The sequence below is a fragment of the Triticum aestivum genome, chromosome 6A (genome assembly GCF_018294505.1).
Source record: "Triticum aestivum cultivar Chinese Spring chromosome 6A, IWGSC CS RefSeq v2.1, whole genome shotgun sequence".
NCBI lineage: Eukaryota > Viridiplantae > Streptophyta > Magnoliopsida > Poales > Poaceae > Triticum > Triticum aestivum.
In genome coordinates, this window is record NC_057809.1 from 66,405,080 (window position 1) to 66,477,168 (window position 72,089).

At 45.6% G+C, this 72,089-nt stretch overlaps 2 protein-coding genes, 1 long non-coding RNA gene and 2 other non-coding genes across 5 annotated transcripts; 3 read left to right on the plus strand and 2 right to left on the minus strand.

Annotated features, from left to right (window-relative positions):
• The first annotated feature begins 12,041 nt into the window (after positions 1-12,041).
• On the plus strand, positions 12,042-26,940 carry LOC123132069 (uncharacterized). Its single transcript, XM_044551825.1, has 8 exons — positions 12,042-12,205; positions 13,089-13,417; positions 13,534-13,619; positions 13,788-13,934; positions 14,037-14,139; positions 14,982-15,094; positions 15,520-15,634; positions 26,048-26,940. Exons 2-7 carry the CDS (start codon positions 13,141-13,143, stop codon positions 15,610-15,612), a joined length of 819 nt encoding a protein of 272 aa, XP_044407760.1. The 5' UTR covers positions 12,042-12,205; positions 13,089-13,140; the 3' UTR covers positions 15,613-15,634; positions 26,048-26,940.
• Positions 16,975-17,052, plus strand: LOC123132865 (small nucleolar RNA snoR117). The gene has a single exon (XR_006465092.1). It is a non-coding gene; the product is annotated as a small nucleolar RNA snoR117 (small nucleolar RNA).
• Positions 18,296-18,373, plus strand: LOC123132864 (small nucleolar RNA snoR117). The gene has a single exon (XR_006465091.1). It is a non-coding gene; the product is annotated as a small nucleolar RNA snoR117 (small nucleolar RNA).
• A 2,491-nt stretch (positions 26,941-29,431) lies between the features above and the next one.
• LOC123130298 (uncharacterized) lies at positions 29,432-31,376 on the minus strand. Its single transcript, XR_006463797.1, has 4 exons — positions 30,860-31,376; positions 30,725-30,787; positions 30,327-30,405; positions 29,432-29,682 (listed from the first exon to the last, which is right to left on the minus strand). It is a non-coding gene; the product is annotated as an uncharacterized lncRNA (long non-coding RNA).
• Positions 31,377-36,951: 5,575 nt separating this feature from the next.
• LOC123132070 (bZIP transcription factor 11) lies at positions 36,952-38,412 on the minus strand. Its single transcript, XM_044551826.1, has one exon. It carries the CDS (start codon positions 37,829-37,831, stop codon positions 37,307-37,309), a length of 525 nt encoding a protein of 174 aa, XP_044407761.1. The 5' UTR covers positions 37,832-38,412; the 3' UTR covers positions 36,952-37,306.
• Positions 38,413-72,089: the final 33,677 nt, after the last annotated feature.

A 72,089-nucleotide genomic window follows, 5' to 3' on the forward strand; every position in this document is an offset into this window, starting at 1 on the left:
TTGGTGAAACCGTAGAATTTTTTTGTTTTCTGCAACGTTCCCCAACAGTGGCATCATGAGCTAGGTCTATGCGTAGTTCTCTTTGCACGAGTAGAACACAATTTGTTGTGGGCGTAGATGTTGTCAACTTTCTTGCCGCTACTAGTCTTATTTTGCTTCAGCGGTATTGTGGGATGAAGCGGCCCGGACCGACCTTACACGTACGCTTACGTGAGACTGGTTCCACCGACTGACATGCACTAGTTGCATAAGGTGGCTAGCGGGTGTCTGTCTCTCCCACTTTAGTTGGAGCGGATTCGATGAAAAGGGTCCTTATGAAGGGTAAATAGAAGTTGACAAATCACGTTGTGGCTTTCACGTAGGTAAGAAAACGTTCTTGCTAGAACCCTTTTGCAGCCACGTAAAACTTGCAACAACAATTAGAGGACGTCTAACTTGTTTTTGCAGCAAGTGCTTTGTGATGTGATATGGCCAAAGTTGTGATGAATGATGAATGATATATATGTGATGTATGAGATCATGTTCTTGTAATAGGAATCACGACTTGCATGTCGATGAGTATGACAACCGGCAGGAGCCATAGGAGTTGTCTTTATTTTTTGTATGACCTGCGTGTCATTGAGAAACGCCATGTAAATTACTTTACTTTATTGCTAAACGTGTTAGCCATAGTAGTAGAAGTAATAGTTGGCGAGCAACTTCATGGAGACACGATGATGGAGATCATGATGATGGAGATCATGGTGTCATGCCGGTGACAAGATGATCATGGAGCCCCAAGATGGAGATCAAAGGAGCTATGTGATATTGGCCATATCATGTCACTATTATTATTTGATTGCATGTGATGTTTATCATGTTTTTGCATCTTGTTTACTTAGAACGACGGTAGTAAATAAGATGATCCCTCATAATAATTTCAAGAAAGTGTTTCCCCTAACTGTGCACCGTTGCGACAGTTCGTTGTTTCGAAGCACCACGTGATGATCGGGTGTGATAGATTCCAACGTTCACATACAACGGGTGTAAGACAGATTTACACATGCAAACACTTAGGTTGACTTGACGAGCCTAGCATGTACAGACATGGCCTCGGAACACAGAAGACCGAAAGGTCGAGCATGAGTCGTATAGAAGATACGATCAACATGAAGATGTTCACCGATGTTGACTAGTCCGTCTCACGTGATGATCGGACACGGCCTAGTTAACTCGGATCATGTTATACTTAGATGACGGGAGGGATGTCTATCTGAGTGGGAGTTCATTATATAATTTGATTAGATGAACTTAATTATCATGAACTTAGTCTAAAATCTTTACAATATGTCTTGTAGATCAAATGGCCCACGTTGTCCTCAACTTCAACGCGTTCCTAGAGAAAACCAAGCTGAAAGACGATGGCAGCAATTATACGGACTGGGTCCGGAACCTGAGGATCATCCTCATAGCTGCCAAGAAAGATTATGTCCTAGAAGCACCGCTAGGTGACGCACCCATCCCACAGAACCAAGACGTTATGAACGCTTGGCAGACACGTGCTGATGACTACTCCCTCGTTCAGTGCGGCATGCTTTACAGCTTAGAACCGGGGCTCCAAAAGCGTTTTGAGAGACACGGAGCATATGAGATGTTCGAAGAGCTGAAAATGGTTTTTCAAGCTCATGCCCGGGTCGAGAGATATGAAGTCTCCGACAAGTTCTTCAGCTGTAAGATGGAGGAAAATAGTTCTGTCAGTGAGCACATACTCACTATGTCTGGATTACATAACCGCTTAACTCAGCTGGGAGTTAATCTCCCGGATGACGCGGTCATTGACAGAATCCTTCAGTCGCTTCCACCGAGCTACAAGAGCTTTGTGATGAACTTCAATATGCAGGGGATGGAAAAGACCATTCCTGAGGTATTTTCAATGCTGAAATCAGCAGAGGTAGAAGTCAAAAAGGAACATCAAGTGTTGATGGTCAATAAAACCACCAAGTTCAAGAAAGGCAAGGGTAAAAAGAACTTCAAGAAGGACGGCAAGGGAGTTGCCGCGCCCGGTAAGCAAGCTGCCGGGAAGAAGCCAAAGAATGGACCCAAGCCCGAGACTGAGTGCTTTTATTGCAAGGGAAGTGGTCACTGGAAGCGGAACTGCCCCAAATACTTAGCGGACAAGAAGGCCGGCAACACAAAAGGTATATGTGATATACATGTAATTGATGTGTACCTTACCAGTATTCGTAGTAGCTCCTGGGTATTTGATACCGGTGCGGTTGCTCACATTTGTAACTCAAAGCAGGAGCTGCGGAATAAACGGAGACTGGCGAAGAACGAGGTGACGATGCGCGTCGGGAATGGTTCCAAGGTCGATGTGATCGCCGTCGGCACGCTACCTCTACATTTACCCACGGGATTAGTTTTAAACCTCAATAATTGTTATTTAGTACCAGCTTTGAGCATGAACATTGTATCAGGATCTCGTTTAATTCGAGATGGCTACTCATTTAAATCCGAGAATAATGGTTGTTCTATTTATATGAGAGATATGTTTTATGGTCACGCTCCTATGGTGAATGGTTTATTCTTAATGAATCTCGAGCGTAATGCTACACATATTCATAGTGTGAATACCAAAAGATGTAAGGTTGATAATGATAGTCCCACATACTTGTGGCACTGCCGCCTTGGTCACATAGGTGTCAAACGCATGAAGAAGCTCCATGCAGATGGACTTTTAGAGTCTCTTGATTACGAATCATTTGACACGTGCGAACCATGCCTCATGGGTAAGATGACCAAGACTCCGTTCTCAGGAACAATGGAGCGAGCAACCAACCTATTGGAAATCATACATACTGATGTGTGCGGTCCAATGAGTGTTGAGGCTCGTGGTGGCTATCGTTATGTTCTCACCCTCACTGATGACTTGAGTAGATATGGGTATGTCTACTTAATGAAACACAAGTCTGAAACCTTTGAAAAGTTCAAGGAATTTCAGAGTGAGGTTGAAAATCAACGTGACAGAAAAATCAAGTTTTTGCGATCAGATCGTGGAGGAGAATACTTGAGTCACGAATTTGGCACACACTTAAGAAAATGTGGAATAGTTTCACAACTCACGCCGCCTGGAACACCTCAGCGTAATGGTGTGTCCGAACGTCGTAATCGCACTCTATTGGATATGGTGCGATCTATGATGTCTCTTACCGATTTACCGCTGTCATTTTGGGGCTATGCTTTAGAGACTGCCGCATTCACTTTAAATAGGGCTCCGTCGAAATCCGTTGAGACGACACCGTATGAATTATGGTTTGGGAAGAAGCCTAAGCTGTCGTTTCTAAAAGTTTGGGGATGCGATGCTTATGTCAAGAAACTTCAACCTGAAAAGCTCGAACCCAAGTCGGAAAAATGCGTCTTCATAGGATACCCTAAAGAAACTATTGGGTATACCTTCTACCTCAGATCCGAAGGCAAGATCTTTGTTGCCAAGAATGGATCCTTTCTAGAGAAAGAGTTTCTCTCGAAAGAAGTAAGTGGGAGGAAAGTAGAGCTTGATGAAGTACTGCCTCTTGAAGCAGAGAGTAGCGCAGCTCAGGAAAATGTTCCTGTGGTGCCTGCACCAATTAGAGAGGAAGTTAATGATGATGATCAAGATATTTCTGATCAAGCTCCTACTGAACTTCGAAGGTCCACAAGGACACGTTCCGCACCAGAGTGGTACGGCAACCCTGTCTTGGAAATCATGTTGTTAGACAACGGTGAACCTTCGAACTATGAAGAAGCGATGGCGGGCCCGGATTCCGACAAATGGCTGGAAGCCATGAAATCCGAGATAGGATCCATGTATGAAAACGAAGTATGGACTTTGACTGACTTGCCCGATGATCGGCGAGCCATAGAAAATAAATGGATCTTTAAGAAGAAGACAGACGCGGATGGTAATGTGACCATCTATAAAGCTAGGCTTGTCGCTAAGGGTTATCGACAAGTTCAAGGGGTTGACTACGATGAGACATTCTCTCCCGTGGCAAAGCTGAAGTCCGTCCGAATCATGTTAGCAATTGCCGCATACTATGATTATGAGATATGGCAAATGGACGTCAAAACGGCATTCCTTAACGGTTATCTTAAGGAAGAACTGTATATGATGCAGCCGGAAGGTTTTGTCGATCCTAAGAATGCTGACAAGGTGTGCAAGCTCCAACGCTCGATTTATGGGCTGGTGCAAGCATCTCGGAGTTGGAACATTCGCTTTGATGAGATGATCAAAGCGTTTGGGTTTATGCAGACTTATGGAGAAGCCTGCGTTTACAAGAAAGTGAGTGGGAGCTCTGTAGCATTTCTCATATTATATGTAGATGACATACTTTTGATGGGAAATGATATAGAACTTTTGGACAGCATTAAGGCCTACTTGAATAAGAGTTTTTCAATGAAGGACCTTGGAGAAGCTGCTTATATATTAGGCATCAAGATCTATAGAGATAGATCAAGACGCCTCATAGGTCTTTCACAAAGCACATACCTTGATAAGATATTGAAGAAGTTCAATATGGATCAGTCTAAGAAGGGGTTCTTGCCTGTGTTGCAAGGTGTGAAATTGAGCTCAGCTCAATGTCCGACCACGGCAGAAGATATAGAAGAGATGAGTGTCATCCCCTATGCCTCAGCCATAGGTTCTATTATGTATGCCATGCTGTGTACCAGACCTGATGTAAACCTTGCCGTAAGTTTGGTAGGTAGGTACCAAAGTAATCCCGGCAAGGAACACTGGACAGCGGTCAAGAATATCCTGAAGTACCTGAAAAGGACTAAGGAAATGTTTCTCGTTTATGGAGGTGACGAAGAGCTCGTCGTAAAGGGTTACGTCGACGCTAGCTTCGACACAGATCTGGATGACTCTAAGTCACAAACCGGATACGTGTATATTTTGAATGGTGGGGCAGTAAGCTGGTGCAGTTGCAAGCAAAGCGTTGTGGCGGGATCTACATGTGAAGCGGAGTACATGGCAGCCTCGGAGGCAGCACACGAAGCAGTCTGGGTGAAGGAGTTCATTACCGACCTAGGAGTCATACCCAATGCGTCGGGCCCGATGACTCTCTTCTGTGACAACACTGGAGCTATTGCCCTTGCCAAGGAGCCCAGGTTTCACAGGAAGACCAGGCATATCAAGCGTCGCTTCAACTCCATTCGTGAAAGTGTTCAAAATGGAGACATAGAGATTTGTAAAGTACATACGGACCTGAATGTAGCAGATCCGTTGACTAAACCTCTCCCTAGAGCAAAACATGATCAACACCAGAATTCCATGGGTGTTCGATTCATCACAATGTAACTAGATTATTGACTCTAGTGCAAGTGGGAGACTGTTGGAAATATGCCCTAGAGGCAATAATAAAAGGATTATTATTATATTTCCTTGTTCATGATAATTGTCTATTATTCATGCTATAATTTTATTATCCGGAAATCGTAATACATGTGTGAATACATAGACCACAATGTGTCCCTAGTGAGCCTCTAGTTGACTAGCTCGTTGATCAACAGATAGTCATGGTTTCCTGGCTATGGACATGGGGATGTCATTGATAACGGGATCACATCATTAGGAGAATGATGTGATGGACAAGACCCAATCCTAAACATAGCACAAGATCGTATAGTTCGTTTGCTAGAGTTTTTCCAATGTCAAGTATCTTTTCCTTAGACCATGAGATCGTGTAACTCCCGGATACCGTAGGAGTGCTTTGGGTGTACCAAACGTCACAACGTAACTGGGTGACTATAAAGGTATACTGCGGGTATCTCCGAAAGTGTCTGTTGGGTTGACACGGATCAAGACTGGGATTTGTCACTCCGTATGACGGAGAGGTATCTCTGGGCCCACTCGGTAATGCATCATCACAATGAGCTCAAAGTGACCAAGTGTCTGGTCACGGGATCATGCATTACGGTACGAGTAAAGTGACTTGCCGGTAACGAGATTGAACGAGGTATTGGGATACCGACGATCGAATCTCGGGCAAGTAACGTACCGATTGACAAAGGGAATTGTATACGGGGTTGCTTGAATCCTCGACATCGTGGTTCATCCGATGAGATCATCGAGGAGCATGTGGGAGCCAACATGGGTATCCAGATCCCGCTGTTGGTTATTGACCGGAGAGCCATCTCGGTCATGTCTACATGTCTCCCGAACCCGTAGGGTCTACACACTTAAGGTTCGGTGACGCTAGGGTTGTAGAGATATGAATATGCAGTAACCCGAAAGTTGTTCGGAGTCCCGGATGAGATCCTGGACGTCACGAGGAGTTCCGGAATGGTCCGGAGGTGAAGAATTATATATAGGAAGTGCAGTTTCGGCCATCGGGAGAGTTTCGGGGGTCACCGGTATTGTACCGGGACCACCGGAAGGGTCCCGGGGGTCCACCGGGTGGGGCCACCCATCCCGGAGGGCCCCATGGGCCAAAGTGGGGAGGGGAACCAGCCCATAGTGGGCTGGTGCGCCCCCCTTGGCCCACCCCATGCGCCTAGGGTTGGGAACCCTAGGGTGGGGGGGCGCCCCACCTGGCTTGGGGGGCACTCCACCCCTTGGCCGCCGCCCCCCTAGGAGATCCCATCTCCTAGGGCCGGCGCACCCCCTAGGGGGCCTATATAAAGGGGGGAGGGAGGGGGCAGCCGCACCCTTGAGTCTTGGCGCCTCCCTCTCCCCTGCAACACCTCTCCCTCTCGTAGTAGAACGGCGAAGCCCTGCTGCGGTGACCCCTGCATCCACCACCACACCGTCATGCTGCTGGATCTTCATCAACCTCTCCTTCCCCCTTGCTGGATCAAGAAGGAGACGTCACGCTGACCGTACATGTGTTGAACGCAAAGGTGCCGTCCGTTCGGCGCTAGGATCTCCGGTGATTTGGATCACGTCGAGTACGACTTCCTCATCCCCGTTCTTTGAACGCTTCCGCGCGTGATCTACAAAGATATGTAGATGCAATCCGATCACTCGTTGCTAGATGAACTCATAGATGGATCTTGGTGAAACCCTAGAATTTTTTTTGTTTTCTGCAACGTTCCCCAATAGGAGGCATGATATAGCTAGTGGTAGGTATCGCGGCATAGCAATTGACAAAGCACCACATTCGTTTATTTAGTTCACTCCCGATTATGTACTCAACAATATTAAATGTTGTTAACATGGCAAGAGGTGAGTCATGAGTAAAACATCTATCTAAACAAGTTTAAATGAGGCCGGAACAAGCAACGATTTCGATAAATCCCCATATGCATTTAGCAATTTAAGCAAACAACACTTGTAACCATTTTAAATATTTTTATCATGATGTGGATGACATGTGCCAGTTTATGCAAGTTTTATGAAAATGTTGATAAGAGCATTATATGAAGCATTAGTCAGCGTGGCGGAAATGAAAGGGGTGCCACGACAACGAATCCGAAAATGGTGCCACGGCAACATATCGGTTCCGGTAGCTCACAGGAATACCGGTGCAAAAGGAAGTGGGTGTGAGTGTGTCATGCAAGATGATGGGGTGCTCCCGGATACATGTTCCCACATGACGGTGGCAAGGAAACGAGTGACGATGTGCGACGAACAAAACGGGCACGGTGCAAACACGGGCATCTCGTACAACACACATGCAATCGTTCCACAGCGTCGTTTCGGGGTTATACCTTCGAGGCGTGACTTTTCGGAACGGATCAAGTTCGTAGTGGAAGTAGACGTTCTCGCGACGGTAGTCGTTCACGTTCTTAGTCGCACAAGTTTTCGTAGATGTTCAGGGTTATGGCGAGAAACTTGACTTCCACGGAGTCTTCGAGGGTCGACGGTAGTGGTACTTGGCAAAATGCACGTCGAGGGTAGTTGTTCTCGTATCGACGTGGTACTTGGCGATTTCGGAGACGACGGATGACGAACTTGGCGGTCCTCGCAGAACTAGTACTTGGCGTTAGTGATACACGTTTCAAAAGTTGTTCACGACGATGATAGTCGAAACTTGGTGATCCGAAGGGGTACTTGGCGAATAACGGCCGTTGTGGTACTTGGTGAAATCTTGGGAGATGAACTTGATGCATCAAACGTCTTCGGTGCGACGGTACTTGTGAGGTTAGACGTACTTTCGAAGAGGAAACTTGTCACGTCCCAGAATGAGCAAGGCAAAAGCCTCGTTCCGCGGTGCTCAAACTTGACGAAAACCACGAACGGGTCTTGGCGTATCCTGGTCTTGGAGAGGTCTCCGGAAAAGAACTTGGCGTCCAAGGGGACATGGAGCCGCGGTCTTGGCGTCGAGCAGGGGTCGAAGCCCAACGAGGGGCGAGGTGGACGCTGTTGTTCCTGCCAGGAGGCGAAGCAAGGCGATGACGATCTTGAGGCGGCGCTGTGAGGACGGCGACGAGGCGGACTAGTCCGGCGAAGCAGGAGGATTGCGGAGGTGCACGGGACAGCGACGGTGAGGTAGGGGATGGACTGCTGCTGCAGAGAACTTGGCGTAGGGACGAGGGCCTGCCGGACTCGACGAGGAGGTCGGGGTCGACGCTGACACGGCGAGAGGCGTCGGGCTTCGCAGGAGAAGGAGGTACCGGGCAGCGCGCGGCCACGGAGGAGAGGGAGGACGCGGCGGCCAGAGGAGTTGATGGCGACGGGCGGTGCAGGATGGCAGCAGGAGGACGGCGGCGGCATCCATGGCCTTGACGAGGGACCGAGCACGAGGCTCCTGCGGCGGAGGCGACGAACGGGCGGCGGCCGTTGCCAGAGGCGGGGAGGCCAGCGCGCTGGTGGAACGCGAGATGGAAGGCGCCAGGAGGAAGGAGGGGATCTGCCAGGCGCTGGTGTGAGGGCTCCTGCGGGAGGAGGACGAGGGGCCGAGCGGGACTCCTTCCTGGTGCGGTTGGGTGGCGCTGCAGAGGGAAAGAGAGGAGGAGATGGGATCGGGACGAAGGAGGGAGATGGCGGCGGCGTGGGAGGACGAGAGGAAGAGGGTGAGGGGATCGGGTCAGGGGAGATGGTTAGGTTAGGATTAGGTGGGCCTAAAGGGCCGGCCTAGCATAGGTTGTAGCTGGGCTGGGCTCTCTCTCACTCTAAAGAACAAAAAAAACAGAGATATGGAAGAAAAAGAAAGAGAGGTTAGGGGAAAAAGTTGGACATGTGGATAATTTCCCTGGACTCATAAAAATATGAGGAATTTAAATAAAATGGCGAAAGGAATTTTAGAGAGAATAAATTTCACACAAAGGAACATGTTTGAATTTTTGAAGCCCATTTGAAAAGACTCTAAACGGGCTGAGATTTGAGAAGATGATCCCACACATTAGATGTGATTTATGGGCAAATTTGGGACATTTATGGATGAAGTAAAATTGCAACTCAATCTACTAAAAGGCCCCAAAGGAAGAAATGAAGTTGAGTTGGATGAAAGAAATTTTAAGAACGGTGCAAATGTGTTATGGGTGATTCCAAGACAATGAAATGGTTTTATATAGCTCCCTAAATATTGGGAGGATATGTTATAAAGAGAAACACCATGTGAATTCCCTCAATTTAAATAGATCGAAAGATCTATGCAATTTTATTTAGTTGAGTTGAAGTGCGAAGATTAATGACATGATGGCATGATGACATGATGCAATGCACATTATGACATGGCAAGATGCGACGCGCAAGCAAAAACAAAACACACAACGAATCTCGGAAACCCCGAAGGCATCTGAAGCTCTGGTCTTGAGGCGTCACACGATATTACCCCTTGGTCAAAAAAGGAGTGATATTACCCGCAATAAAGATGCTACACGACGAATTGGCAGTTCCTTAATAACGCTTAGAAAATACTCATATGAACAGAAATGGCCGGTTTTCAGTTCGCTTAGCTTATCATAAACTATGGGAGGATACTTATATCAAGGAGGAGGAGAGGAATACATATCAGAGTGGATCTAACCCGCATCCAGTTTGGAAAAGAATTTGGCAACTGAAACTACCAGCTAAAATTAAGATTTTCAGTTGGAGATGCTTACACAATACAATCCTGTGTTACAGTGTGCTCGCAAATCGTCATATCGGCAGTAGGTCGCATTGTCCACACTGCACTGAAGGAGCAGAAGATGCTCGTCATGCGTTGTTCACTTGTAACAGAGCTCGGGAAATCTGGACAGCGATGGGACTTGATAACCTGGTCTCAGGAGCTAGTACCAATCGAACGGGTGCAGGTACACTTGAGTTTCTACTTTGTGATGATGAACATCAGGGTACATATACGGAGGGAATTCCTGTTCCCGAAATTGTAGCGGCGTCTTGCTGGTATATATGGTGGCAGCGCAGACAATTTGTTCGCGGAGAAACAATCCAGAATCCTCAGCGGACGACAATGGCGATCCAAGCTGTAACTTTAAATTTTGTTCGTGCTGCTGGGAAAATAGGGAGCTCTAGTAGAATGAACCGGTGGTTCTCGCCAACCAGCAGGTTTTGAATGTGGATGCGTCATTTTATGTGGGCGAAAATTCAGGAGGATGTGGGGCCATAGTCCGAGATAATCGCGGGAATTTCATTGGAGCAACCACGGCAAAACTGACTCATGTAGCTGATGTGGTGTGCGCAGACGCTGCTGCACTCAGAGAAGGCCTCAAATTCCTCCAAAGTATGGGATGTAATAATGTGATAGTAAGGAGTGACAATATCATTGTTATACTCCCTCCGTTCCAAAATAGATGACCCAACTTTATACTAAGGTCAGTACAAAGTTGGGTCATCTATTTTGGAACGGAGGGAGTAGATGCCATGAAGGAGAATGATGGCCAAGGCATGGTGGCGGCACCTGTACTAGAGGAATGTAGGACACTTTTGCAAGATTTTGGGAGAGTTTTCATAGAGCATTGTAACCGTGAGTCAAATATTGTTGCTCATGAGCTAGCTAGGTGGGGGAGCGCAAACAACCCGTCTGTGTGGGTTGATGCACCACCGAGTTTTATTGTAAACTTTCTTCTGGACGATGTAGCGGTCATTAATAAATAAAACTAGCCATGAAGGCCTTCCCGTCAAAAATAATAATAATAGAAAATACTCATACGAGGAGATAATTAAGAGGAAGATGCTGATGTTTGATATTGTTGCAATACCTGTGCATCCTATTGTCACTCGAGTACATCGTGGCCACCATCGTCGTGTGACAAGATCTGTTTCTCTTTTGATGTTCCTTTTCGTCGTCCGACAGAACAACGACAACATGTATGATCTTGAAAAGGCATGACGGGAATGTTTTCTTCGTCACTTTCAGGTTCTTATTCCATTGCAACGATGCACCTGGGGCGGAGATTCATAATTTAATCCAGCATGTTTGCAATCCAGCATACAGATCTTTTGGTTATTATTCGATCAGACACGTCGTGAGCTCTTTTGGTCCTCACTTCAGATTCTCTCGACCGTTCTGCTTACAGTCATTTGGCTTTGGAGATTAAAGCCCTGTTGGTTGGTAGGGGTTTGATAAGATATAATCTCTACTCGCGAAAAAAGAAAAGAAAGACAAGATATATGCTCCCACCGTTCCTAAATATAAGTCTTTTTTTTGATAACCCTAAATATAAGTCTTTTTAGACATTCCAACGAACTACATATGGAGCAAAACGAGTAAATCTATACTCTAAAATATATCTACATACATCCGTATGTTGTATTCCATTTAAAATGTCTAAAAAAACTTATATTTAGGAATGGAAGGAGTAATTCTCATGTACCGAGGAAATCTTTGCCTCTTGATTGTAACTCTAAAATTATGGAATAAAATCCCTTTCTCCTCGCAAAAAAAGGAAAAAGAAAGTCAATGCACAAAGTTTTATTTTACAGTTTGACTAATTCACATCTAGATGTTTTTTAAGGATGTCACATCTAAGTTCCTACAAATATATAATGCAGCAACAAAAAAAAAATTAAGACAAAAAAAAATCACGAACAGAATATACATAAGCTTAGATATGACATAATTATGTCACATCTAGATGTGTCCTAGACTTTATTTTAGATAAAAAATAGCACGAATAGAAGAGACCAACGAGGCACCGAATGAACCAAACCAACCACCTCTTTTCCCACGGCGGCCCCACCCCTCTCCCCCTCCGGTCAGTCTCCGTCCTTCCAGAAGGCCGCCGGAGTAGACGCGCTCCGGCCACTCCCCCTCAGATCCCGCCGCCGCGCCCCAGCCCCCATTGCCGCGGGGTTGCACCGGTAAGCCGTGGCCCGCCCTGCATATTTACACCCCCGTGCTACGTACATGGGAGGATCGCGGATTCGTTTCCACGGGAGCCCGTCGAGGCGACGACCGAGGTCGGTCAGCGGCACCGAATGCGCGCCGCGCCGTCGCCCAGCGCAGCCCCTCGTGGTCGCCGTCGCCGTCGTTTACCGTGTACCACTTGGTGGTGATTAGGGAAGGCCCGAGAATCGCTGTGGAGCCGCGGGGAATCCGCCGCGGCGACGCGCTGCTGGGATTGGATTCGTTTCCTGCCTTTTGGCTTCGTTCCTTGCTTTTTACTGGGTCACTCGGAGGGGGGTTGCGTCAGCCCTTGTAGTCGTTGATTCACAGTTGCCGGCTGTTGCTTGTTTTGAATTCTCAATTGATGCTCCCAGGTTTCGTGCGCTGGATTTGTTGGGACTGGTACCTAAAGCCAATAATGTACAGTCCCCCCAACTTGGGACCATAACTGATTTTGCACTCTATATGGTCATTAAGGATGCTAATGGAACAGTCCCAAGCAGAGAAACCCAGCAGAGGACATCAATCATTCCATGTTTCAGTGTACAGGATTCCATTATGAACCAATTTCTAGTTCGTGTAAAAATGTAAACTGTTAAAAACATTTGCTAAGAAAATATTTAAAAATAGCATGTGGTCTGATAACATGCCCAATAGCATGTTCTTCATTGTCAACCAAAGAGGAGGTTACCACTTACCAGTATCCATACTTCAAAATTTCATGGAATTTACCCTAAATGGCCTTTTGTTTTTACGTCGTGTTACTATGTTATTATATCTAGCTATTAATTTGTTCCACCCTTTCTTTCAAAATCATGCTTATTATTTATAGTTGACTGGTACTTCATTATCCTGCAGGACTTGCTTTTATCATATGACCGGCAACATGTTTCCTCAGTGATATCCAGGCATGATTTGGGTATTGTTCATAATGCAGTTGGCTTCACATGGCACCCGAGATGACGAAGGGACACAGCTGGTGCCCCTTTGTGACCAGGAAGCAACGTCAGATTCGCAGGAGATATTTTCGCAATCTGACACCGCAGGAAGCTCCACCGAGTATCTGGGCTCATGTGAAATCAAGCCATTGATTGTTGAGGATGAAAACCACAATATCGATGCGGATGAAGATACCCATCTTGTCATTCAAGACTTTCCACAATGCCGGATTTGCCTTGATAATGAAGGTCCACAGTCCACACTACACTATGACCTGAAATACCCTTTTCTTATATCTTTTATATACCTTGTTATATTTTATATTAAATCACTGTTTACCATGTCGCATTTCTGCTGCAAGCAGGTGATGACTTAATTGCGCCATGCAATTGCAAGGGCACACAAAAGTATGTCCATAGGTCCTGTCTTGATAACTGGAGATCAACAAAGGTATTGATTCACGAGCATTTTATCATTTACATTGCACTTGTAGAGTGTAGAGTTGACGCTCAAGTGCTCAATCATCCTGAAATCCACCCAAACCACCTGACATGCTAACACTCATTATCGTTACATTATTCTCATTCTGACCTAGTTTCTTTGTTACACATCACCCAGGAAGGTTTTGCATTTTCACATTGCACTGAGTGTCGGGCAGCATTCTTACTTCGTGCAAATGTTCCTCCAGATCGATGGTGGTTAAGGCTCAAGTTTCAACTTCTGGTTGCTAGAGATCACACATTGATCTTTTTCATTGTACAACTGGTAAGATGTTCACACCTTGCATAGTCTAGTGCCATGAACTAATTTTCTTACACAGTTGATTGTTTTGTTACCAAGTTGATTTATTTTCTTTTTGCCTGATAGGTTGTTGTTTTATTGGGTATGCTGGTATACAGATTTTATGGAGATGAGCTGCAAGAAATGTTTGGCTATGAACAGCATCCTTATGCTTTTTATGCATTGGCAAGTAAGTTCAATTTTCATAGTGATGTCTACTATCCTTGCACATGTTACAAAATATCTTTGTCTATGATTCAAGAAATTTCTTGAATTGCCATTTACCTAACATGTCGAATGAGAACTAGATAACTTATGCCATTTATTAGTACTGGATTTCTTCCTATTCAGTGCTCTCAATATGGTTTGGCTACTTCTTTAAAATAAGCCACTCATTATTTGCATCTTCCATTTTTAATTTTGTGGCCAGTATTAAGATATATGGTGTTCAAATGGTCTTATGCTTGCCTGATATGTATTTCTGTATCTATGAGGATATAGATCATCATTGTGTAATTTATGGTCCCAGCAACACCTTTGGTCCTTTGAGTTCAAACAAAACATACATAGTACTCCCTCTGTAAACTTTTATAAGACATTTTAGGTCAGTAAACTAGTGACCTAAAACGTCTTATACAAATTTACAGAGGGAGTACATTTCATATAGGATGAGGCATGGTTATCTAAGCGTGGTTTGTACTTTGGGCAAGCATGGAAATACCTGTCATATGGATTTCTTTTCATAGTTCAGATGATCGTCTAAACTACTCAAATTGTAGACAATCATGTCTGATAGAGATAAGTCTACACGCTCAATGGGAGCTACAATAACTCATGCTTGTAAATTGGTGGGCATATGTAAATTGTAAAGACAATACAGGCTAGATGAGAATGTAATGACATTTGTCTATCTGCTGTCGGCATTTAGCATAGCATTTGTGATTGTACAAGTATTAGCATCATCTGTGCCGTGTCTGAAGCACTTGCTCAGATTTTTTTCCTAAATGTTTATAATATTTTCTCAAACTGCAGTACTGGCTGTTATTTTGGTTGGTTTGCTATATGGATTCTTCATAGCTATAATATGTGGACAGAGGATCACCGAACGGCACTACCATGTTCTTGCAAAGCAAGAGTTAACCAAGGTTTGTTACAGAAAGAAAAACAGAAACATCAAGTTTGTTGATTGATCTCCATCCCAAGAAGTGCATTTTCTGATTAATAAACTGTTTCTGTAACTGATTAATGAATTATTAGTTGTGCCACCAAGTACTCTAGTGACCAACAGTCTGATATGTTGGGAAAATCTGAATGCCAGTTTCAACATAGAGTGTCCCAATTGGTTCTGTATCTTGCATGATCCCAGTGGGCTATACTAGAGCATGAAGTCCCTGTGAGATGATTTTTTTGGGTGTTTCTTGTTAGTTACACGTGCCTTTGTTTTTTTTCCTTATCCTGGCAAACAATAGCTTCTCAGTATTACAACTTTTAAATTTGTAGCACCTTCTCTTTCTCACGATAAACTTATGCTAAAAGATTTGCTCATACTGTGATGTTCTTCTTATGGCAGGAGTATATCGTAGAGGATCTTGAAGGAGCTGATCCAGTGGCAGACCTTGATCCTAGCCATGTCACGGAGCTGAGGACGCTGGGACTCTATTGAGCATAGCCGCATATAGCATCAGGTTGGCAGTTTAAGTTGCTGTTGATTTACAGCATTCTCTTAGTTGTTATGGGTGCACTCTCTACTTGTCTAGAAATCACTCTCTACAGCTTGTAGAAGTATATGTAACGGCTCGTACAAAAAACTGCAAGAAACATCCCCTTCCACGGTTCAAATTTCATAATGGCCATTCCATTATCACGCCAAAAATGCCCCCTTTTCTCTATCATTTCGTAAGCAGCTAGTACCGGGTTTCCATATCCCTTCCAGACCGCAAGGCTTCCGGAAATCCTGTGCTCTGGTCGCTCTGTGCTGCGTCGTCGTGTAATTTCATTTGGGCTGAGCTGGGTGATTCCTCCAATCAAATGGCAACGCCACTCTATGCATGGATCCCATCCATCCATCTCTCCTTTTTCTTTTGTCCCTAAGGTTCTGATCCCTCTCTCTAGATCTTTCTGGTATCCCCTCGGTTTATTCCTCGCGCTCACTTTTTCGATTGGCGCCTGTCATCGCCCCTATTTTGCCCGGCCGCTGCTGCAAAGCTCCATGGGCGAAGGAAAATTCTGCTGCACCATTGCTGTGCTGGAGGCCGGCCAGCACAGCCATCACAGGCGAGACATGTCACCGTCTCCCCGGCCCACCATTTCTTCAATTTAGAAGAAGGGTCAGTACATGCTTTAAGTGATCATGTTCAGGTCGGTTCTAAAGTGATCTATTGCCGTCACGCGTGGGCATTCTGTTGTTCTTGTTGGTCTTTCGTGCTTGACCAACGAGTGATATCTAAGGTTTTCACTGTTTTGTACTGCTACCATGTGGTTTTGCCCAGCTGCATCGGGCGTCCAAGAAATGAGATGCTCTAGCAAAGACCACTCCTACCCCCCCTTTTTTTTTTTTGGTTTGAGCGGTACTCCTAGCTGTACCATGTGCTGTGTACTAGCCAGGCATTATTTTTGTGTCCGTATTACAACTAAACTCGGCTGATGACAAAGGGCCCAGTAGCTCGCGTGTGGGCGGCGTATGGGGCTCCCGTAACGCCATCTCGGCGGTACGCGGAAGGAAGCTGGGCCCATTTTCTGGGCCTCTCCCCTTAGGAGTTTACACCTAAAATGGGCCCAGTGGCTCGTGCGTGCGGCCTATTGGGCTTTGATAACGCCAGCCCGGCTCTCTGGTTCCGCAAGAAACTAGGGTTAAAGGGCACCACTATATAACCCGCCACATGCCCTCCCCTTCCAGCACCACAAGCCGCCGCCGCGACGGGGCGAGGCCGCAAGATGTGTTTCCTCGCTCGCCGCCGCCTCGTTTCTTCTTCCCCGAGTTTCCCCTCGCGTTTCGATCAAATATTCGATCTTTCTTTGTTTTGGGGGCCTGTGATGTGAACAATTTGTCCGTACCATCTGACATCTCTGATGATCCACATTTGCTAATGTATCTCTGAGGTCCCCCTTCTGGTTCTTCCCCATCTGGTTTTGGTTTCGATTTGAATTTTTTTACCTATCGATCTCTGTTTTTGCTGTCGCTCAGCCATGGGAAAGGCAACAAATTAGAGTCTCTGATGCGCTAAACCCCATAGCGACTTCGGTGCTGTACGTTGCCCAGAGCGACCCCGGCGATAGTTATCATGCGTGCGCCGTCTTCTCGTACGGCGTGCGCATCCCTGTCCCCCACATCTCCCGACGTTCGTACGAATGAATGATTCTTGTTAGAACTTCCGAGGCAAACAAATTAGAGTCTCTGATGCGCTTCTGTAGCGACTTCGGTGCTATACTTTGCCGAGAGCGATTTTGGAACGTGGTATCATGCGTTCGGCGGCTCACGTCCGGCTCGCGCATCCCTTTGTTCCACACTTTTTAGCTTTGCTTTTTTAACCACAAAAACAGAAAAATTGTTGGCTATGGATTCTTTGATTTTTTTTGTTGTGCTTTCCCTGTTTACTTGCCCTTTTTGTGCTTGTGTTTGGAATCAGTCCAATATGAAGACATAGGGTTAACTCCAGGACCGCATGGCAACAATGAAAATGAGTGGACCAACACAAATGTTTGCATTATCTTCAAAAAGGAAAAGATTAAGGGGACTTCAATTCAAACGAAAGCAGTGTTAAGTTCATTACAGACCCTTGATACAGTTCAAATACCACAACATCAGCAGCCTGGAAAATCTATTGCAGGCAGCAGCACATCATCAAACTGAAATGCAACCGAATTAGAATCTGTGCCAGAATGGTTGAATGTTCTGGTTTTCTTCAGTTTAATGTGCGCTGGAGTGGGCAGAGTCCTTTCGTCCATGAGGCAATCTAGTAGTTCTAGTAGTAGTAGAAACAATGCAAGCCAAAGCTTGCCAAACTAGTTTGACAAGCAAGTTTCATTAGAGAGCAGGCAACTATTGGTTATACATGGTAGCAGTTTACTATGAGAAACCACCTCTTTCTATATCATATCATGTACACTGTACATGCTGAGGATCAAATGCCTGTAGCAAAAAGGAAACAGCTTGAACTGCCTTTTCCCCGAATTAGAGGCATCAGAGAATATGGAAGGTGAAATATCACATTTTTCATCACGATATGTACAAACATTCTAAGGCTGGAGCTACTCCAGAGACTGCTGGAGCTTAGCCACCCACGAAACAACGCTATCAATCACGAGTTTGCTTCTTTCATAGTTGCCTCACAATCTACCATTTTGGGGGCCTGTGATGTCAACAATTTGTCCGTACCATCTGACATCTCTGATGATCCACATTTGCTAATGTATCTCTGAGGCCCCCCTCCTTGTTCTTTCTCGTCTGGTTTTGGTTTCGATCTTGAATTTTTACCTATCGATCTCTGTTTTTGTGCTGTCGCGCGCCCATGGAAAGGCAACAAATTAGAGTCTCTGATGCGCTTAACTCTGTAGCAACTTCGGTGCTGTATGTTGCCCAGAGCAACCCCGGGGATAGTTATCAAGCTTGCGCAGTCTTCCCGTACGGCATGCGCTAAACTCTGTAGCGACTTCGGTGCTGTACGTTGCCAAGAGCGAGCTGGGAACGGGTTTTCATGTCCTGTCTCGCGTATGACGTACTCGAACTCTTTTTCCCACACTTTTAATTCAGATCGGTTCTCATGTTTTATGATACCAGATTTTTTAAGATATACAAGAACAACACTCTCTGACGATTGTTATCAGTATGCGATCTACTAACGATCCTTGCTGCAAAGAACCTGGGAAGCATTGACAATCAGTGAATGAACAAGATGATGAAGGAAACATTTTTCAGATAAAAAATGCTTACACATAAACGAAACCAGTGTGACTACAGACAGGCTCTTCATAAAAGAGCGTTGTTACAGGGACGACATTGTTTAGCCGATTGTTGGATGATGCAACGGATCCAACCATGCATGAGTATGTCGTCCAAAAATCATGCAGAGTATCGTCCGTGTAGTAGTTCCGATCATAAAATCTGTGGTAGCCAGTAAAGCACATGAGAAACTGAAGTTGCATCTGGACTCCTGGGGGCCTGCATGGACGACAATTTTCGTTTGAGAGCAGCCACCAATTGTCTTTTGGCCAAGCTATATCTAGTTAGTGGTGTATCATGGGATGATAACCATAAAAACATAAAGATGGTCAGGCGTCCAGAAACCACCTGGTTCATCCTTCCCACTGCTGCATCAGCCAAATGTTTAAATTTTATGGGACTTGATAATATCTTATCATAAGCCTGAGCTGGTGGTAACCAGAATAAGAGGCAGAGAATATTGAAGGTGAAATATTATCTCTTTACCAACTTAATATGATGTATCACAGACATTTTTCTTCCGATAGTATATCCCAGACATGCAGGCTCACTTTTGGCTGGAGCTTCTCCAAAAATGCCTGGAGCACGGAAACCTTTTATCTTTCATCCCTCGGGCATCAAACCATTTATCTTTGGGGACATCTCTAATGAACCATGTTTGCTAATGTATCTCTGAGGCGCCTTGTGTTTCTTTCCCATCTGATTTTGCTTTTGATCTTTATCTTCCATCGCCGTAGTCCATTTATATCTTTGATTTAAAAATGGAAGGAAGGCAACAAACTAGAGTCTCTGATGTGCTAAACTCAATAGTGACTTCGGTGATATAGGTTGCCGAGAATGACCCTGGCGATAGTTATCATGCATGATCCGGCTTCTCGCACGGCCTGTGCATCCCTATCCCGTACACCTTCTTCAGTATGACTTCGAGGCAACAAATTAGAGTCTTTGACATGCTAAACTCCCACGTCGCGGAGAGCGATTTTTGAACAAGTTTTCATGTGTGCGCCATTACGGTCTACACATCCCTCTGTCCCATGCTTTTTTTATCGGGAAAACGCAAGAAGGGCTTGCATTTCATTGCTTTGGAAAGGAGGGAAGTCTCGGTTACAATCCTCCTAGGAGAGAATTACAGTGTCTGGGGGCATATCAGTGCACGTCCCAGGTTTGCGGCAAGATGGCATGAAGCCCTAGGGCGCCGACTTTGGCCTAGAGGGCGGCCTCATCTTTGATCTTCGTGAGCAGGTCGGACGTTGAGGGTTGACCTCTGTTGAAGACGCAATCGTTGCGGTGCTTCCATATCATCCATGGGACGAGGAGGGTCACGGAGGCGAGGCCCTTGCGCATGGGCATTGGGGTGTCATGTTGCGCCGTGCGCCACCAATCATTGAGGGAGATCTCTCGGTCTGACGGGGTGCAGGGGAGTCTGAGCCAGTGCAGGAAGTCGTGCCAGGTCTGCCTGGCGAATGGGCAGGCGAGGGTGAGGTGGTGCATGGACTCGGGGGCCTGGTCGCAGAGGAGGCATCGTGCGGGGTGCTGCAGGCCGCGGCTGGCGAGGTTGTCGGCTGTCCAGCACCGGTCCAGGTGGGCGAGCTAGTGGAAGAAACGGACGCGCAGGGGTGCCAGTTCTTCCAGGTGAGTTTCCATGCGTCGCAGCCCATGGAACTATTGAAGGTGGCGAGGTAGGCCGATTTGGCGGAGTAGACACCGCTTGTGTTCCACTTCCAGATGAGGCGGTCTGGCTCGTCGGAGAGGGTCGTGGCGTTGATGGCCTGCCAGATCTGTAGGTATTGTTCGATCTCGTGTATGCCAATCGTGCCGTGTATGTACCGTGCCCATTGGTTGGCCTGGAGTCCATTTGCAACGGTCCTGAGCTTGCGGCGACGCTTGGGAATGCAGGCGTAGAGGAGCGGCACGATCTCGCAAACAGAACGCCCGCCAATCCATCGATCTTCCTAGAACAGGGCCTCCGTGCCGTTCCCGAGTTGCATGGTGGTAGATGCGAAGAAGAAGGCACGCTCCTCGGCGGTGAACTGCAGGTCGAGGCCGGCCCATGCTCTGGTGCTGTCCGTATGGCTGAACCACAACCAGCGGGTGCGGAGCGCGAGGCTGGTACGGCCAAGGTCGTGCACGCCGAGTTTGTCCCATGCTTTTACCTTCTTTTACCCAAATATATGAAAAATTGTTTCATTTGGGTCCCCCTTTTTAGGGACATTCCTGCTTACAAGGCCTTTTCTTTATAACAGTACTCCCTCCATCCCATAATGTAAGACGTTTTTTGACACTACACTAGAGTCAAAAAAACGTCTTAGATTATGGGACGGAGGGAGTAATAATTAAATAAGAAAATTATTCACCCTAATTTTTTAAATAATTTTTATTCACATATGCACTGGTGCCTTTGGGCCACCGAAGAACAACAATCCAATATTCAAGTATGTTGTACTAACTAATGCAATCATAAATAGTGTTATCTTAATCAAGAGAGGTGCTTTAACCTTATATCGGACAAAAGCATTATTAGATGATGTATCTTATTATGGAACTAGTATGGGATCCTACTATGCACAAAACGATCCTCGAAGAACTCTGGATGTACATACTACCTAATAGCTCAATGTCTAACCCTTAGAAGGTAACTTAGGCTTTACTCCGTCTGTTTCAAAATATTGAAGTTCTAGGTTTGTCCTAAGTCAAACTTCTTTAAGTTTGACCATGTATATACAAAAATAGATTGACATCTACAACATCAAATAAACATAGTATGAACATATATTTTATGATGAATGTAATGAGACTAATTTTGTGTTGTATATGTTATATTTTTTGTCAGACTTGGTCAAACTTAAAGATCTTTGACTTAGGACAAACTAGAACTCAATTTTTTTTGGGAACGGAGGGTGTAGAAACTGTTTTTTGGGCTACCAAAAGGTTGAATATACCTTTGACTTAATTAATATGGTTAACTGGATATATGCCACTACAATTTTGGTCAACTGAAAACGCCATTACAATTTTACACTTTGGGGATATGCCAATACAATTCGTCCACCCTGCTCTATATAGAGGATGGAATAATTGTAATGTCATTTTTCCAAAGTGCAAAGCTGTAATCGCATTTTTACAATTCACCAAAGTTGCCATGGTATATATCCAGTTAATCCTTATTATTATCCTCTAGAGTCTATAGCACAATGTACCACAGTACTACTCTTGATTCACATACATATTTTGGATAATCTGCTTGTTGGTTCCCAGAATTAGAGGCATCAGAGAACTAAAGGGGAAATGATATCTCTTTTTCAACTTGATCCAGAAACAAGAAAACATGGTTATTTTCATCAATGCAACAATAGTATAATTTTGATAACATTTTAGGTTCAGTTCTTTTTGGCTGGAGCTTCTCCAGAAATGATTGTAAGATGTGTTTCTTGGCTTGCTTCCTTCTCTTCCATGAGCTTCCTCCCGAGTATTGATATAACTTTGGGGCCTGGGGTGTGAATAATTTGTCCGTAGCATATATCTTTGATGAAACCATGAGTTGGTTTTGAAATCTTATGGGTTTCAGCTCTAGCCTACCCCAACTTGTTTGGGACTAAATGCTTAGTTGTTGTTGTTGTTGTTGTTGTTGTTGTTGTATTCACATTTGCTAATGTATGTCTGAGGTCTGATGTGTTTCTTATCTGTTTTGGTTTTCATTTTGCCACACATTCGTTTTATTGCCGTAGTTGATCTCTGTTTCTGCTGCATTTATCCCTGTAGCGACTTCAGCGCTGTATGTTGCTGACAGCGAGCCCGGTTGATAGTTATCAGTTATCATGCATGCGCCATCTTTTCGTATGGCCTCTGCATTCCTATCTCCGACACCTCCTGCAGTATGAATCTAAGAACTGCGAGGCAGCAAATTAGAGTCTCAGATGCGCTAAATTCTGTAGCGCCTTCGGTGAGTCGAGAACAAGTTATTGCCCTATCTCATATCCCTTGGACCTTGTTTATCCAAAACTATTGGGACATGGAAGAGCAACAATCCAATCTTCCTGTATGGAACTAATGGAGGGATCAATAGTGATGCTTTAAGCTTGTGTCCTGCAAAAACATTATCTGACAACGTATTTCAGTATGGAATCAGCAAAGAAATTGGGATGCATACTACTATACTAGTACAAGAATTCAGGTCCAATCCTTTGCATATCCATGGCCGCGTTGCTGTCTGCATGCAAACACTGGAAATGAGCGACTGATGAAAATAAATTTCTGCATTGTTCTTTCCGTGTAAAAAGATGAAGGAAACTTATACCATAGAAGCTAATTTTGGGACTACCAAATGGTTGAATATACCTGGGACTTTAGCAATATCTTCTAACTATTGGCTCACATACATATTGAGGATCATCCACCTGTTGCAAACTGCAAACAACTTTAAAGGTTGGTTCCCAGAATTAGATGCATAAGAGAATATTAAAGGTGAATTATGAGCTCGACTTGATCCAGAAACAAGAAAACACGGTTATTTGCATCAATCCAACAGTAGTATGATTTCTCAAACATTTTTGTGACATAGTTTTCTTGATCGAAAAATGAGCAGATATGAAGTACTTAACACCTCTCAAAAGCTTCAGCTATTGCAAGCCTTCTCATCTGAGTTCTCGAGGCCTTGAAGATCAAGCAGACAAGTGGTCTAGAGTAGAAAAACCAACCAGCAGTTCAGCTACCCTAACCCAGTAGTTAGACTGCCTTGCCTTGTCATTTTGTTTCAGATCTTTGCCGCAATTGTAGGCTGCAGTCTGCAGAACTGTCATCCTGTAGATACCTGGTCATCTTGTTTCCTACCTGAACCTCCAATGGTCCTACTATTCTCTCTTAATTGATTAAGCTGAACTCCTGTCACTATTCTTAATACAAAAAGGAAAAAGTAATTAGTTGATGTTGATTATTGAGACAACTGAGTTGCGATGCAAAGTCACGCGAAGTAAGGAGTTTGAACTTCAAAATTACAATCTTGCCCATATGAGTTGTCTTACCTGAATCAAACTTTCTATTTTCATTGCCTCCTTTTGAAGCCAAGAATATATGCTCCATCTTTTTGTATGCTTATAGACATAGACTTCTTGCATATATCTTTCTGAAAGTAACAGAATATATGGGGAGATATTACTTTGTCCACTAACCAAGCATCTCCCTCTTAGCAGTTAACTTCTAACCAGTTTGTTTGGTGGTCTAATTATTGGTGCTCCATTAGTTTGTCTTCTTTTTTATTTTCCACCTCCCATAAATTTCTTTGATTTCCCAAATGACATCCTCCAGATTTTTGTATATCCCAGGTATTGGTATTTTTTATACCAATTTCCCTCGAAGTAAATACGATATCTGTATTTGCTTGAGACAACATGAAATTGGAGTTTAAATTCTTTTCTGTAGACAATTCATTCTTCCAGCCTACTGCTGGTAATGGATCAATAATGATTATTCTCCTAGGTTGGCAACCAGGACACCAGAGTGAAAGTGACATTGGAATTTATGCTGGTTGGGGTGCAAAAGAATGCACAACACTCCCGTTGATGCACCAAGCTTCACGTTTTGGAGGGGCACCTCTTGCTCTTGGTGTCCTTATTCGTGTATTCCTGTACAAGTGTGAGTTACGTGCAATAGCTTGTGGCCCTTTACAGAGTAGGATGCCCCTTGGCGCTGTGACAAAAGCAAGGCCAGACTTGTTCTTGGCTCTGTATGTTGTGGGGGTTCTCTGACTGTAGGGTCTACCGGTGGAGGTTGTCCCATGGGCCAACTAAAGTTGGGTCCCTGGGAAGATGGACCTCTCCTTGGGCCATAAGGGGGGTTTCTTCCCTCCGAGGCCACCAAGGGATCTTCTTGGAGGTGGTGGGTGAGTCTCTTCTATCACCCCTCTGTGGGAAATACCAGGGACCTATTAGAGGCGTAAGGAGGTGACCTGCTGTGGATCATCCTCACCTCATTATTTGCATAAGACTTCTTGAAAACAGTACATCCTCATGCATGCATGACCATGTGAGGTTATCATCCTCGAACTCCTGAAGTGTGGAGATGGTTTGACAATGTAAAAATGTTCTTTCGATGTGTCCTCTCCAGGCTACTGTTACTATGTCCTAACTGTTACCTTCTGTCTTAGAAAAATGGCAAGTACATGAACAAAGGTCCCCACTTTTCATCTAACAAGGCAATATGATCACACTATGAGTGCCAGTTCTTGCTTGCTAACCGTTTTTAAAACTCTTGACCATTAACAGTAGCCATCCTGACAGTGACCTGAAATATCTGATGACGTGTATATGAAGGTTATTCGATGTTGCGAGTGGTAGACATCACGTACATGTTCTCTTGATTCACTCTTTTTTTTGTGATGCAAATAATTGCCTGCAATACTTGTATACAGTCTGATGGCAGCAACTCAAACATTGATATGAGTAGTCTTCCTAACATTAGGCATGTCATCATATTGCAGTTCACGACCCTACAAATTCTTTACTTTTTACTTTTTTATGAACAAAAATGTAAGAGAGCGTAGCTTGGTAATCTGAGTTATGAGTCATGAGTCATCAGCTGCAACACTTTCCAACAAATGGGAACGCATCAAATTGAGAATTTGATAGAACACATCCAAAAGGTGTGAGACAGCTGACCCCCTCATCAGCTGCAGCTATTTCCAGTGACACTGTGTCATGGTCATGGGTCGGTGCCATGATTGTGTCTAGAGAAGTCATCTAATGTCATCTGATGACCGAGCATATCATTTCCCTGTGATCCAACACAAGGCACTATCTTCTGGACAGCTGTTTAAGTATGGGCATAGTTGGTGAAGCTACCAAAAATGTGTTGGGGTGATAGTTCAGGAATCAGTTCTGTCCCAAGCCTGTTTACCACAAATTCATCTCTTGAAAGTCTGAATTGCCCTCATGATTAAGTTGTGGGGAGATTACTAGCACCAGTTACACCGCCTCATCACCTGTGGACCTCTCCCCCGTTGTGACAGTTTTATCCATCTAGTATATCATAGTACAAAGTTTCATGGCTAAGTAAACCAAGAGAATAATTAACTTACTGAAAACTGAAATGCCTAGAGATTATGTAAGCTAAAGCATACCATACTTGAAATTATATTTGTGAGTTAACCTCCAATATTTTTTTCCAGGTAAACGGCAATGATGAAATGGGGAAACCAGCCTATTTCAGCATAACTTGGAAGACTGTTGTTGCATGAATATTATCACACTTTCATCACGAGGAATGAAAAATGGGCCTTTATGTGGCGCATAAGTGTATATTTTCAAAAGGAAAACAGGTCGTTCCTTTCTAGCCACCAAATAGAATTCATGTTTCTTTTTTGTTTCATGTAGGGTAGTTTGCTCTCAAAATAGGAGAATAAGGTGAGTTGCCTCCCACACATTCTCAACAGAGAGGTTGCAGAAATGCTAGGATGCTGTGCTGAATGTACTTTTTTTTTGTTAGATAGATTTCTTTCCTTTCCTTTTCCAGGTTCGTAATAAAATGTAACATTTAAAGTTGGAAATATGTTCTCTATTGTGCATATGTTGCAACTCTGCTTGGCCATGCTTCATCCGTTGATTATTTGCATCAAATTGATGAACCAATTGATATCCTTGAAGGTGTACACAAGTTTGTACGCCTAGCATCCCTGTTCAGAAAATGAAGTAGAGATTTATGTCGTATTGCTTGAACTGTCTGCACCATCATAATTTGCATTGCACATGCTGCTCTTGTACTGGAGGATCTTTTTAATCGTTTCTTCCATTTCTATTTTTCTATGATTGCTAGTACCTTGGGACTTGTGATGCGCTACTGAAATCAAGGACACGCACGTATGGCAGTATGTGCCTTGCTGCTGAACTGTTAATAATGCAACAAACACCTGAAGGTGGCGATCATTAGCAAACCAGCATGTGCAAGGGCAGTCAAGGTTCTAAATTTCTAGTGTATGGTTTAAATGTCCTGGATTTTTGGAAGTTCTTGCGAGTGATACTATTATAGTTTCAGCATTATTAAATATCATGATGTCAAGCGAAACTGATCTTCTTTGCGCACGAAGCTCTATGCTAAGTGTGAATGACCCTATAGCATTGCGTGAACTTGATCATCATGCCCTTCCAGTCTTTGTTTTCTAATTGTTTTGCTCTCACCATATATACATTGCATGAACTGGATTTTTAAAGAGAGAGACAGAGAGCATCCATGAATTGTTGAGCATATTTTTTTCTTGGATTTTGTTTGGTAATGGGGCCCTTAGGAGTCCATCAACCCAGGGTTCAAAATCTGCGTTCATGAGGGGTTACAAAAATATCTTTGCAAAGAAGAATGTTAGGCCTTGTTTGAATTGAGTTTAATTTCTGTGTGCTCCCCGTCATTTAGCTACCTTATCTATTTTTCTTGGTTGGGTGAGTGGAGAAGCAACACACTTTTTTAATAATGCGAGGAGCAACACAATTTTTTACTACTACCTCCGTCTCGGTGAATAAGTCATTCACGTAGTTCTAGGTCGACAATTTAACTATCTAAATATGTATTATACGTGATAAAAAATATATATTTAGAAACTATATCCGTGTAGAAATCTTGTGATATATTTTTCATGACATATACCACATATTTAATGCCTTAAATTGATGACCTAGAACTACGTGAATGACTTATTCACCTGGACGGAGGTAGTACTAGTAGTGTCTCATATTTGGTCAACCTCACAGCCTTGCCATAGGGTTCCTTGACTTAGTTGCACTTGACAAATTAATTATGTGGGTTCTTCCATCAACACGTGTGCACTGCGAAGCAATAGTAAAACCATTTTAATGCAAGATGGGGGTAACACACAAGCAACCATGTGTGCTCAATTTGGCAATTAAACATGGCCTAATTATTGGCATTTATTTCTGATGTCCTAAATTACTAGTTGCTGGATGGGACGATATGAATGGTGGCGCACGACGATGACGGCGACCTTCCTGGAAGCAAGGAATCCCAGTAGGCACTAGGCAGTTAGTTGTCCAGTGAGTGGCAAGGAGTCCCATTGGAACTCTCCTTGGTTAGGTGAGAAGTCGTCTCTATATTTGGATGTTAATAAATAAATATGCATGCAGTGGGCTGCTGTTTGTTGCATGCCTGACAAGCAACTATCAGACGCTTCTAAGTGAGGAAAAGGCTACCTAAATCAAGTTTGGTCGGCGGCTCAGCTGTTCTCCAGTTGAATTTCTGTTGAATGAAGCTAATTGTTGCCGTGGAATGAACTGGTTTTGAAAGTTCTATATTTCTAGTGCATGGGTGAAGGGAACTGGTTTTTTGAAAGTTCTTGCTAACAGAACTACTCCCTCCGTTCGGAAATAAGTGTCGTGGTTTGAGTTCAAATTTGAACTACAACCATGTTATTTCCGAACGAGGGAGTACTTTAGTTTTAGCATTATTAAATTTAATGTCAGGTGAAACTGGCCCTCTTTCCATGCAGAGCTATATTGGTAAGTGTGGCATTGGATGAACTTGATCCTGATGCCCTGCCAGTCTTTGCTTTCTATTTTTCTTTTTGCTCTCACCATATGCATTGCATGAACCTGATTTTTAGATATATATATATAATATAAAGAGAGAGAGAGAGAGAGAGAGAGAGAGAGAGAGAGAGAGCATCCGTGAATTGTTGAGCATATATTATTTATTGAATTTTGTTTGGTAAAGGGGGCCTCAGGAGTCCATCAAAGCTATCCTGGGTTCAGAATTTGTGTTCACCAGAGATAACAAAAATATCTTTGCAAAAGAAGAGTTAGTCCCTGCTTGGATCGAGTGCAATTTTTGTGTGCTACCTTGTATAGTACTCCCTCCGTCCCATAATACAAACGTTTTTTGACACTACGCTAGTATCAAAAAACATCTTACATTTTGGGACGGAGGGAGCATTTTCTTGGTTGGGTGATAGGGGAAGCAACACATGTTTTTTCAGTTTCTTATAGTTGGTCAACCGCACAGCCTCACCATAGAGTTCCTTGACCTTATTGCACTAGAAAAAAATATAATTATGTGGGTTCTATGATCAACACATGCACATCAATTGAAAAAAAAACTATTTTAATGCAAGATGAGGGTAGCAACAGCCAAGAACACAAGCAACCATGTGTGTTTAATTCGGCAACTAACCATGGCCTATTTTTGTGTGATATTTATTTCTGATGGCCTGAATTACTAGTTGCTGGATGGAGCGCCGATGTGGATGGTGGCGCACCACGACGAACGGCGATGTTCCAGTAGGCAGTCAGTTGCAAGGAGTCCCGTTCGGACTCTACATGATTAGGTGAGAAGTCATCCCTACATTTGGATGTTAATTAATAAATGTGCATGCCACTGCTGTTATGAAAACTAGATGATACCCCGCGCGTTGCTGCGGGAAGTGTAGTGCGAAAAATTTGATGGATTAGACAAATGAATTATAAATAATTTGGATATACTTGTTAACCATATGGTCTCTTGACTAAAGTAAAACAATTTGATTAGATTGAATTGAACAATGCACGACCGGATAGAAAAATAGAAATATTTCCTCTTTTCCTTCTAATAATGTATATTTAAAAACACAAAATGCAAAGCAAATAATGTAATTGCTTAGTAAGGAACCTTCATTGTTCTGATCTTCAAACTAAGGAAGCATACGAAATGTAGTATGTGAGACAAAAGAATAGTTCACAAAGATGGAGCACACATCAATGGTCGTCCTGAATCCTTCACTTCGCTAACCAACTAACCTGCACACTCATGTATTGTACTGAGAACCACCTGAGAATCACACCACGGAATAAATTACTCAAATCAGCAAAAGTATGACAAAAAACACACAACTAAAGGAAGATCTTATTATCACGTGAGTATGATGACATGGCTAGCAAGATGTCCTCATTTGTGTATGCCTATCAAAATCTCTGTAAATAGATAACATATCGAATAATAATTTGATCGAGACATGCTACCTCTTGGAACATAGCAAACAACCAAAATGTATCTCGGCATGCTGGGAGAAGGTTATAACTTTTTATCTCATCCAAGTACACAAATATAGATTACTATCCTTGCTAAAGAAGAAGATAAGATAAGAATGTAGATCACTAAAAATATAGATGTACAGTTACGTAGTAGAGTTCAGAAAATGATGTGACATATTCCAACATATCAATTTAGGCACATGAATCATATGGTATGTTCCCACAATGGCGACATAACTTGTGCCCTCGGGAGTAGGTAATTTCACGCTTATGCTGGTAAAATGTTTTCAATAATTAAAAGTCATTTCAGGTTAACACATTTTCTTAAGTTTAGTTACATTGCATGATATCAAGATGGATTATACACCAAACTGATTCGGTTCAGCAACTTAAGCTTGAATTTGTCAAACTTAAGCTAAAGAAGAAGATAAGGAAGCATACTGAATTATGTAGACTTTGATCTGGCCTCTCAAGCTCCAAAACAACGGCACCCGTATATGGCTGACCCAGCCACCACTCTCTGTCAGATTCAGCCATCACGCAGTATCAATGATGGGCATAACTGAAACAGTGTCCGACTATAATTGTTGAACAATACAGAAGGAGATGCATATACATGGAAGCTATTTCAATTATACAGAGATGTATACATTCAGCATACAACTATGTTCCCAAATAAAATGTGTGTTGAATGAAAAAGAAGATTATGGACGTTATACCATCAAAGAAGATCTGTGCAAGGTAATTTCTTTAGATGTCTTCTTTAGCGATGCACAAATAATACAATCTCTGCAATAACTAATGCAATCCTGCTAAAGAAATGTAGGTACAGGAGTTACCTTCAGTGGATGGTAGCATTGATCGTCTTCTTCAAAGGGATCTAGTAACATGATTGTAGCAATCTGCTAGAGCAAATCAAAACAGTATAGTGAATCTGCAACTTGGAAGTTATTTTTTTGGGATCTCGGGTGTACCTTGATATACTCTTGACTGGCAGTATCTCTTCTCGTCAGCATATCGTGGTGAAGTTGTCTTAGAAAACCTTTACACAACAGCTTTCCTCCCAACCAGGCCAAGGCTACCGCCGGTTGCTGGTGCTGCTGGCTGCAGGGCGTGGTGATCGATTTAGTGGATGGAGATGGTAGGACGGGGGAGAGAAGGCCACGGATTCTGTAGCCAAGGAGAAGAGGACGGATCTGATGGCACGGGTAAGCGAAGCGGTGGATGTGCAAGGGCTGGGGCGGGAGGTTGGGAAGGGTATTAATGGTGAGAAGACATGGTAGGTCAGGGGAGAGGAGGAGCCAAATTAAGGTATCGATGCATTGTCTCCATTAATGGACATTAGAGAAGGTGAAGAGGAAGAGGAGCAGCCGTGTAGAAGAAAGGACGCAGAGGAGGCGCTACAGAAGGAAGTGGTACCATCATGCGGGGAACCCTGATGGATACGGTCTGCCAACGTCCAACCCAGCCCATTCGAACTCTTTGCTGAGAAATCGCTTCGTACAGCCGCCACAAGTCCAGCCGAAGAAAAATTGAATATATTTATTCAGACCTGAGGAGGTGGGCCTAAGTGGGACTGCATGAGGTGTGACGTGGCTAGATGTGAATGGATGATGACGTGTCTATGCTGCATGTTGAGATAAATCAAGTAGTGGGGGTGAACTTCTTAAGTATATAGGATGACGCAAGCTGCTATCAGGCGCTTCTAAGTGAGGAAAAAGCCACCTAAATTATGTCTGGTCGGCGGAGCCGACGTTCTCCGGTTGAATTTCTGTTGAGTGACACTGGTTGTTGCTGTGTCCAGGCTTTGCCAAACTAGGAAACTAGGAAATACCTTGACGTATCAGAGAGATGGAAAACAACATCCACCAGTGCACCACTGACACGCATTGGCCCTGGCTGTATCCCACATACCATTTTTCACCAGCATTATGTTTGTACCTTCTCTTTTTGTGTGTGTTGGTACTCTAAATCTCATCAAAATTGCAATCTGGTAGGTATGATCTTCACCAGTTAGCCAGTTTAGTCACTGCATTGTGAGCACCTGGAGGCTTCTCTCTAATATTGCTTTAAAGCACTGTAGCTTAACAGCCGCCCCTTGCAATTACATGCACTCCATCTGCTTAATAATGCAGACAGAGAGAGACAGGAGCGCTCAATGGAATCAACTGGTGGTAGTTAGTTAGTGTTCCACTAATGACATTGCAAACAAGACTTGTCTTCCTAAGCATTTTTTGTGATTCCTAGCTCAGATGAGCAAGAGAAGGTATCATTTGCCTCCTTTCTTGCAAGAATTTGTTAAGAATGCAAAAGGGTAAAAGGTTTACGGAAAGGCTTGGGGGTGCAAGGATCCCATCAAGGGCGGGAAAGTGCATTTTTACAATCTGATGGCGACGCTTTAATCCTCCCTTCTGAAGCAAGGCAATTGCTGCTTTACCAGACTGTCAAATGGAGGCTAGCTAACTGCATTAAGCAAATGGCAGTCACATCACATCCATCAGATGCCTGGAAGCTTCAAGCTCTCAAAAAGGGCTGGTTAATTGTGCCAATTAGCGCTAAACAACACGCAACCACCTTCATCGTCGAGCCGGGAGAAACCCCCTCCGTGTTCCGAACGGGGCCTAACCTTTTCACATTCAGAAAGATCGCCGAGAAAAGGTAATTTTTATGCCCTTAGCTACACAATAATGTGAAAGTCCCCCTCTGTAAATCCTGGCTTGGACTTTACATCCAGGCATCCAGCCAGTCAGCACATTCTCATTGGCTGTGGAGGGAGAACAGTCAGTCCCTGTTGGCTTGCTGTTCCAGGAAAAACCGTATCCCTGCCTTTCACCTTCCATGAATGCACATTGCAAGCATTCCCATGGCAATGCAACAGCCTGCTTTTGACAACTTTGATTGCTCCCCCTAGAACATTACAAAACCCTGGCCTTCACTACAGATACAGTGACCATGACAGGCTCTTTCACCGTCCATTGTGGCAATAATGCCCGCCTTTTTTGCATCTCGTTTTCTTGGCACGGCGTGTGAAAACATTATACTCCCTCCGTCCCACAATATAAGTTCATTTTTCAAGCTATAACGATCTTATATTGTGGGAAGGAGGGAGTACTACTAGTGTGAAAAAAAATGAGGGTAAGAACTAGCAATGTGCATAAGTGGAGAGGTGTAGGGCTGCTTTACAGAACAAGGGCAGTGTTCGTTCGTGTGTGTGTGTGTGTGTGTGTGTGTGTGTGTGTGGGTGCACCTAGCAACAAAAGCGAAGAGGAAATGTGTGTGACTGTGTTCAATTATTTGGTTTTATCTTTTCCATTTGCAGAAAAGGTATTCCAAGAACAACATTAAAGCCGGGCTGCCACGCATATTTCCCTGTGGTTGATGGCTACCTCCAACAATGGAAATGGAAGGGAAGGCAGACAAGTGTAATCAGATTCTCGCCAATTGTCTATGCAATTCTCAGGTAAGAAAAGAACCAGATGGTCCAAGATTTCGAATTTTCAATACTCAGCGCTTTATGCTCTTCGAGGAAATGTCCTCGAAAATTCATGGCAATTCGGCATCCGGTCCGGCTACACGTTAGAACTGAAGACGATGCTTGTTTAGCAAAAGCATGGTTCATAATCATACCAGGTTCTTCAAGAACTTGTTTCATGGACAGTTCATGTTCCAATGCCAACCTTAAGAAAAGAAAAAAAATGAAATCTGGGATCTGTGGCAATCCACCCGATGTTGACCCGCACGCGTTCGGCGATGTGATTCTACTGAAATACCTGATCCAAGAAACACATTTCCACTTGCATTTGCATCCTGCACAGATTTATAAAAAATGCTAGTAAATCAATTTCTTCCAGTTAGCAATGACTGAATCTGATCTGGGGCTCCATGCACCTTGCACTGTGCAACTACTGATGGAGCAATGTGGCTGAACATGAGCACAGCAGCCTTTGTCCCACCGACCACATGGGCTTAAGGAACACAGAAAGCAGGTTAGTGCATGCATTAGCCCATATGCAGCTGCTCATAACCACTATTCAATTGAGCACAAGTACAAACCCGCCGAGGTTAGTTTAAGAGGGGCAGATCCTTAGTCTTGGTTTCTGCAAGAAGGAATCAAAAGAACACTTGTTTAATTTCTGTGCGCGATAGATCGTGTTTGTGATGCCCACCATGCTTTTGATAAGATCCGAATTACATATCAACTGTTAAGAAATTCTCATCTTTGGTGTGAAATAGTCTTTGGCCGCATTTAGCGTGCTTCGAATGATAAAATTCCGCTCTTTATTCTCTGGAGAATTGTTTAGTGTGGCCTTTGTTCCAATATGGTCCTGCTTTTTATTCACCTTAAGATCTGAATTATACATCTCAACTGTTACGAAATTCTCTTCTTTGATGTGAAATAGTCTTTGGCCACATTTAGCGTGTTTCAAATGATAAAATTCTGTTCTTTATTCTCTGGAGAATTATTTAGGGTGGCCTTTGTTCCAATATAGTTATGCTTTTCAGTCTCCTTTTATATTTAGTAAAGTGTTTATTCTGTCTAACCTTTGCATCTCCCATAAAGGATATTTCTGGTCTTGTTTATGGTTAAGGACTACTCACTTTGTGTGAGAGAGTTTATTGGCTAATATATAAAGCTGCAAACCTGCCATACATCAAAACATTAATCTGAAATTCCATAACCTCTAATTAAGGCACTAATTGATTGTAGCTTATGGAGCCTTGTCAAGTTCCAAGGAACATTATGTCTCATCTAACCACATGCACAGGCTGCTGTCTCACTAATTCCATGTATAATGCATGAACCAACCTTTGGACTCAGGTGACACTATGATCCAAAAGCCACAATCAATGGCAAACAAGATCCCTTTTCCTCTTATCATTTTTTCTTCTCTTTCCTCCTGTTAGATCTTCATGTTCACAAATTATCAAGAGGTGACAGATGTGCACCAGCAGAACAACCTCACTATAATAAAGATACATTGGAGAAAAATATGTACTTTCTCTCTTCTCCACACACACACACACACACACACACATACCAAAAAGTAAAGAACACCTTGGACACAACAGCTCATGTTAAAAGTACAACTAAGTACTCTAGCTCTGTTGAGTGCCTCAAGATTCTTGAGAGGCGCCACCAAGAAAACCAAGGTCCATGGCACTTTTTCCCTCGAGGTGCATTGCCCGATATGCATTGTGTTTCTCTTTTCTGCTGAGTTTTCGTGCTGCAAGCGACGTCTGCTTTTTAAAGCTGTAATGTGCAAATTATGTATGTGCACATCATGCAGCCAGATCAGGCAGAAGGATGGCCTGGGTGATTCACTTGACCGACGAGAAGGAAATTTGGCGGTTGTGTGATTTAAAAATTTGCACTGTCGATTCAAAGCAATCATGCTCATATAGTCATATATACATCAGGATGTGGCTCTAGTTGCATTTTTTTGTCTGGTCTGGAGCAACTGAGCAAGCAACCCCTCAATGCATACACACCTGGAGCATCAGGTTGCTTCCACTGATGATGACTCCCAAAACACTCAAACATGTAAAATGTTTTCTTGTGCCTAGGGAAATCTCCGACGACGATCGTCGCCCGCCTCCCGGGACCGGAGCACTGGAGCGGCTGGCCGGAGACGGAGAATATTCCGGGTTGTTCTCGCCTAGTATTCTCTTGCTCTCTGGAATTGTGAATGGAGAGGAAGAAACTAGAAAGGTGGTGGCTGGGTGAGGAGGGGGAAGTGAGTGACCACCATGGCCGTCCTTGATTCCCTGCCATTTGCAGCATGGATGGCCTCTGCAAATCTCCACTGTGTGGGAGGGCCGGCTCTACTCTACTCCACTCCACTCCATGAATGCAGCTAAGCTACCTCCAGGCCCAGTGCACCAAATTGCACACCTCTTGCAGCCAGTGGTCCTCCATTGGCACCCCATATATATGTGTGCAAGCATGTGTGTGTGCACTGGTACAAGTGCCAACCAAGTTACACAAGGGCTGCAAGACCAAGATGCAGATCACATCCTGTGGTGGCAGCTGCTGATCCTGCCACTCCTGTTAGGATCATGCATGCATGCATGAGATTCATGTGTGTGTGATAGCTAGCAGAAGGATCATCATCAATCAGGCTGCTGCCGCTGCAGCATCTGCATGTGGTTTGGTGGGTAGGTACCAGTACCAGTACCATACCATACCCAAGAAGATATCATGTGAGCTGGAGCCACATGAAAAATGGAGGAAGAGAAAGGAGAATGGGTTTGAGGTGAAATATCATCAGTGAGTGAGCTAGCTAGCTATGCTATGAGAGGCTACTGGTAGTGGTAGTGCTGCTGCCATTAGTTTTGCAGAGATGGAGATGCAGTAGTAGTAGTAGTACATGCATGCACTGTGCCTGTGTACAACAGAGTTGGTCCATGCATGCATGACAAGCAGGAAAAAGTGCCCCTGTGGTACAATCAGAATTCTCAGGAATCAATAGTGGAGGGGGAGCATAGAGGGTAAATTGGAGAATCTCTTTCTGTGTGCATGCACAACCGTCCACCTATTGGTGCTGTGTACTGAGAAAAATTATGAGAAATATATCAAAACTGGCGAATGAAAAAAAAGAAAGATCTGGGCCAGTTGTTTTTATTCCATTCTCAATATATTCCAGTCACAAAAGACCGGCTGCTATCACTCTCTGGTTATTCCCTCCCCACTCTACCTTGCGGGTGGAATATCATGAGGATTTTCTGAACATTGTGCATGCATTGATTGGCATCGCATGAATGTACTGTGCAGTAGCTGTGAAATGTGAATCTAGTTTTTTTTTTTTTTTGAAATGAAATGAAAATGTGAAACTAGTTTAAGCCAGGCATGCAGAGCAAGATAGTAACTAGTGGGATTATTTACCAGAGCACATCACAATTCAAAGACAGAAGAAAAGAAGCTGCTCCAAGGTAGCAGAAATAAGACATTATTCATGGCAGTAAAAGGCACTTTAGCGGAGCACATCACAATTCAGAGCCAGAGAAGGAAAAACACACAAATAAGAGAAATACATTCATGGCAGTAAAAAAGGAAATCATGAGATGATGAGTAAGTAAGTAGAGTAATTATATATGGCACTTGCTTTGTCTGAACAACAGCACAGGGAGAGAGAGCTTACTGCTTCTTCCTTCTTACATAGGGGATCACATGATCGATGGTGATGCATGCATGCTAAGCTTAAGAACCATCATCACTTGGTACACACACCAGTTCAGATTACACATGATAATTATAAACTAATTAACCCCAGCAGCTAGCTTAGTTGGGTGCGGTAAAAACTCCACTGCTCTCCGAGTTTGTAGTAGTTAATTAACCTGAAACACCAGAAGCATCAGGTAAAAAAGATGATCTCTTTTGCTGCGCTCGCTCTTGTGCTGCTGCCACGGCCGTGGCGTGGGTGCTAGCTTTGCAGGGCTGGGAACATGAACATCTCGGGGGAGGATCTGAAGAGGTAGTCGTCGAGCGACGCGCCGTCGAAGCCGCCGAGGAATGGGTCGGTGGTGGTGGCGGTGGCTGCTGCGGCGACGGTGAGCGCGACGGCGGCGGCGGTGTTGTTGCTGGCGCTCATGCAGGCGATGATGTCGTTGAGCGAGTGGAGGCGCGCGGCGAGCTCGGCGGCCTGGGTGCGGAGGACGGCGTTCTCGGCGTCGACGGCCTGGAGGCCCCGCGCGGTGAGGCCGAGCGCGGCGGCGACGTGCGCGTTCTCGCGGCGCAGGTGCGCCGCCTGCGCGGCGAGGTCGTCGAGGTGGCGCTGCTTGCGCATCCGCGAGCGGCGCGCCGACTCCCGGTTGGAGAGCATCCGCTTGGCCCGGCGCTGCTCCATGAGCGCCCGCATCTCCTCCTCCGTGCCCGACGCGGCCGCCATCGCCATGGCCGCCGCCGTCGACAGCGAGCCCGTGCTCCCGCTCCCGCTGGAGGACGCCATCGCCGCCAAGCAAGCAGGCAGGCACTCCCTGCTTTCCTTTGTTGTTGTTGCAAGAACCAAAGATCGACTTGATTACCAGCTACGGACTGACTCTAGACTCTAGAGAGGCGACGACGACGACGAGAGAGTAAGCGAGTGTGTGGGACGAGGGGAGCTTGAAGGGATGAGCAGGAGGGCTAAAGGAGGAGGAGGGAGAGGAGGGGGAGGGCTATGGGGGCGAGTAGTTTATGAGAAGACATAGAACCAGTAGAGGAAGACGACGGAGAAGGACTGGACGAGGTGGGTTCGGCGCCGGAGTGTGGAGTTGATCATAAACCCGGAGAGTAGGATCTCGCTGATCACCGGCGACATCGGGGGACTCTGAGGCGGACCCGGGGAAGCATGTGCGCTCCGCTTTCTTGGGTTGCCTCCGGGAAGGAAGAGAAGCAACCAACCAAGCTAGGCGGCAATGGATGACACCGACCTCTCCCTGCTTCTCTTCCCTCTCTAGACTGACTCTGTCTCTCTCGCTGCGGTGCAGGGGAGCTGGAGTGGAGGAGGAGGAAGAAGAGTGGGAGGAGGAGGAGGGGGGTGTTGGGGCAGGGAGCGGGGAGGGATTTATAGAGCCGGCCGGTGGCTCGGGTGTGGACGAACGGGAATGTGATTCCGCTGGGGGGAGGGTGGGAATGGGAATCCGATCGATGGGCAGCACAGCAGAGCGGGCATGCAGGAATGGCTGAACGAGCGCGGGGAGCGCGGTCGCACGTGCGGCCGGTCGGAGTGGATCCGAGGCTGAATCAGCTCAGCTGGAAATCACGCTGACCTCACTTGGCCTCACGCGCCCATGCCGCCCAGGTGCGTTCACTTCACTTGGCTCGGCGCCACTGCTGTAGCTGGTAGGCGGTAGGCCCCGTGTGCTGACTGGCGGACGCGTCTAGAGAGGAGGCCTCCGTGTCGAAACCTCTCGAACTTACCGGCGCCGGCGCCTCTCTCTGCCACGGGAAGATGCGCCGAAAGCCGGCCGGCGGTGAAAAGTGAAAATTATGCTACCCTGGCCCGGCGCGCGGTGGTTTGAAAGCGGAGAGAATCTGAGTCTACTGCGGCCGCCCGCCATTGATCCGCCGCCTCTGTCTGGGCTCCAAGACGCACGTCTTTCGCGGCATCAATTGCAAGCGCAGAATGTAGATGGTAGTATTCAAGATGACTGGCACGCGGGTCTTGCCGGCGGCGGGCTACGATTTGAATCACGGGCGGTGCTAGTCTAGCAACGGACCAGGTGGCGGCTCCAAATCTCACGAGCCTCGTCATCCTTTTTTTACGGACTATAGGACCTCTTTTGATTCGTGGGAACCTGGAAAATTTGTAGGAATATAAGAAACACATAAAACTGTTGCCAGCCAAGGTACTTTTTTTTAACGGTATTTTTACAGAAAAAATGCATTGGCAGAGCCGCTCGGTGTAGTCCGACTTTTTGAATTAACACATAGCCATCAACCGGCCAGAATTACAAAGACACCACGGTATAGAGAAATTGAAAACTGAGCGGAACGAAGATGCAAGGTGCTAGGAGGAACAAGTCAAAGGCAACAACAAACACCGTTGGCATTAACCACCGCTACGCCAAAACCAACTGACCTAACGAAGGCCTCCGGACGAGGGCAACATTGGCATGTATCGTGCCGCGGACTGCATCCAAAGGGCCAGACATGAGCAACACTAGGCCCGTCTCCGCCGCCGCAAAGGGCCACAACACTTTCACCCAGGCTCGACAGGTGCCACATCGGCGGCTGACAGAGAGTGGAACCTAGACCAAGGCGCCCAAGCTACCAAAGGGGAACAGTAGAAACAGACCCACATGCATGGGTAGCCGGCCACAAGAACACCGTTGCCGGTAGCGGCAAGACAAAGTCGGTCGAGAGTTGTCGATCGAAGGCGAAGAACCATGGAGAAGACCGGAAGGGGACAACGCCATGCAACTGTCAATGGTATGAATCCTCGGAGCCCAAGGCTCTCACTTGACAACGTACCATCAGTGCCGGAGAAGGGACCCTTATCCCCTTGCACCCGCTTGCAGGCATTCGACATTAACGGAGGGACCCATCGCACCAGGAACCGCGCAGGCTGCAACCGAGAAGACCAAGCCACCTCACGCCGTGTCATCGAACCACTAACAGCTACGACACCACAAGAGCAATCCCCGTATGACGTCTTTAGGAAGGAGCACCCCACCATGTGCCCTCGTCGCCCAAGCAAGAAAGAGCAAGTTTTCACTTGTGCTCGAGGGAGGGTGGGAGTCAGAGAGTTCACACCAGAGCCTCAATGAAGGAGAATGACACCGGAAGGTGTCGCCTTTGGTGTGGCCGCCATGCCATCCAGGGGTTTCCTTTGGAATAACGCCTAGCCACCAGATTCGCTCACCAGAGCCCATGGGACAACGACCGCAGTCGGTAGGGACCGGAGCCGACACAAATCAGAGCAGATCGAGATCAGGAACATAGCTTCTCTAGGATGCGCTAGCACACCAGTGCGTGGTCGCCACTGTAAGGGCATATTTATCCCTAAGGTGTTTTGGTGATTGATGACAATGCTTTTGCAGACTAATCATGTGCTTTGAGCTTTTCAGGGATTCATCCTTTGGCACGAGACGATTCTTTCCCCTCGGAGTTTGTTATTCAAGACGGTGTAGCTCTTTCATTTCTAGTTTTCTGGTCTTGTCTCGTAGAGTCTCAGTACTATCAAGAGGGGGTCCGCTTTGGTAAGGCTTGGGTGGAATCATCACGTACACTTCCTTTTCGCACCCTCCAAGCCTTCCCACGTCGATGGAGGTCTCTTTTCTTGCGTTTTGAGCATGTTGTGGTCCAAGTGGTAGTACCGCGGTTCCCAGCGGTAGTACCGCTTGTGGGTTCTCAGCCGCAGTACCGCGGTACCCAACGGTAGTACCGCTTGTGGGTTCACAGCCGCAGTACCGCTGCGGTACAAGGCTCCTACCGCGTCGACTCGAGGGGGTCGCCTCTCGTGTCAGGTTGTGCGGCACTTTGCAGCGGCAGTAGAAGCGGTAGTACCGCTTGAGAGCGGTAGTACCGCCCTACCACTGCGGCAGTGCCGCACTGGGCATGGTTCCTGCTCTTTCTTCAAGCCCTCCCAGACTGCACGGTAGTACCGCGAGGGGGAGCGGTAGTACCGCTGGGTCCAGCGGTAGTACCGCTGCCACCTGCAGTAGTACCGCCCTCTGCGGGGCTGTTTCGGGGGTAACGGTTGGATGGTTTCCCCTTGTATAAAAGGGGGTCCTCTTCTTCTTCGTTGACTTACCTCTTCCCCCAAAAGTTCCATTAATGCTCCAAGCTTCATTTTCGCTCGATCTCTCTCCCTAGCCAATCAAACTTGTTGATTTGCTCGGGATTGGTTGAGAAGGCCCTGATCCACACTTCCACCGAGAGAAATTTGATCCCCCCCACTAATCCCTAGCGGATCTTGTTACTCTTGGGTGTTTGAGCACCCTAGACGGTTGAGGTCACCACGGAGCCATATTCCATTATGGTGAAGCTTCGTGGTGTTGTTGGGAGCCTCCGATTAAGTTGTGGAGATTGCCCCAACCTTGTTTGTAAAGGTCCGGTCGCCGCCTCCAAGGGCACCAATAGTGGAATCACGACACCTCGCATTGTGTGAGGGCGTGAGGAGAATACGGTGGCCCTAGTGGCTTGTTGGGGAGCATTGTGCCTCCACACCGCTCCAACGGAGACGTACTTCCCCTCAAAAGGAAGAAACTTTGGTAACACATCCTCGTCTTCACCGGCTCCACTCTTGGTTATCTCGTCCCTTTACTTCTGCAAGCTTATTTGTGTTATTTACCTTGCTTTCTTGTGTGCTTGTTGTTGTTGCATCATATAGGTTGCCCACCTAGTTGCATATCTAGACAACCTACTTTGATGCAAAGTTTAATTTGGTAAAGAAAAGCTAAAAATTGTTAGTTGCCTATTCACCCCCCTCTAGTCAACTATATCGATCCTTTCAATTGGTATCAGAGCCTCGTCTCTTTACTAAGGACTTTACCGTCCGAAGAGTATGGTTGACACCGTAGACGGTGTGGAGGAGCACTCCGATGTGAATCCTATCTCGTCTACGGGCGATGGGGAAACCGCGGTCTCTCGTGAGGAATTCAATGTGGCCTTGGAAACATTGAAAACCTCCATGACGACCGAGGTTGAAAGCTTGTTTAATAAATTCATAGAAGGGCTTAAACTATCCACCGCACCTTTGAAAGTGGGTGATCTCATTAACAAGGTGACGGATGCTAACTCCGACAAGGGGGATGCTATTAGTGAAAAAGCTCCTTCATCTAGTGGTAAGAATGGCACCGGCACCTTTGCCCATGTGGAACCTCCACTTGTGTATGGTGGACAGATTCCCTCTACTCATTTGAATCATGCCGGTCCTTCCCCTAAGATTGTGAAAAATGAGGACTTTGATTCTTGGGTCTATCGGTTTAAGTGTCATTTAAATCATGTGAATACTAATCTTTGGAGAATCATTGAAGAAGGTTTCTATCCACATGACCGAAGCAACTTCACTCCAAGAGAAGCCGCAGATAATAAATTCAATGAGAATGCTCTCTTCATCATCCAAGATGCAATTCCACCCGAAAATCTTCCTCACCTCCGGCCCTACGCCCTAGCCAAAGATGCATGGCACCAAGTTGTTTCTCTCTACCGGGGAAGCGCAAGCATTCAATGCTCTAACTATGAAGTGGTGCAAGATGAAGCCGATGAGTTTGCTATGAAGGAAGATGAAGAACCTCGTGAGCTTTATCGAAGAGTAACCAAACTCGTGGTTTCACTCCGAGATCATGGGAGCAAGGACACGGATGACAATTGGATCAAGCGCAAATTCCTCAAGGCAATGATGCCTTACCACAAGGCTATGTCCTCCGTCATTCGTCAAAGGCCAGACTTCCACACCTTGTCCTCAAGTGAAGTGTTGGATGAGTTTGTGGCTATGAGAATCTTGGACAAGACCGCCGACAATGCGTGCTTCGCTCTCAAAGGGCAAAGAAGCCCAACCTTGCATTGAAGGCCAAGGTTTGTGTTGAAGAAGAAGAAGAGGAGGAAGAATAGGAAAGCAACCCCGAATATACAAAGTATGCCTATCATGAACACATGTCACTTGCTTCAAGGCAATTTTGGAGCAAGAAAAACTCAAGGCCAAACTTCAACAAGAACATCTCAAGTGGCACGAAGAGCAAGCAACGTGTGAGGACTTGCTATAATTGTGGCAATGTGAGCGAGTGCCCGTATGAGAAGAGGGAAGACAATGGTGGCAAGCTCATCCGAAAGGACAAAGCCAAGTCTTTCCCAAACAAGAGCGACTTCACCAAGAAGACCCCTCACAAGGTGTTGGTGGTTCAAGAAGAGTACCATGAGGATGATGGTGATGATGAAGATGGTGAGTCGGTTGCCATGGCCTCCGTGCCATTGCAACAACTCCACGGGTGTCCCTCTTCGACTCACCCAATGAGAACATCACCGCCAAGTGCCTCATGGCTAAAGCCACCAACAAGGTAACCCCCAACATCAAAACTACCAACATTAATAATCCTTCCTTGATGGATTGCATTGATGAATATGAGGGATCTAGTGTGGAGGAAAATAAGTTTGAGTCCTTTATGGGTAAACTCAAGGGTAAATCCAAGAAGCATTTCGTTGCTCTCTTGGAACAACTTGGTGAAGCCAATGACATGATCGAGGCTCACGAAGATACTATCTCCAAGATGGAGGGGCATAGTCGTGACTATGCCGATGAGATTTCGGATCTTTCCAATGCTCTCGAGGAAGAGCGTGGTCTTCGTTTGGCTCTTGAGGAGTCACACAACGTTGATCACGCTAAGTTAAAGAAAGATTTTGATCATGCTCTTGTTGTTTCTGGTGTTCTAAACTCCGAGAAGGCCAAACTTGGGGTTGATCTTGCTAGACTCAAAGAGGAGTTTGACCTACTTGACAAGGCTCACAAGGTCTTGAAGGGTGCTCATGCTAGCCTCAAAGAGTCTCATGATCAACTTCAAGTAAAGCTAACCAAGGAGAAAGCCACTTTTCATCGTATGATGTTAATTGATAATGCAAATGCGACTAACCCATGTTGTGAGCATGTGCATCTTGTTGAGGAGAACGCTAAGTTAAAGGAGCAACTTGAGAAAGGTCTTGTGTCTTGCATACAAGGCGAGAAGAACCTCAATGACCTTTTGACCAACCAAAAGGGAGTTGTGGCCAAGGAAGGGATTGGGTACGTGCCCAAGTCCAAGAACAAGAAGAAGAATGACAAGGCCAAACAACCTCCTCCTCTCAAGCAAACCTTTGTGAAGGAGGGAGAGGGTGCTACTAAGGAGAAGGAGAAGAACACCGTGAGGGGTAGTGATGCCAAGAAGGGCAATGTTTCCCTTCCCAACAAAGCCGGTGACTTTAACCCTTCTTATGTGTTGTGCCGTGCTAGAGATGGGCATGTTTATGCCAAATTTGTTGGATCTCCTTATGAGTACATTGAATGGTCTATTTGGGTTCCTAAGACCCTTGTTACTAACATCAAAGGGCCCATTACAAAATGGGTACCTAAAACCAAGCATTGATCTCTTGTAGGTGTTTGCTTCCGGTGGGGGATCATGGTTGCTCGATAGTGGAGCCACTAATTATATGACCGGAAGCAAGGACTTGGTGGTGGACGTGCAAAATATTCCATCCATGCCCACCAACGTCGAGTGGGGTGACGCCTCATCCTCTAAGGTATTGGGACTCGGCAAGGTTGTCATTTCTTATGATCTTACGATCGAGAAGGTCATGCTTGTTGAGTCCCTTGCATACAATTTACTTTCCGTTCGTCAACTAGCACTCATGGGTTTTGCTACCTTCTTTGATGTTGATACCGTGGCCCTCTTGTGGAGCAAGACTCTTAAAGTAGCCTTTGTTGGGCATGTCGAAAACGGTCTCTATGTGATTAACTTTTCGGAGCGACTCACTAAGACCGAGACATGCCTAATGGCTAAAGTTGACGTGGGATGGCTTTGGCATCGTCGTCTAGCCCATGTCAATATGAGATCTTTGCAAAGTCTTCTCAAGGGGGACCATGTCCGTGGACTAACAAATGTTAGTTTTTCCAAAGATCGTGCTTGCAGTGCTTGTATTGAAGGAAAGCTACATGAAAAGGCTCACCCTCCCACGACTATTATTTTCTCGAAGAGGCCTTTGGAGCTCCTTCACATGGATCTCTTTGGGCCTCCATCTTTTGATAGTCTTGGGGGTAGGAAGTATTGCTTGGTGATTGTGGATGATTATTCAAGATACACTTGGGTATATTTCTTCAAGAGGAAGAGTGAGACCCAACAAACCGCCATCGACTTTGCAAATGAGGCTCAACGTCAACACAATGCAAAGATTTTGACAATAAGAAGTGACAACGGCACCGAGTTCAAGAACTACACCTTGGATGAGTTTCTTAGTGATGAGGGGATCAAGCATCAATATTCCGCACCATACACCCCTCAACAAAATGGTGTAGCGGAGAGGAAGAACTGGACGTTGATGGATGTAGCAACGACCATGATGGCGGAGTTCAAGTCTCCATACAACTTTTGGGCCGAAGCCATCAACACCGCGTGTCATGCATCAAATCGGCTCTACCTCCGCAAAGGCTTGAACAAGACTCCATATGAGATACTCACTGGGAACAAGCCCAACCTCAAGTACTTCCGAGTGTTCGGGTGTAAGTGTTTCATTCCCAAGAAAGGTGTTCGTTTGTCTAAATTTGAGGCTAGAGCTCATGAGTGCATATTTGTTGGTTATGCTACAAACTCCCATGCTTACCGTGTCCTCGATAAGTCCACGGGACTTATTGAGGAGACATGTAACGTGGAGTTTGATGAGAATAACGGCTCCCAAGTGGAGCAAAGTGGCACTTTGTGACGCCCGGATAATTAAGCTACAGTGAACCTCTGCTAATGATGCCATGTCACCTCGATTATAGTTGCTAATCTCGAGTTAGTTCGAAACCGATTCAAATTCAAAATTTTAATTAAAGACAAACAACAAAAGTTTTCAAACATTAAAACTAAAATGTTCTAAATGTGATGAATAGTTCATGAGTAATAATGGTGGAGAAACCAACATTTCTTATAATATTTAATTTCACTAAAATAACCAAAGCTTAGGGCAAAACAATTACTTTAATGCCTTTTAAAGTTATAGTAATATAACTAAATTAATAGTGTGCCAAAATAATTATGGCAGAGGCCTAATTAGTAATACTAATTTAGGTGCTAACTTGGTATTTTATAAAAAGAAAATAATAGAAACTTTAAATGAAAACAGTAAAGAAATAAAAGAGAAATAATAAAAGAAAACAGAAAAAAAGGAAAGAACTCCCCCCACTGGGCTACGGCCCCGCAAGCCACCGCGCCCCCTTTGGGGCCTCGACCCACTAGGCCCAGCCGGCCCACTTCCTCCCCTTATCCCCCACCCCGCAAACCCTAACCCACTCCACAATCCCCACTCGCCCCACCCCGTGCGCCCCCTCGCTCCCCCCCGATCTGGATCAGGGGAAACGGCGCCCCGACACCGCCGCCTCATCCCTACACCCGTCGCCGGCCGGCGCCGCCCGTCTCCGCCGGCGCCTCCTCGTCGCCTCCCCACACCATCTCCTCAACCCTCCACCCCCGATCCAGATCGGATCGGACTCGCACGCGCGTTGCCGCCTGGACCGCGCCGGCGACTGGAGCTTCCTCGCCGGCCTGCTTCGCCCTCCCCCACCGGACTGCCTCCCGCTCCGCCGTGTCGTCCCCGTCGGCCTCCCCGAACCTCACCGCGCCCATTTTCCCAGACCCTACACTCCCGGTGAGGCCCTCGGCCTCCTCTCTCTGCCCGTCCCGCTCCGACTCACGTTGTGCGCGCTCATCACGCTCGCTCGCGCCGACCCGGGCCCGAGTTCGCGCGCGTCTCACCCGCACTCTGCCATGCCCCGCACGCGCACACGCGCGTCGCGCTCCGGCCGTCCACTGGCCACGCCCGTAGCCGTCGTCTCCGCTTCTCCTGGGAGTGCTTGGCCCTGCCTCCTTGGCCGCACCCCGCGGGCGCTTGCGCCGCGCACCCTCCTTTCCCCGTACGCCCCGCGCCCGAGCTCCGGACGGGCTCGCGTCTGCCGCGCCCGTCGCCGTGAGCCCCGCCTCTCACCGCGTATTGTCTTGTTACGCTTTGTGATGCTTTGATTGCTTTGTTATTTATTGTGTTCCCTCTCCGTTACTTCTTTTCGATAGACCCCGAGACTGTCGGCGACCCCCAGTTCGACTACGGTGTTGGTGACTCGTCCTTCTTGCCAGAGCAACCAGGCAAGCCCCCCCCTTGACCACCAGATATCGCCTATTCTCCTCTATACTTCTTGCATTAGAGTAGTGTAGCATGTTACTGCTTTCCGTTAATCCTATTCTGATGCATAGCCTGACATTGTTGCTATATCTGTTGATACCTTACCTGCAATCCTAAATACTTAGTATAGGATGCTAGTTTATCATCATTGGCCCTACATTCTTGTTAGTCTGCCTTGCTATACTATTGGGCCGTGATCACTCGGGAGGTGATCACGGGTATATATTATACATACATACATACTATACAGATGGTGACTAAAGTCGGGTCAGCTCGATGAGTACCCGCAAGTGATTCTGATGAGGGGGCTGAAAGGACAGGTGGCTCCATCTCGGTAGAGGTGGGCCTGGGTTCCCGACGGCCCCCGACTGTTACTTTGTGGCGGAGCGACAGGGCAGGTTGAGACCGCCTAGGAGAGAGGTGGGCCTGGCCCTGTTCGGCGTTCGCGGATATTTAACACGCTTAACGAGATCTAGGTATTTGATCTGAGTTGGCTACGAGCCTATACGCACTAACCATCTACGCGGGAGTAGTTATGGGTATCCCGACGTCGTGGTATCAGCCGAAGCACTTCGTGACGTCAGCGTCTGAGCAGCGCGCACCGGATTGGAACGTAAGCCTGCTCTTGTATTAAGGGGGCTAGTTCTGCTTTCGGCCGCCCACGCAACGTGCAGGTGTGCTAAGGGCGATGGGCCCAGACCCGTGTGCGCTTAGGTTTAGACCGGCGTGCTGACCTCTCTGTTGTGTCTAGGTGGGGCTGCGACGTGTTGATCTTCCGAGGCCGGGCATGACCCAGGAAAGTGTGTCTGGCCAAATGGGATCGAGCGTGTTTGGTAAGTTGGTGCACCCCTGCAGGGAAGTTAATCTATTCGAATAGCCGTGATCTTCGGTAACAGGACGACTTGGAGTTGTACCTTGACCTTATGACAACTAGAACCGGATACTTAATAAAACACACCCTTCCAAGTTCCACAGACAACCCGGTGATCGCTTTTCTACAGGGCGACGAGGAGAGGATCGCCGGGTAGGATTATGCTATACGATGCTAGTGGAGATGCTACTTGGAGATGCTACTTGGAGGACTTCAATCTACTCTCTTCTATATGCTGCAAGACGGAGGCTGCCAGAAGCGTAGTCTTCGATAGGACTAGCTATCCCCCTCTTATTCTGGCATTCCGCAGTTCAGTCCACTGATATGGCCTCCTTACACATATACCCATGCATATGTAGTGTAGTTCCTTCCTTGCGAGTACTTTGGATGAGTACTCACGGTTGCTTTCTTCCCCCCTTTTCCCCCTTTCCTTTCTTTCTAGTTGTCACAACCAGATGCTGGAGTCCAGGAGCCAGACGCAACCGTCGACGACGACCCCTACTACACCGGAGGTGCCTACTACTACGTGCAGCCCGCTGACGACGACCAGGAGTAGTTAGGAGGATCCCAGGCAGGAGGCCTGCGCCTCTTTCGATCTGTATCCTAGTTTGTGCTAGCCATCTTATGGCAACTTGTTTAACTTATGTCTGTAGTCAGATATTGTTGCTTCCGCTGACTCGTCTATGATCGAGCACTTGTATTCGAGCCCTCGAGGCCACTGGCTTGTATTATGATGCTTGTATGACTATTTTATTTTTTAGAGTTGTGTTGTGATATCTTCCCGTGAGTCCCTGATCTTGATCGTACACGTTTGCGTGCATGATTAGTGTACGATTGAATCGGGGGAGTCACAAGTTGGTATCAGAGCCGACTGCCTGTAGGAATCCCCCTTCCACACTCCTTGGCCGAAGTCGAGTCTAGACATTACAAAAAATTATACTAACTTGGCTGTGTGCCTTACGGGCCCACGTCGCCATCGGGTGGTACTAGGATCTTTTACTCCTCGATCTTTAATCTGGGACTCTGAACTCTCTTCTATTAGGGTTAAACGATTTTTACTAAAATCTAACTTTAGGATCTCGTTACTACTTCCTCTCGGAGAACCCCTCACTACAGGTGATTGCTCCATGAACCAGAAGAATTTGAAGATACTCTCCGATATTCTCTCGAGACCTTGTGCTTGTCGCTTTTGTAATTCCCTACCACCGAAACATCCCTATGGATAAATACTTACGCCTGTCGTTCTTACTTTTATTCCCAGTTAATCTTGTTATTACAAGATACCCCGAAGTTTTCTCTATTGTTCCGAGAATACTTTGTGCCTACTGCCTAGCAGTTCTTTACCACATGAATACCCTTCAAATAAATCCTCGCACTTGTCGAGTATCCGCTCATCCCTAGTTGTTCATGTGTTTCACAAAAGTCTTCAAAATAATATTCGATCTTCCGAAAATCCTTTGGAGCCTTTGGCTCTTGAAATTCTTGCTTGCTTGCATTATGGTTAATCCCATAACTCTCGTAGTCTTATTGACATTCCTTGTCATTATCATTTTTGAGTCTGTTGACTCAATATGTTTGCGAATACACGCAATCATCTTTGATCCTTATAAGTTACTTTTCCGGCTGAGCTGCCATTCTTTTAACTGGAATTGGTTCTCGACCAATCCAATTGTCGTTGATTGTACCATAATGCTATTCAACTTATCCATCCCTAATCAGAGCATTGCTTCTGATCCCTTGATTTGGAAATCATAATTCCTTTGCATTTGACAAATTGAGTTAGTCAGTTGTTTCTATAATCTAACCTCCTTGCATTCTTCTTCCTCTAGTTGAGTACCGATGCTCACGTCAGATCCCTTGTGGACCACCAGATCCTTTGTTGGGTTTTATCTGACAACGCCCTTCATATTCAATAACCTTGTGAGCATTTCCTCTGATACATAATGCCTTTGGTAAATTGTATCCTCTGCTTTCTCAACCATGCTCTGCCTTCGAGCTTGAGTTAATTACTTCTGAAGGTTTGGTATATGATTCTAAGATGCCCCAATGGGTTGAACCTATGCCTTCCTTAATATGTGTGAACTCGAAAGTTTTCACGAGTCATACTCATCTAGTATTACACCAGGTAAAACTTTCAACACGAATGCATTTATCAAAGCGAGAAGTGAATGGGAGGTTATACATTGAAGAAGTGGGAGTCGACCTTGAACCTTGCGTTCATGCCTATGGACACGATGTATAACTTATCATGGAAACTGCTCGTAAAAATAGTTACCCCCTTGTTATAAGTTCATCCTGTATCCGTGGTTCGATCATTTATGATCGAGGTTTTCGACCATGTTCTCCTTTTAAATACCATTTTCGGACAAGTTGAAGTACTTGTCTTCTGCAGATCTTTGCACCTGTCCAACCTTTACTTTGATCTACCATCGAGTATTACACTCTGGTATCTCGAAAATATCATGGAACTGCATAACTTTTATGGGTTCTTCATCAACTGTTATTTCTCACCGATTCCAATTTTCCTAGGTTCTGGGTTGTCGTTAACCGAGAACACCGATATGTGAACCGAGTCTGCACTACGGTTCAATAACTCTAAGTAATCTTCGTTGCTTATGAGTTTATTAATCCTTCAAGTCAGTCCTAGCCTGGTCGGCTATATCATTATCATACAACTTTTTAACTGTGCTACCTGGTCCTTCTTCCTGGAGCACAATTTTCGACGATGAGCTACGCTTACGTCGATTTTTCTCATCCTATCATTTTGCCTTGAACAACAAACTTGATTTCGAGTTGTGTCTTACCCATGGTTCCAATAACCTTTCGCTTCATCATTCCTTTGACTTGATGTCGTCGCTGGTTGATTACATCTTAATGTGTCGTGATCATCATCAACCTTATGAGCTCTTCCATGATATCAATCGAATTCATGATGGGAAATACCATCCTTGCCCTTGATGATTTGTGTTATCATCGGCCACTTTATTGCCTTCCTTCCAACACAAACTTGATTGTGTTTTGTGTTATACCTTGAGTGCCTTGCTATCCAACATTGTTCTTCTTTACCTTGGAATATTACCACCTTTTATGACAAGATGTCGTGGGAAATTTCACTACCTCTTGAGAACTCTTAATACAAGTGATACTTCTCACCATCACCATTCTTTCTTGGTCCCCGTGTTGATTCCAACAAGTGAACGGTGTTGTTTGGATTCTTACCTTCTAGCAACCCTATTGCTTTCAAGTTAATGGTCGGCCGTTCATTCTTAGACTATTGATTATTGAATCACCATTCTGACATTGGTCGTGCAACCCAACCCATATTTCGGGCGCACCTTTCAACCAATGTTTAATTGTGTATGTTTTCCTCGAGCATACTTCATTACATCATTTGATATGACAAATGTTATCTCCTTATCCACCTAATTGTGGAGATCCATCTTTTGAATACCTCGATGAGTTATCGCTGAGTCCATCAGTCACCTCATCCTCTTGTTGATTTAATGATGAACTCTTGTTTCGGAACTCGCTTCCATAGTTCATTTCCCGAGAATCTTCGATGTCATCTCGTCAATTTGTGTTGCACCTTTCTTCTCAGGCATCGTGAGTCTGAGTTATCCTGCCACCTATCCGAGCTGAATCTCGGTCAGATATGATGGTTGGAACATTTTTCCAAGAGTTATAACACTGGTCTTTTATGACCCGGTAAGGTGATGGCATGCCCAGCATACCTGGCCGGATGACCTGTTGATATAGTTTCCTTATTAGCAAGGTTATCCATTCTTCCATGAGGAAATTGTAAGACTTATTCTACAAGTTGTTCCTGATGGATCCTTTGTGTATCCAAAGTCTGACCTTTGCTTGAAGACCATGTCAATGCTATCTCGAAGCATGTCTGTGGTACTCCGATCTTCAATAAGAACAGTTGAAGCAATGCTACCTTTTCTTTATCAAATATCCAAAACACCGTTGTTTGGGTAATGTCATGAACTTCCTCTCTCCTAACCTAAATGGTTTTCTACGTTATATCCTGTCATGGATATCATGCTCTGTTTGTCCTTGGGAAGGAAATACTCCTGAAATATGTGTTTTAACACATTTTCCTTTCCATTGTTCTGTCTAATCTGATAATCATATTTTTCTTTCCAATTGTTGGGATAACGTTTCTTGTGATCTATATGATCTAAGCAGTAATATTCTCCTGCTTAGGTAAACACCTCGGTTTACAACTCTTTCAGTGTGACCCTGTTGCTATTGTTGAAAACATTCCGGTAACCATCGATGGATAAGAACTTTGCCTATTGGTCCGCCTCGTTCAACGAGCAAGAATTGGTTCTCTTCGTCCCTCGCCCTTGGTACCGATGTTGTTGCGGACATAACCGACAGACTATCCTCTGACATGCCTTGCTCACATGATCGTGCAAGATGTCATCGCTCTTCCTACTTTTATCCCACATGGTGGGCCCATAACCCACAGTTCCATAGGATCGAAACCTGACTCTCCTGTACAACCTATGGTCAAAGTTATTCCCCACGCTTGACTTCGTATGTAATTCACGGGCCACCTACCTAGTGATCTATTATGGTATCAGACGCAATACTTATTCTCATGCTTTGAACCCTCTTTCACACTTCGTTTTAGGCAACGAACGATTGCCTAAGCGCTTGAAACTTGTATTTTGCACCTCCTTAATTTGCTCCCGATAATTTCTTAAGTTTCAATTCGAGAGTTACTACTCGTCACCCTCCCTGATGTTCTCTACCAGATACGTGACCTTGTAGAGGTCAGTTCCTCTGAAGATAACCTTGATCATTTTTCATAAGTACGATGAGACCCCCGAAGAAAGGATGAAGACTTCATCATGATGACCTAAAGCAGAGAAATGAAGACATCAACAAGAGGGTTCAACTTTTTCGAGAAGGGCAACCAAGACCGAGAAGATTCATTGAATATCGTAACCAGACCTTTCCCCCTTGCTCTACCTCTTAAATCTCGGGACGAGATTTCTTGTAGTGGAGGAGAATTGTGACGCCCGGATAATTAAGCTACAGTGAACCTCTGCTAATGATTCCATGTCACCTCGATTGTAGTTGCTAATCTCGAGTTAGTTCGAAACCGATTCAAATTCAAAATTTTAATTAAAGACAAACAACAAAATTTTTCAAACATTAAAACTAAAATGTTCTAAATATGACGAATAGTTCATGAGTAATAATGGTGGAGAAACCAACATTTCTTATAATATTTAATTTCACTAAAATAACCAAAGCTTAGGGCAAAACAATTACTTTAATGCCTTTTATAAAGTTATAGTAATATAACTAAATTAATAGTGTGCCAAAATAATTATGGCAGAGGCCTAATTAGTAATACTAATTTAGGTGCTAACTTGGTATTTTATAAAAAGAAAATAATAGAAACTTTAAATGAAAACAGTAAAGAAATAAAAGAGAAATAATAAAAGAAAACAGAAAAAAAGGAAAGAACTCCCCCCACTGGGCTACGGCCCCGCAAGCCACCGCGCCCCCTTTGGGGCCTCGACCCACTAGGCCCAGCCGGCCCACTTCCTCCCCTTATCCCCCACCCCGCAAACCCTAACCCACTCCACGATCCCCACTCGCCCCACCCCGTGCGCCCCCTCGCTCCCCCCGATCTGGATCGGGGGAAACGGCGCCCCGACACCGCCGCCTCATCCCTACACCCGTCGCCGGCCGGCGCCGCCCGTCTCCGCCGGCGCCTCCTCGTCGCCTCCCCACACCGTCTCCTCAACCCTCCACCCCCGATCCAGATCGGATCGGGCTCGCACGCGCGTTGCCGCCTGGACCGCGCCGGCGACTGGAGCTTCCTCGCCGGCCTGCTTCGCCCTCCCCCACCGGACTGCCTCCCGCTCCGCCGTGTCGTCCCCGTCGGCCTCCCCGAACCTCACCGCGCCCATTTTCCCAGACCCTACACTCCCGGTGAGGCCCTCGGCCTCCTCTCTCTGCCCGTCCCGCTCCGACTCACGTTGTGCGCGCTCATCACGCTCGCTCGCGCCGACCCGGGCCCGAGTTCGCGCGCGCCTCACCCGCACTCTGCCATGCCCCGCACGCGCACACGCGCGTCGCGCTCCGGCCGTCCGCTGGCCACGCCCGTAGCCGTCGTCTCCGCTTCTCCTGGGAGTGCTTGGCCCTGCCTCCTTGGCCGCACCCCGCGGGCGCTCGCGCCGCGCACCCTCCTTTCCCCGTACGCCCCGCGCCCGAGCTCCGGACGGGCTCGCGTCTGCCGCGCCCGTCGCCGTGAGCCCCGCCTCTCGCCCGCGCCGGCCTGGCGACCTGCCAGGTCCGCCGCCCACGCCCGCATGCCCCTGGGCGTGCGCCCGAATGGGGCGCGCCCGTTACCCGTCGCCCGCGCCCTGTATGGCCTCTGTGCCACTAAACGGGGGGGCCCACGCCCCCCAGAACGTTTGCAAAAAGAAAAACAAACAAAACAAACAAAAAATATAATAAAATAAATAAATAATAATTAAATTAATTAATTAATTAATGGATTCATTAAGTTAATTAAACCTGTGTAGTTAACTTGTTAGTTTAATTAAACAGTAATTAGATTAATTAAACACTAATTAGGCTAAACAGTCAATGACCAGTGGGACCCACACGTCAGCGACCCAGTCAACACCTCTGTTGACTGCTAATGTCATGCTGACATCAGCAAACCCTGTTCTGGATAATGTTGGATTAAAATGTTTAAATTAATCCTAAAAATGATTTAAATCTTTTAAAATTAATATAAAATAAACCGTAGCTCAGATGAAAAATACTTTGTACATGAAAGTTGCTCAGAACGACGAGACGAATCCGGATACGCAGCCCGTTCATCCGCCACGCACCCCTAACATATCAAACTCGCAACTTTCCCCCTCCGGCTCCTCTGCCCGAAAACGCAAAACACCGGGGATACTTTCCCGGATGTTTTCCCCTTTCGCCGGTATCACCTACTACGGCGTTAGGGCACACCGAACACCGCGTATTGTCTTGTTACGCTTTGTGATGCTTTGATTGCTTTGTTATTTATTGTGTTCCCTCTTCGTTACTTCTTTTCGATAGACCCTGAGACTGTCGGCGACCCCCAGTTCGACTACGGTGTTGGTGACTCGTCCTTCTTGCCAGAGCAACCAGGCAAGCCCCCCCCCTTGACCACCAGATATCGCCTATTCTCCTCTATACTGCTTGCATTAGAGTAGTGTAGCATGTTACTGCTTTCCGTTAATCCTATTCTGATGCATAGCCTGACATTGTTGCTATATCTGTTGATACCTTACCTGCAATCCTAAATACTTAGTATAGGATGCTAGTTTATCATCATTGGCCCTACATTCTTGTCAGTCTGCCTTGCTATACTATTGGTCCGTGATCACTCGGGAGGTGATCACGGGGATATATTATACATACATACATACTATATAGATGGTGACTAAAGTCGGGTCAGCTCGATGAGTACCCGCAAGTGATTCTGATGAGGGGGCTGAAAGGACAGGTGGCTCCATCCCGGTAGAGGTGGGCCTGGGTTCCCGACGGCCCCCGACTGTTACTTTGTGGCGGAGCGACAGGGCAGGTTGAGACCGCCTAGGAGAGAGGTGGGCCTGGCCCTGTTCGGCGTTCGCGGATATTTAACACGCTTAACGAGATCTAGGTATTTGATCTGAGTTGGTTACGAGCCTATACGCACTAACCATCTACGCGGGAGTAGTTATGGGTATCCCGACGTCGTGGTATCAGCCGAAGCACTTCATGACGTCAGTGACTGAGCGGCGCGTGCCGGATTGGAACGTAAGCCTGCTCTTGTATTAAGGGGGCTAGTTCTGCTTTCGGCCGCCCACGCAACGTGCAGGTATGCTAAGGGCGATGGGCCCAGACCCCTGTGCGCTTAGGTTTAGACCGGCGTGCTGACCTCTCTGTTGTGTCTAGGTGGGGCTGCGACATGTTGATCTTCCGAGGACGGGCATGACCCAGGAAAGTGTGTCCGGCCAAATGGGATCGAGCATGTTGGGTAAGTTGGTGCACACCTGCAGGGAAGTTAATCTATTCGAATAGCCGTGATCTTCGGTAACAGGACGACTTGGAGTTGTACCTTGACCTTATGACAACTAGAACCGGATACTTAATAAAACACACCCTTCCAAGTTCCAGAGACAACCCGGTGATCGCTTTTCTACAGGGCGACGAGGAGAGGATCGCCGGGTAGGATTATGCTATACGATGCTAGTGGAGATGCTACTTGGAGATGCTACTTGGAGGACTTCAATCTACTCTCTTCTATATGCTGCAAGACGGAGGCTGCCAGAAGCGTAGTCTTCGATAGGACTAGCTATCCCCCTCTTATTCTGGCATTCTGCAGTTCAGTCCACTGATATGGCCTCCTTACACATATACCCATGCATATGTAGTGTAGTTCCTTGCTTGCGAGTACTTTGGATGAGTACTCACGGTTGCTTTCTTCCCCTCTTTTCCCCCTTTCCTTTCTTTCTGGTTGTCGCAACCAGATGCTGGAGTCCAGGAGCCAGACGCCACCGTCGACGACGACCCCTACTACACCGGAGGTGCCTACTACTATGTGCAGCCCGCTGACGACGACCAGGAGTAGTTAGGAGGATCCCAGGCAGGAGGCTTGCGCCTCTTTCGATCTGTATCCTAGTTTGTGCTAGCCATCTTATGGCAACTTGTTTAACTTATGGCTGTACTCAGATATTGTTGCTTCCGCTGACTCGTCTATGATCGAGCACTTGTATTCGAGCCCTCGAGGCCCCTGGCTTGTATTATGATGCTTGTATGACTATTTTATTTTTTAGAGTTGTGTTGTGATATCTTCCCGTGAGTCCCTGATCTTGATCGTACACGTTTGCGTGCATGATTAGTGTACGATTGAATCGGGGGAGTCACACACTTGTGATGTAGGTGATGAAATTCCTCCCCAAGCCATAAGAAGAATGGGTGTTGGTTTTATCCTACCCATTGAGGAACCCCTTGTGGCCGAAGGAGAAGGACAATGCTCCACTCTTGTGGATCCATCACCAACCCAACGCCCACACGCTTCCGAAGAACAAAGTGAAGGCCCTCAACCTCAAGAACAAGACTAAGGGCAAGGTCAATCCCAAGATGGTGTTGTAACATCAAGTGATGCCCAAGGTCAAGTTCTCTCCTCCGAGCAAGTTCAAGATCAAGAGCTCCTTCGAGATCAAGAACAAGCTCAAGACGGCGCTCAAGATGATCAAGTGACCACTCCTCGTCTCACCCCCGAGGAGGAATTGGAGCGTCGTGCCACCAAGATTGCTTCCAAGCTCTCCACCAAGGATCATCTCATGACAAATGTGCTTGGAAGCTTAAGAAAGGGGGTAAGCACTCGTAGACAATTAGCAAACTATTGTGAACATCACGCGTTTGTCTCTTGTGTTGAACCCCAAAGGTCTATGAGGCGCTCGAAGATCCGGATTGGCTCAATGCCATGCATGAAGAACTCAACAACTTCGAGCGCAACAAGGTGTGGAGATTGGTGCCAAGGCCAACGGGGAACCACAATGTCATTGGAACCAAGTGGATATTCAATAACAAGCAAGATGCTCATGGGATTATCATTCGCAACAAGGCTCGGTTGGTAGCACAAGGCTACTCCCAAGTCGAGGGTATCGACTATGGTGAAACCTTTGCCCCCGTTGCTCGTCTTGAATCCATTCGCATGTTGATTGCATATGCTTCTCATCGTAACTTTAAGTTATAATAAATGGATGTGAAGAGTGCTTTTCTTAATGGTCCCATTAATGAGTTGGTTTATGTCAAGCAACCCGCCGGGTTCGAGGATCCCTACTTTCCCGATCATGTGTATCAACTTGATAAGTCACTCTATGGCCTTAAACAAGCCCCACGTGCGTGGTATGACCACCTTACCGAGTTGTTACAAGACCGTGGTTTTGAAGTTGGGATAATCGACCCCACTCTTTTTACTAAGAATGTCAAAGGGGAGTTGTTTGTGTGCCAATTATATGTTGATGATATTATCTTTGCTTCCCCTAACAAAGCTTTCAATGAGGAATTTGCCGCTCTCATGACCTCAAAGTTCGAGATGTCTTCCATGGGAGAGTTGAAGTTCTTTCTCGGGTTTGAAGTGAAGCAAAGGAGAGAAGGAACCTTCATCAACCAATCCAAATACACTCAAGACATGCTCAAGAGATTCAAGCTAAGTGATGTCAAGCCGGCTTCCACTCCCATGCCCACTAAGTGCCAACTTGACATTGATCCCAATGGTAAAGCGGTGGATCAAAAGGTATATTACTCCATGATTGGCTCCTTGCTTTACCTTTGTGCATCTAGACCAGATATCATGTTGAGTGTGGGAATTTGTGCACGGTTTCAAGCCGCACCTAAGGAAAGTCACTTCGTGGCGGTCAAGCGAATCTTTTGATATTTGGCTCATACCCTAAACTTTGGCCTATGGTACCCAAGAGGAGCAAACTTCAAGCTTGTAGGTTATTCGGACTCGGATTGGGCGGAAGACAAAGTGGATAGGAAGTCCACTTCCGGAGGGTGCCAATTTCTCGGTTGCTCTTTGGCGAGTTGGTCTTCCAAGAAGCAAAGTTGTGTGTCTCTCTCGTCCACCAAAGCAGAGTATGTGGCGGCTGGTAGTTGTTGTGCACAACTCTTATGGATGAGGCAAACTTTAAAGGATTACGGTGTCATTTGTGACAAAGTGCCTCTTTGGTGTGACAATGAAAGTGCAATCAAGATTTCTCTCAACCCGGTGCAACACTTCAAGACGAAGCATATTGAGATCCGGTATCACTTCATCCGGGATCATATTAGGCGAGGAGAGATCATGCTCAACTATGTCAACACTCTTGATAACCTTGCAGACATCTTCACGAAGCCCTTGGACGAAGCAAGATTTCGCGAGTTAAGGCATGAGCTAAATATCATTGATTCGAGCAATGTTGCTTGAACCCATGCGCACCCCACAATACTCAACTTGTTATCTTGTTTATATGTAGGCATGGACATAGGGGGAGTGTTGTTCTCTTAATGGACTCTTCCTCCCCCCATTATGCATAAACTAATCAAACTCTTTCACTCTAGCCATTTTTGATGGTTATTGTGCTTCAAAGATGAGTTTTGGTCATGGGCCCAAGGTTAAAACCTTCGTGGCGCCATACCTTCAAACTCAAACACAGGTGGTCTCGGCCACCGCCCTATCTTGTAGGAGTGTGTGTTCTTCGTCTTCTTCGTGTTGGTTTTGAGTCTGTGTTCTCTCTTGTTTCCTAGTCGTTTTCTCTTTTTGAGCTAAGCCGTGTTTAGCCTGTCTTGTTGCGGCAGAGCGGTACTACCGCTGGGTGCGCGGTACTAGCGCTGATGAATGTCAAGCGGTACTACCGCCCACACCAGCGGTACTACCGCTATGGGGCGGGCGGGAGGGGGGGGGTTATGTTGGGGTCGGGGGAGTTGCTTTTCGCCCCCATACCCATTCGCCCCACTCGCTCGTCTTCCTCGTCGCTCCAGCGACGTCTCGCCGCAGGAGGGCTTCGGCCAGCCGTCGTCTTTGTGTCGTTCCTCTCCAGTTCCTCCGGTGGAGTCGATCCCCACCGCATCCTCTTGCCATGGATGCCGGTATTGCCCCCGTTCCCGTTCTCTTTTTGCCTAGATCTCACATCTAGTTGTTAGGGGCAATAGTCATTGCTTTTCTCGTTTTTTGGCTAAGTCGAGGCTTGAGTAGGATGGAGATGGCTTCTAGGCCTTTTGGATTGATGATTGGTAGACATATTTTTAAATTTGGCATCCCCAGTAGTACCGGATCTGTCCACGGCAGTAGGGAACCGCCGTTCCCCGTCTGGAGCGGTACTACCGCTCTTCGAGCATGGTACTACCGCTCGAGCGGTACTGCCGCGGTGGGGTCGTGGTACTACCGCTGGATGCCCAATTCCACTATTTGATCTGTGTTGTCTTGTTTGGAGGCTTATGCTCTTTCTTTCGTGTTGTTTCTTCTGCTCGTGTGTTTGGTTCCAGGTGATGAACATCCTGAGCAGCAAGTCCGCCGTGTCAACCCCGGACGTGCAACGTCCAAGCGCTACCGCACCTCTGAGACAAGGTCAGCCTCTTCAAGTGCTCCACCAAGTGTTCCTCCAAGTGTTCCGCCTCAAATGAAGAAGATGAGTGCGTCCAAGCCCAAGCCAAGGGCCAAGTCCATGACAGAGATGTCTGCCAAGGAATTCTGGGAGAAGCATCGGTGCAACTCCTATGAGGTCGATCAAGAGCCTGCCTTGGTCAACCGCCCATTCTGGAACCGCTTTCAGTATGCTGTCTACTTTGATGTGATCAAGGCCAAGAAGAACCTTTTTGTTGACGTTCGCTCCATCGACGTTGCCTTTATGGAGAAGGATCCAGACTACTTTGGGGAGGCACTTCAGATGTGCTCTTAGTTGAACATCCTCAGGATCATGCAGTTCAACAAGGATTTTGATGCAGATTTAGTGGCTCAGTTTTATGCCACCGTCCATCTTGGGACCGATGCGTACAAGACTCTGACCTGGATGAAAAATGGCAGGCTGCTTACTGTCAAGTGGAAGGCCTTCATGGAGCTTCTTGAAGTTGAGGATCAAGGTCTTGAGAACCCAGTTGGCTTTCGCCCTCATCGCAATGCTACCTCCACACACAAGCAAGCTCTTTGGCCATACTGTACCGTGAAGGTTAACCGAGTGACTAAGAAGGAGACCTATGAGCTGCCAGCATTTCTGGACATTCTCCATCGCATCTTCAGGGAGACACTCTTCCCTCGCATCGGCAACTTGGATATGGTACACTCTTATCTTGTGGACATGCTTCTTTTCTATCAACATGAGAAGGAAGAAAACTCTGGAGACTCTTTGGATATCTCTCATGTCATGTGGTCTGAGTTGGTTTCCGCTGTCTCTGAGCGCAAGTGCCCAATCTATGGATCGTTTATCATATTGCTCATTGAGAAGGCCTAGGATCATGTGTATCCGCGGGTGGTGCTGGAGACTGGAGATCTAGTTTCTCATGAGATCAAGCGTCTGAGGAAGAAGGAGAACTGGGGCACAACTGCTCCGAGTTCCGGCGTTCCGCCTGAAGCTGTTGACATGGAGACCGAGGCTGATGCTACTGATGATGATGACTATGAGCCATCTGGAGCAGAACCTCTTGGGTAAAGAAGCTCAAGCGCAAGATGAAGAAACTCTTTTGCATGGAGTCTCACGGTCAGTACATGACTCATGTGGCTGACAAGCAGGCCAGGAGTCGTCACAAGGAGCTCATGCGTCAGTTGGGTGCGACCGTTGCCAACGGATCTGAGGGCAAGATCGCTGATGAGGAGGAGTGGATTCAGCAGCACTGTCCGTGGACCGACTCAGACACCGAGCAGTTTCCGACTGATGACGGCGGTGCAGACGGTCACGCTGGGATATGATGTTTGATATCCTCAGTTGGCTATCACCTGGAGCCGTAGCTTCGCTCTTTGCCTTTTTGGTGTCTCGATGCCAAAGGGGGAGAGAGTTTAGGGATTTGTGTCTTTGTTTGAGTTGCGAGCTTCTGTTTGTGTGGCGTGGTTGTCTTGCCTGTCTTTCTCGTGTTTGAACCTTTCGTGTGTTGGTTTGGGTGTGCTCGTGAGACTTTCTGTCATATGGTGTAAGACATATGCACTCTATCGCATCGTATTGAGCTTAAGTTATCTTGTGCTAGTTATGCTTTGCTCTTATCTATTATCCTGCTTAGTGTTAGCCTTATTCGTTGCAAGATATGCTATGTCTATAAAATATAGGGGGAGTGTTGATCCTAATATGTGTGCCGTGCAGTCCAAAGCACTTTCATAAGATAGCACACATCTAGGGGGAGCCCGTCTATATTTTAGAGTTGTGGGGTTTGCTTATGTCATATATTTTTTCCCTTTGTGAAAATCCCGTATTGTCATCAATCCACCAAAAAGGGGGAGATTGTAAGGGCATATTTATCCCTAAGGTATTTTGGTGATTGATGACAATGCTTTTGTGGACTAATCATGTGCTTTGAGCTTTTCAGGAATTCATCCTTTGGCACGAGACGATTCTTTCCCCTCGGAGTTTGTTATTCAAGACGGTGTAGCTCTTTCGTTTCTAGTTTTGTGGTCTTGTCTCGTAGGAGTCTTCGTACTATCAAGAGGGGGTCCACTTTGGTAAGGCTTGGGTGGAATCATCACGTACACTTCCTTTTCGCACCCTCTGAGCCTTCCCGCGTTGATGGAGGTCTCTTTTCTTACGTTTTGAGCATGCTGTGGTCCAAGCGGTAGTACCGCGGTTCCCAGCGGTAGTACCGCTTGTGGGTTCTCAGCCGCAGTACCGCGGTACCCAGTGGTAGTACCGCTTGTGGGTTCACAGCCATAGTACTACTGCGGTACAGGGCTCCTACCGCGTCGACTTGAGGGGGTCGCCTCTCGTGTCGGGTTGTGCGACACTTTGCAGCGGCAGTAGAAGCGGTAGTACCGCTTCAGAGCGATAGTACCGCCCAACCACCGCGGCAGTGATGCACTGGGCATGGTTCCTGCTCTTTCTTCAAGCCCTCCCAGACTGCACGGTAGTACCGCAAGGGGGAGCGGTAGTACCGTTGGGTCCAGCGGTAGTACTGCTGCCACTTGCAGTAGTACCGCCCTCTGCGGGGCTGTTTTGGGGGTAACGGTTGGACGGTTTCCCCTTGTATAAAAGGGGGGTCCTCTTCTTCTTCATTGACTTACCTCTTCCCCCAAAAGTTCCATTAATGCTCCAAGCAACATTTTCGCGCGATCTCTCTCCCTAGCCAATCAAACTTGTTGATTTGCTCGGGATTGGTTGAGAAGGCCCCGATCCACACTTCCACCAAGAGAAATTTGATTCCCCCACTAATCCCTAGCGGATCTTGTTACTCTTGGGTGTTTGAGCACCCTAGACGGTTGAGGTCACCATGGAGCCATATTCCATTGTGGTGAAGCTTTGTGGTGTTGTTGGGAGCCTCCAATTAAGTTGTGGAGATTGCCCCAACCTTGTTTGTAAAGGTCCGGTCGCCGCCTCCAAGGGCACCAATAGTGGAATCACGACACCTCGCATTGTGTGAGGGCGTGAGAAGAATACGGTGGCCCTAGTGGCTTCTTGGGGAGCATTGTGCCTCCACACCGCTCCAACGGAGACATACTTCCCCTCAAAAGGAAGGAACTTCGGTAACACATACTCGTCTTCACCGACGCCACTCTTGGTTATCTCGTCCCTTTACTTGTGCAAGCTTATTTGTGTTATTTACCTTGCTTGCTTGTGTGCTTGTTGTTGTTGCATCATATAGGTTGCCCACCTAGTTGCATATCTAGACAACCTACTTTGATGCAAAGTTTAATTTGGTAAAGAAAAGCTAAAAATTGTTAGTTGCCTATTCACCCCCTCTAGTCAACTATATCGATCCTTTCAGCCACAACACGGACGACCGCCAACTCCATGCCGATCGCACGACCAGGAAAGGCAGCTCACGAGCACCCGCCGGCATGGCACGTTGCACAAGCCAGATCGCGCCCCACAAACCGAAGCCGCCACCCCGGACACCGAGGCCCTCCATACGAGACGGAACCACCAAATCCTCGATGCCACATTCATAGGTGATACCAGCCCGCCGACGAGCATCTCTGGTGGAGGCGGGGGAGAGGGGAGGGAGGGAGCGCGATAATGGTGGTGGTAGGGTTATCCCTCAAGTCGTCTCAGAGGAGGCAACACGGGAGGGGAAATCTTTCGATGATATTCATGATGGGATAGCGCGCATGGTGATCTAATGGGTGTGCACTATGAAAGCTCACCTACGTTCGGGTTCTCGGCGTGAGAGGTAAGGGTGATGAGATTAGGTTACAAGGTACCAATTGTGGGTCCCTACCACAACTTACACATGTGGTTGTGTCTATGGGGATCCGAGCTAGTCACTACTTAGCTAATTACTCCAGGGGGCATCCGCGTTCATGCACATGCACCGTGCCATCCAAACGGGTCCAGGCGTTCCTCACCGTGCTGATGTCATCATGGGTCCATGATGCATGGGCCAAGGTCGCGCACATGGCCACCTCGTGTGAACTTTGACAGGAATAACTCAGACAACTGAACTTTGACACAAGTAACTGAATAGATGAACTTTTTTCACAACTATAACCTCACTTTGTTGACACCTTAACTGAATTTTGACAGTAATCAAAAGTTTTATCGCTTGAACCCAAAACACTAACTGTCATGTTTCCCAAATCCTTCTGTTTTTGCCAAGATTCCTTACACCCACATCAAATCCATCAGTAAAACATATGAACAAGTCTTCAAAGCCATGCATATCTCTGCTTAAATTCTATCTTTAGAAAAAGTTCCTTCTTTCTCCACCCAAACTTCTAAAGACTAGACCGTTCTAACAGATGAAGACGATGCCGTATCCACAACAACTAGAGCACAACCAACACATGGAGATGGAGTAGAGCCATCACATTGAGATGGAGCACTACTAGGACATGTAGATGGAAGGGAAGTAACAGAAGTGCGACATGTCTTACCAGGACATCGACATGCATGGACATGGATGAGAGCTTATCTCTAGACGACGACACATGCTTCATCCAGTGCTTCGTTGCCGTGATCGCCTTGAGTCCTCAGTCGACGAGATAGGAAATAAACATGGGGAGTGAGAGGAAAGATAAGGGGGAGCAGGAGAAAAGGAGCTAAAGAAGGAAAGAGAGAGGCGTTGTGCGGTCTTGATGAGTGATATTTTTACACTCATTCACTCTTTGTTTAAACTAATATATTTCATTAAAACTGAGATATTTGCTCCGATATTGCTACTAATGACCAATGAATGCAAAGGGTTCCACAAATCCTCTCTTTGATGTGTTTCCCAAGGAAATGGGCTAAAAAGGGGAATAAATCACGTGTAAACATGGAAAGGAGTGGAAATGGAGAAAGAAGAAACCACAAGGAGGTGCACCAGCGAAGACATCACAAAAACGACATTCCATACGACCATGAAAACTCGTATGAGTTGTCGTATGGCATGAATTCCGAGGCGCCTTGTCCACCTGAACAACTTTTATAAAGGGGACCATGTCGAAATGTCAACAGAACATCCGCGAACAAAGCAAGAACAGAGGCATCTTCATCCCCTCTCATCAACCCTAGCCCCTGCCATTTCCATCTCCATAGCCACCATCACCACCATAGTGCTTCGTCTCTAGATCATACTTGTAATCGTGCATCACACAAGGCATCCATTGTAAGAAATATTATCAATCAATCAATCTTCAAGATGTGTTCTTCAATAAGTTCTTCATGCGATATGATCTTCATGTGTGAATAGTTTGGTAAGGTATGGGTTGAGGCATAGGCCTTGCAACTCACTGTATTTATTGTAGGGATCAATCGAAGTGCTTTGAATTAACTTCTCATATGAGTGAAATAAAATTGTTCGTAGATGTCTCTTGTCTCGTCCATGATCTTCATCCCTGCAGGTACCCAGGATCATGGAGGTCGAGCCACGAAGATGCTTAGGACAGGGAGAACGTGAAGTGTTATTCTGAACACCAACGACAAAAGGGTTTAGTACGGTAACACGGATCCAATACTTAGGGATTCATGAGGTGTAGTCATTAAATGCCCAAAACTCTTGTGTGATTATTATAATTTTAATTATCGAGGCAACCCCGCGCGACAGATAGGGCCTTCGGTTGGACAACTGATTCTTGATGCAGGACTCATGTCGATCAAGATGTTATTTGGACATATTCCCCACTTCAATTCATGACAAGCGCACTTTCATGGGTGGCTTCCAACGCACAAATTAAGATCATATTTGGTCCCAATGCAAATACATGGTTGTAAGCATTAAGATCATATTTGGTCCCAACGCACAAATCAAGATGGCTGGCGCGTGGGTCTTGCCGGTGGCGGGCTACGATTTGAATCACGGGCGGGTGGTAGTCTAGCAACGGGCCAGGTGGCGATTCAAAGTTTCACGAGCCTCGTCCTTTTTTGCCCATTCTAGGACCTCTTTTGATTCATGTGAATCTAGAAAATTGTACTAGGAATAAGAAACACATAAAACTGTTGCCAGCCAAGGTATTTCTTTTTTATGGTAAAAGGCGTCGGCCGAGCCCAATAGAAGGCTCGAGCGTGGTTCAAATTTTGAATTAACAGAGCCATCAACCGTCCAAGATTACAAAGACACCACGGTATAGAGAAAATGAAAACAGAGCAGAACGAAGATGCAAAGGTGCTAAGAGGAACAAGCCAAAGGCAATGACAAACACCGTTGCCATCAACCACGGCTACGCTAAAACCAGCTAGCCTAACGAAGGCCTCCGGAGGGCCACATCACCGCATAGGCCTATCCCCACCACCGCAAAGGCCTCCAGAGGGCCACATCACTAGCTAGCCAAACGAAGGCCTGTCCCCACCACCACAAAGGGCCACATCACTTCACCTAGGCTTGACGGGTGCCACAACTGTGGTTGACAGAGAGCTTCCCACTGGAACCTAGACCAAGGCGCCTATAAGCTACCAAAGGAGGACAGTAGAAGCAGACCCAAACGCAAGTGACAGAGGCAAAGGTCTCCCGATATTTTGTAGTTGGATCATCAAAGTCACCGCAAGATTGAACCCAAAGCTAAGCACTTCTCCCATTGCAAGAAAGATCAATCTAGTAGGCCAAACCAAACTGATAATTTGAAGAGACTTGCAAAGATAAACCAATCATACATAAAAGAATTCAGAGGAGAATCAAATATTGTTCATAGATAATCTGGATCATAAACCCACAATTCATCGGATCTCGACAAACACACCGCAAAAGAAGATTACATCGAATAGATTTCCAAGAAAATCGAGGAGAACTTTGTATTGAGATCCAAAGAGAGAGAAGAAGCCATCTAGCTAATAACTATGGACCCGTAGGACTGAAGTAAACTACTCACACATCACCGGAGAGGCTATGGAGTTGATGTAGAGGCCCTCCATGATCAATGCCCCCTTTGGCGGAGCTCCGAAAAAGGCCCCGAGATGGGATCTCTCGAGTACAGAAGGTTGCAGCAGTGGAATTAGGTTTTCGTGGTGCTCCTGGATGTTTGGGGGGGGGTACGTGGATATATATAGGAGGAAGAAGTACGTCGGTGGACCAACAGAGGGCCCACGAGGGTGGAGGGTGCGCCCAAGGGGGTAGGCGCGCCCCCTGCCTCGTGCCTTCCTCCCTTGTTTCTTGACGGCCTCCAAGTCTCATGTATCACGTTTGTTGAGAAAATCACATTCCCGAAGGTTTCATTCCATTTGGACTCCGTTTGATATTCCTTTTCTTCGAAACCCTAAAATAGGCAAAAAACAACAATTTGGGCTGGGCCTCCGATTAGTAGGTTAGTCCCAAAAATGATATAAAAGTGTAAAATAAAGCCCATTAACATCCAAAAGAGATAATATAATAGCATGTAGCAATCAAAAATTATAGATACGTTGGAGACGTATCAAGCATCCCCAAGCTTAATTCCTGCTCGTCCTCGACTAGGTAAATGATAAAAGAAGAATTTTTGATGTGGAATGCTTTCTAACATATTTCTCAATGTAATTTTTCTTTATTGTGGCATGAATGTTAAGATCCATAAGATTCAAGATAAAAGTTTAATATTGACATAAAAATAAAAATACTTCAAGCATACTAACTAAGAAGTTATGTCTTCTCAAATAACATGGCCAAAGAATGTTATCCCTACAAAATCATATAGTCTGGCTATGCTCTATCTTCACCACACAAAATATTTAAATCATGCACAACCCCAATGACAAGACAAGCAATTGTTTCATATTTTTGATGTTCTCAAACTTTTTCAATCTTCACGCAATATATGAGCGTGAGCCATGGATATAGCACTATGGTGGAATAGAATGGTGGTTGTAGAGAAGACAAAAAAGGAGAATAGTCTCACATCAACTAGGCGTATCAACGGGCTATGGAGATGCCCATCAATAGATATCAATGTGAGTGAGTAGGGATTGCCATGCAACAGATGCACTAGAGCTATAAGCGTATGAAAGCTCAACAAAAGAAACTAAGTGGGTGTGCATCCAACTTGCTTGCTCACGAAGACCTAGGGCATTTTGAGGATGCCCATCATTGGAATATACAAGCCAAGTTCTATAATGAAAAATTCCCACTAGTATATGAAAGTGATATCATAGGAGACTCTCTAAATGAAGAACATGGTGCTACTTTGAAGCACAAGTGTGGAAAAAGGATAGTAACATTGTCCCTTCTCTCTTTTTCTCTCATTTTTTATTTGGTTTTTTTTTCTTTGGCCTCCTTTTTTTCGTCCGGAGTCTCATCCCGACTTGTGGGGGAATCATAGTCTCCATCATCCTTTCCTCACTTGGGACAATGCTCTAATAATGATGATCATCACACTTTATTTACTTACAACTTAAGAATTACAACTCAATACTTAGAACAAAATATGACTCTATGTGAATGCCTCCGGCGGTGTACTGGGATGTGCAATGATGCATGAGTGACATGTATGAAAGAATTATGAATGGTGGCTTTGCCACAAATACGATGTCAACTACATTATCATGCAAGCAATATGACAATGATGAAGCGTGTCATAATAACGGAATGATGGAAAGTTGCATGGCAATATATCTCGGAATGGCTATGGAAATGCCATAATAGGTAGGTATGGTGGCTGTTTTGAGGAAGGTATATGGTGGGTTTATGGTACCGGCGAAAGTTGCGCGATACTAGAGAGGCTAGCAATGGTGGAAGGGTGAGAGTGCGTATAATCCATGGACTCAACATTAGTCATAAAGAACTCACATACTTATTGCAAAAAATCTACAAGTTATCAAAGCAAAGTATTACGCGCATGCTCCTAGGGGGATAGATTGGTAGGAAAAGACCATCGCTCGTCGCCGACCGCCACTCATAAGGAAGACAATCAATAAATAAATCATGCTCCGACTTCATCACATAACGGTTCACCATACGTGCATGCTACGGGAATCACAAACTTCAACACAAGTATTTCGCAAATTCACAACTACTCAACTAGCATGACTCTAATATCACCAACTCCATATCTAAAAGCAATTATCAAGTATCAAACTTCTCATAATATTCAATGCACTTGTATGAAAGTTTTTATTATTGCCATGTTGTTCTAAAGGACTCTCAAAATAATATAAGTGAAGCATGAGAGAACAATAGTTTCTATAAAACAAATCCACCACCGTGCTCTAAAAGATATAAGTGAAACACTAGAGCAAAAAACTATATAGCTCAAAAGATATAAGTGAGGCACATAGACTATTCTAATAAATTTCAATTCATGTGAGTCTCTCTCAAAAGGGGTGTACAAAAAGGATGATTGTGGTAAACTAAAAAGAAAAGACTCAAATCATACAAGACGCTCCAAGCAAAACACATATCATGTGGTGAATAAAAATATAGCTCCAAGTAAAGTTACCGATAGACGAAGACGAAAGAGGGGATGCCTTCCGGGGCATCCCCAAGCTTAGGCTTTTTGGTGTCCTTGAATTTTACCTTGGGGTGCCATGGAAACCCCCAAGCTTAGGCTCTTGCCACTCTTTGTTCCATAATCCATCAAATCTTTACCCAAAACTTGAAAACTTCACAACACAAAACTCAAAATAGAAAATCTCGTGAGCTCCGTTAGCGAAAGAAAACAAACACCACTTCAAGGTACTTTAATGAACTAATTATTTATTTATATTGGTGTTAAACCTACTGTAGTCCAACTTCTCTATGGTTTATAAACTCTTTTACTAGCCATAGATTCATCAAAATAAGCAAACAACACATGAAAAACAGAATCTGTCAAAAACAGAACAGTCTGTAGTAATCTGTAGCTAACGCAAGTTCTGGAACCCCAAAAATTCTAAAATAAATTTCTAGACGTGAGTAATTTATCAATTAATCATCTTAAAAAATAATTAACTAAATATCACCTTCCAAATAAAAATGGCAGCAGTTCTCGTGAGCGCTAAAGTTTCTGTTTTCTACAGCAAGATCAAAAAGACTTTCCCCAAGTCTTCCCAACAGTTCTACTTGGCACAAACACTAATTAAACACAAAAAACACAACCAAAACTGAGGCTAGATAAATTATTTATTGAATAACAACAAGGAAAAATATTGGGTTGTCTCCCAACAAGCGCTTTTCTTTAAAGCCTTATAGCTAGGCATAAGATTTCAACGATGCTCACATGAAAGACAAGAATTGAAGCACAAATAGAGCATCATCAAACACGTGACAAACACATCTAAGTCTAACATACTTCCTATGCATAGGAATATTATAGGTAAATAAATTATCAAGGCAAGCAAAAACTAGCATATGCAAGGAAGCAGAAAGAAACAATAGCAATCTCAACATAATGAGAGGTAATTTAGTAACATGAAAATTTCTACCACCAAATTTTCCTCTCTCATAATAATTACATGTGGGATAATAATCAAATTCAACAAAATATCTATCACATAAAAAAAATTCAACACGATCCACATGCATGCAAAGTTAACACTCTTCCAAAATAGTGGGATTAACATTAACTAAAGTCATGACCTTTTCAAACCCATTTTATCAAAAATTTCATAAGATTGAACATTATCCAAATATGTGGGATCTAAAGTTGACAATATTCCAAACCCACTTTCAGTATTATTGCAAACACTATTATCAATCTTATAATCATCATGGGGAGTAAATAAATTTTCAAGATCAAAAGAAGAATCACCCCAATCATGATCATTGCAATAAGTAGAAGACATAGCAAAACTAGCATCCCCAAGCTTAGGGTTTTGCATATTATAAGCACAATTGACATTAATAGAATTTATACTATCATCATTGCAATCATGCTTTCTATTCAAAGATCCATCGTGAATCACTCCATAAAGTACTTCATCACAATTTTCAGATTCACGAATTTCAAGCAAAACTTCATAAAGATAATCTAGTGCACAAAACTCACTAGCAATTGGTTCATCATAATTGGATCTCTTAAAAAGATTAGCAAGCGGATGAGGATCCATAGATCTTAGATTCTCTGTTCAGTAATAAATAAACAACTATTCCACCCAAACGAGCAAACGAGCCAAGTATGACATCAAAGCAAATGGAAAGACGAATAGAAGAAGGGCGAATAAAACGACAAGGGTGAAGTGGGGGAGAGGAAAACGAGAGGCAAATGGCAAATAATGTAATGCGAGGGATAAGAGTTTGTGATGGGTACTTGGTATATTTTGACTTGGTAATGGCGCCAGAAATGACTCGTTGTGGGAGTCAAATCTTGACTTGACTTGGCGCGAATCTCCCCGGCAACGGAGTCAGAAATCCTTCTTGCTACCTCTTGAGCACTGCGTTGGTTTTCCCTTGAAGAGGAAAGGGTGATGCAGTAAAGCAGCGTAAGTATTTCCCTCAGTTTTTGAGAACCAAGGTATCAATCCAGTAGGAGATCACGCTCAAGTCCCACACACCTATACAAACAAATAAGAACCTCACAACCAACGCGATAAAGGGGTTGTCAAGCCCTTCTCAGTCACTTACGAGAGTGAGATCTCATAGATATGATAAGATAATATTTTTGGTATTTTTATGATAAAGATGCAAAGTAAAATAAAAGGCAAAGGAAATAACTAAGTATTGGAAGATTAATATGATGGAAGATAGACCCGGGGGCCATAGGTTTCACTAGTGGCTTCTCTCAGGAGCATTAGTATTACGGTGGGTAAACGAATTACTGTCGAGCAATTGATAGAATTGAGCATAGTTATGAGAATATCTAGGTATGATCATGTATATAGGCATCACGAATGAGACAAGTAGACCGACTCCTGCCTGCATCTACTACTATTACTCCACACATCGACCGCTATCCAGCATGGATCTAGAGTATTAAGTTTAAGAGAACAGAGTAACGCTTTAAGGAAGATGACATTACGTAGAGGGATAAACTCATGCA

Excerpts from the sequence above, each read along its gene's own strand:
- LOC123132069 (XM_044551825.1), top strand. The coding sequence starts at position 13,141 with ATGATTTGGGTATTGTTCATAATGCAGTTGGCTTCACATGGCACCCGA. Across the intron at positions 13,418-13,533 it reads GATTTGCCTTGATAATGAAG|GTGATGACTTAATTGCGCCA; the intron begins GTCCACAGTCCA and ends TGCTGCAAGCAG. Across the intron at positions 13,620-13,787 it reads ATAACTGGAGATCAACAAAG|GAAGGTTTTGCATTTTCACA; the intron begins GTATTGATTCAC and ends CACATCACCCAG.
- LOC123132070 (XM_044551826.1), bottom strand. The coding sequence starts at position 37,831 with ATGGCGTCCTCCAGCGGGAGCGGGAGCACGGGCTCGCTGTCGACGGCG.